The following is a 51,908-nucleotide window of genomic DNA, read 5'->3' as shown; positions in this document are numbered from 1 at the left end:
GAATCGGAGCCGTAGCTACTGGCCTACACCAGAGCCACAGCAACACGGGATCTGAGCCGCGTCTGCAACCTACACCACAGCTCATGGCAACGCCTGACCGTTAACCCACTGAGCAAGGGCAGGGACCGAACCCGCAACCTCATGGTTCCTAGTCGGATTCGTTAACCACTGTGCCACGACGGGAACTCCCAGCCTGCTCCATTCTTATAGTTGATTAAAAATTTAAATCTCCCAAAATGCAAATGTCTCTGTGACTTTTTCACTATAAAGTGGGTGATACTCACTATAAATACTAAAACGCAAAACTTTAGAATCATGATATAAATACTAACAAAGCCCATTAGGATACTGTTTGAGACTGAACTGCACTTATGGATTAGTTTAAGGTGAAATTAACATTTTTACAACATTGAGTTTTTCTATTAAAAAACAAGCATTGGTGGAGTTCCCGTCATGGCTCAGCAGAAACAAATCCAACTAGGAACCATGAGGTTGCGGGGTCGATCCCTGGCCTTGCTCAGTGGGTTAAGGATCTGGCATTGCTGCAAGCTACAGTACAGGTTGCATGTGCAGCTCGAATCTGGCATTGCTGTGGCTGCGGTGTAGGCCAGCAGCTGTAGCTCCGAGTAGACCCCTAGCCTGGGAACCTCCATATGCCATGACTTCGGCCCTAAAGAACCAAAAAAAAAAAAAAAAAAGATTGGCATTTCCTTGAAATGTTCCACACAGAACTACCGCCTGACCCAGCAATTCTACTCCTAGCTATAGACCCAAGACAAAAATACACCTATGCAGAAAGGTGTACACAAACGTTCACTGCAGCATCAACAGCCAAAAAGGAGAAACAACCCAAATGTCCATCAACAGATAAATGTGTCACTAAAACACGGGACAGCTATAAAATGGAGTTCTGTATATGCCACACGGACAAGCCTTGAGAACATCACATATATTTTATAAGCCCATTTACATTAAACATCTGGAAAAGGCAAATCCACAGACACAGGAAGGAGATTAGCAGGTACCAGGGGCTGGGTGGGAATGGAGAGTAACTGCCAAAGGGATGATGGAAATGTTTTAAGATTAAGTGTGGTCATGGCTACGCAATACTGTCAATATGGAGTTCCCATCGTGGTACAGCAGAAACGAATCCAACCAGGGACCAGGAAGTTGTGGGTTCCATCCCTGGCCTTGCTCCGTGGGTTGAGGATCTGGCGTTGCCGTGAGCTGTGGTATAGGTCGCAGGTGTGGCTCAGATTCCGTGTTGCTGTGGCTGTGGTGTAGGCCGGCGGCTACAGCTCCGATTTGACTCCTAGCCTGGGAACTTCCATATGCCTCAGGTATGGCCCTAAAAATACACCCCCCCCAAAAAAAAACAAAACAACAAAAAAAACCTTCCCACAGAAAAGAAAATCACGGACTTGGAGAATAGACTTGTGGTTGTCCGAGGAGGGAGTGGGAGGGACCGGGAGCTTGGGCTCAACGGATGCAAACTATTGCTCTTGGAATGGATTTACAATGAGATCCTGTGTAACACTGAGAACTGTGTCTAGATTCTTACAACGAAGCACAAAAATGGGAGAAAAAATTATGTATACATGTATATGTAACTGGGTCCCCATGCTGTACAGTGGGGAAAAAAAAAAGTGTGTTGGTATGTTGGAGGAAATAACAATAAAAAATAAATGAAAAAAAAAAACTGTCAATATGCTAAAAGTCCACTGAATTGTACACTTCAAATGGGTAGATTATATAGGAAATTATACCTCAATAAAACTATTAAAAGTTTGTCTCTTTGTCTTTACGCATCATCTAAATCCTCTTAAAAATATTTTTTAAAACAGGCAACTCAGGCAGACAAGCACAAGAGTCAAGGCATGAAAGGAGATCGAGTGAAGAGGCCACCTTCCTCCCGTCCTCCTGTCTCCCAGCCACCCAGTTCCTCTCCCCAGAGGTAAGGGCCGTGACGGGTGTGCGTAGCATCCTTTTGAGAATGATCTACTCACCGATACCGCGTGAGCACCTCACACACACAAGGCACGTGCGTTTCCTTTAGGGCTACAGTTTCGTAAGAACCTTAACATGGAGCTTACATGTTTAGTAGTTTTTTCTTTTTAGGGCATATGGAGGTTCCCAGGCTAGGGGTCTCATCAGAGCTACAGCCGCCGGTCTGCACCAGAGCCACAGCAACATGGGATCCAAGCCGCGTCTGCGACCCACACCACAGCTCACGGCAATGCCGGATCCCCAAACCACTGAGGCCAGGGATCGAACCTGCATCCTCATAGATACTAGTTCCAGTCGTTTACACTGTGCCACAATGGGAACTCCAATATATTTTTAGTTTTTATTGCCATTATAAAAGAGATAATTTCTTAATCTTATTGACAAAAGAATTCACCCTTGTATATTAGTTTTGCCATAAGCTCTCTTTCTCGATTATTTCGGACTATTTTCCGTCGATTCTCTTGGGTTTCCAGACATACAACCCCTTCATCTGCAAATGATGACAGGCTTGCCTCCTCCTTGACAGGACTGAGTCTTCATTGTTAATGATCATGATTTTCCCCTTCCTGACACTGGAGAATGATCTGCATTACTAATTTGAACTTCACTGATTCTTTTAATATACTAATGGAATTGAGACTGGTCAAAGCTTTATTTAAAATTTCCACATCTGGAGTTCCCGTCATGGCTCAGTGGTTACTGAATCTGACTAGGAACCATGAGGTTGTGGGTTCGATCCCTGGCCTCGCTCAGTGGGTTAAGGATCCGGACTTGCTGTGGCTGTGGTGCGGGTCACAGAGGCGGCTCGGATCCTGTGTTGCTGTGGCTGTGGTGTAGGCCGGCAGCTACAGCTCCGATGAGACCCCTAGCCTGGGAATCTCCACATACTGTGGGAGCGGCCCTAGAAAAGGCAAAAAGACAAAATAAATAAATAAGTAAATAGAATTTCTACATTGATAATCTTTTTTTTTTTTTTGGTCTTTTTTGTCTTTATAAGGCAGCACCCGCAACATATGGAGGTTCCCAGGCTAGGGGTCTAATCAGAGATGTTGCTATCAGCCTACGCCAGAGCCACAGCAACACCGGATCTGAGCCGCGTCTGCGACCTACACCACAGCTCATGCAACGCTGGATCCTTAACCCACTGAGCGAGGCCAGGGATACACCTGAAACCTCATGGTTCCTAGTCGGATTCTTTTCTGGTGCGCCACGATGGGAACTCCTACTTCGATGTTTTTATTTATTTATTTTGTCTTTTTTGCCATTTCTTGGGCCGCTCCCCTGGCATATGGAGGTTCCCAGGCTAGGGGTCTAACCGGAGCTGTAGCTGCTGGCCTACACCAGAGCCACAGCAACACAGGATCTGAGCCGCATCTGTGACCTACACCACAGCCCACTGCAACACCAGATCCTTAACCCACTGAGCAAGGGCAGGGATTGAACCCGAAGCCTCATGGTTCCTAGTTGGATTCGTTAACCACTGCACCACGACGGGAACTCCCTACATCGATGTTTTTTAAGTAAGGTTGGCCTGTAGTTTTTTCCTTTCGGCTAGCTTTATAATGTTTTGGCTTCATAAATCACTTTTTCCAGATTCAGGAAGGTTTGAAATAGCCTAGGAATTACCTATTCTGTGAAGGTTAAAATTAAGAGACTCTTACAAGCATGGTGAGACTGGTACTTTGGAGATATAACTCCTGTACAGCTTCCTCAAATTTTCCTATGGCTGTTAATCTACTTAAACATTTTGCCTCTTTTTTTTTTTCCATTCTTGCCCGCCCCGCAGCACATGGAGCTCCTGAACCAGGGATGAAGTGGGAGCCGCAGTCGTGCCCCTAAGCCACAGCTGTAGCAATGCCGGGTCCCAAACCACTGTGTGGCACCAGGGATCAAACCTGCGTCTCAGTGCTCCCAAAGCACTGCCCATCATGTTGTGCCAATGTTTTTTTAAGTCGATTTTAGCATTTCATGTATTCTCAAAAAAAAAAAAAAGCCCACTTCTTAACATGTTTTCATACCAATTAGCGTATTTTCTCACAGTTCTCTGAATGTTCTCTGCATCTATGGTCATCTCCTTCAGTGACTAATTTTATTCATTTACATTTTTTTATCTCCTTTGATAGACTAGTACTGTCTGCTGCAATAGTAATTCAGAAAGCCAACTCTTGGATTTGGGTATTAATGTGACTTCTTATTCTTTAATTTCTTAACTTTTTATGAGTTGGCCTGTTTTAACTTCTCCTGTTCATAAAATACATACAAAAAATGAGACGATCCCATAATCCCACCTTCCGGACAGAAACACTTCATCATAACCTGCGCTGCAATCAACATTCGTTCTGTTCTGCACCCTTGCGCAGGCACGTCCGTGGGATAAAGTCCTGTGAGTTGCGCTGCTAACTCGAAGGGCGTGAGCAGCGTCAACCTAAGTGCTCTCCCTCAACACGTGTCTCTTCCTTAACACCTTTCTTTTGCTTTTTCTCATTTCACAAAGAATCAACTCATTTACTTTTAAACCCATACTACTAGGCAAAAAAAAAAACATGTATAACACTCTAAATGTCCCCAAATAAATCAGGAAAAAGAAGGGTCAGAAAATATCTCCTTCCTCCCAGGCTTGCGACATTGTTCGCTGAGGTTGTGAAGACTGCCTGTTTGGGAACTGCTGTAATACACCAGAAGGCAGGATATAAAAATGTGAACAAAAAAACAAAAAAAGCTTTATTATATTAAGGGTTTCGAGCCTAATTTTTTCCTTTTGTAGAACTAGTCTTTGTCACATCGGCCTGCTTCCTCGTGTAACCCAGGGAATAAGTCCAAAAAGATCAAACCAGCCAGGCCCCCATCCTTAGGCTAGACACGGAATCATGGCAGTTTAACACGCAGGGGACTGCCAGACCCCAAACTGAATTTAGGAAGCAAGCAAAAGCTACACGGCATTGGAAGCAAGTAAGTAGTGACTGACCAGTAAAAATTCAGACCTGAGTTAAGTCTGAAATAAAAGAATAAACATCAGAAATAGTAAAAGAGAAGATCAATCCATCTTTATGGCTTATCCTCTTCAGTTAAATATCATACCGTCTAATAATTGGATCATTCCTGGAGATCAGAATAAACAGAGTGTCCTTTGTATTTAGGAAAAGCAGGACAAAAGCAGTTTGCCTACCTCATCGCCGATTTTGTAAGCAGGTGGAGAGGTCATTTCTATATCTGTGATGTTGATTTGAGGTGAGTCTTCAACAGGGGGTTTTGGTTCAAGGTTCCTGTTGGTCTGTATCTGGCTCTCGATTAGTTTGATAATTGCATCTGCTCTCTCTTTGGGCATTGGCTTTCCATGCCAATTTTCTGCATCCTCAACACCTGTAACCAAAGGGTAAAAGGCATTCATTCTGCAAATATTTAACGAGCACCTGTTTGGTCATCTGAAAGACATCCAGATGGACGGATGTCAGCCAAGGACTAAAAACCTGGCACAGGGAGCCTGAGATGGTACTGCAGTTGCAGGACACAGCCTGGACAAAGGCCTAGAGGCTCTTGAGGGGACTGCTGGCCCATGTGCTGATGAATGGAGGGGAAAGTTAGGGAGACAAGGCTGGAGAGGCAGGCAGGGCAGACCATGGCAGATCCTGTGGATATAAGGAGCTGGAGTTTTGTCCAAAGTAATAGGGGAACCACTGAAGGGTCTGGAAGTGGGGAAGGTGACTGAACAGACCCACGCTGCACAAAGACTGCCACGGCAGGCACGTTAGGGAGAAGGGGCTGGCTGTGGGCAAGGGAGGTGGAGAGAGAGGAGTGAACGTGAGATGCGCTCAGAAGCAGAATCAGTCAGAATTGATGACGGACTGTGTACGTGTACAGGGGGGCACGTAAGGGAGAGGTGGCGGCAAGGACGACACCCGGGTTTCTTCCAGGAGCAAACTGGGCATCATTTACTGAACCGGCGGTACCAGAATAAGAAGACTATTCGGAGGAGTCACAGAAGCATTTTATCCGAAAACATCACTATCAAAACGCACCAGGAATCACACCCACTGCAACTATTTATGCTTGAGACAAACAACTTCAGGTGTCCGCTTTGAAACCTGCGAGAAGTTAAGGCTTTCAAGACCCCCTCCTTCCTCGACCCCCAGTTCCACAGCTACCTCCCCCCAAAGCAGGGCTTTATTAGTTGCTGGTGTGTCCTCTCAGTGTGGGCAGAGCCGAGCGCATGCGCACCACATACACCTTTTTTTCACACATCTGCTCACACGCCTTTCCTCATTCTGCACTCCCACGGAGGTTGCTCCCCAGCAGCCCTCTAAGGGACAGACTATCCTTGTAGCCACCCTATCCTGCTCACTTGCGTGGGCTCCGGGCTTCCCTTTCGACCCTAACCAGATCTGCTACTCCTGTAAGCATCTAGGAGGGAAAGAGTATCCAACACGTCACTAGGTCAGCTGCCTAGCCGGCCAGCCTAAGCCTCCTTCCACCGCATGCGCCGTGTAGACAGCTGTTTCCGACAACTCCGAGCAGAAAAGAAAACATGTGCTTACTTGGAATGCCACGGCCCTTGAAGGTCTTGGCAACGACAGCAGTGGGCTTGCTCTTCATTTGCGATGCCTGCCAGAACACCTGGCAGAGTGCCTCCACGTCGCGGCCATCCACCACGAAAGTGTTCCACCTGCCCACAGAGGAGGAGGCCAGGTTACATACAAGGTGAAGGGGGGACGGGGCAGAAAGAAAGTGACACAAAATAGGACAGTTACCCGAATGCTTCACAGCGCTTCTGATAGACGTCTATGCAGTGCTCGAGGGGCAAGGCTCCACTGTGGGACAGGCGATTCACGTCGAAGACGGCCACCAGATTGTCCAGACTGTAGTGGGAAGCAAAGGCCAAGGCCTCCCAGACGGAGCCTTCTGATGACTCGCCATCTCCCATGAGGCAGAACACCCGGTAGCTGGGATAAGTCAAGAGAGGTTAGGACCCTGCCTGGGGCTCCTCTGGGCCACTGGAGCAAAGGTGCTTCATGGAGAGAAACAACGGTGTCAGGTTCCTATACGACTATTTTCCATGTTAACTCAGTTCCAACTCAACAGCTGAGGAAACACAGTTTGAAAAGCTTGGGCCGCACGAGATGGGATGCCCCTTGGGCTGGTTTTCTCATTCAAGCTGTAAAAGCTGTTTCTAGGTTCTTCCGCCACTTCTCTAGGCTCAACCAACCAGAAGGATGTGGGCAAGCAGCTCCCTTTGACTACCCAACATTCGCGTATCTGGTTTCTTGGTAACTTCATTTTAAATAACTGCCACGTTCTCTTTCTGATCTTACAAATTTACAATAACCAGAACGATCAAAACGTTCTACCTCAGGAGCATAGGTCCTGCAGTAAATATTAAACTCCTCCGCAGCAGAAACATTTACACCAAGAAAACACAATGCAGGCTCCACAAAAATGCTAAAAATGAAGTTTAAAAAGGTGACTAACGGCAGGCTAAGGACTAACAGAGCTAATGACGACAGATGAGAGGGAGCAGAGCAGCGGCCTGAGCAGGGCAGGATGCACAGCCAAGCGCCTCCAGAGGGGCCACCTGCGCTGGAACCTGGGACAGAGGGGCTGCAGACGCAGGGACCCTGGGGAGATGGTGGGAGTAGAACACGCACACTAGCTTGGCCAACCCCAAGCCCCCCAGCACCCCCCACGTTGTGGCTACATCACAGCACCTGGGCACACGCCCCTGTAAGGAAGGCACCAATCTGCCCGTCTTCAGAAAGGGGGGACACTCCAGAAAAAGACCTTTAATTGTTAATATGTAGGGATCCCCAATGGAAAAGCAAATACATCATCTGTTCACTGGATAACGAAGCTCACTGAGCGATGGCAAACAGGAAGTTGTCTCTCTTACAAAAGACTTGAGTCCCGATAAAGTGGTTTCTACACTGCAGGCAACAGAATCCACTCAGAGATGCTAGAACAGTTTGCTGACATACAGTTTCTTTACTGCTTCAACACTTGGTAACCTGAATTTGTAAACAGTCACTGTCTCCTCAAATAAGTAATAAATAAAGCCAAAGTGCCTGGGGGTGGGATGGACACACTTAAGTGCTTTCTGGGTAAACATCTTACCTGGCCTTGTCAAAGTACTTGCCAGTATATGCCATCCCGCACGCGGCTCCCAGTCCTTGCCCGAGCCATCCAATTGCCACATCAACAAACGACAGTCTCTGTAGGAGAAGGGACCAAATGAACCTAAGTGCACCTGTAGGACGTGAGTATCAGGCTTCCCAGCACCAAGCACGGCTGCTCTTCAGAGCGTCCCTCCTCCTCTGCGGGATGAATTCCTCTCCACCGCAGCCACGTGCACCCCACGTCTCAGATCCACATCATACAGACAAGAGTCACCCACGCAGCTGGCGAGGGTGACCGCAGCTTTGACAACATAGAGGAGAGAAGCTTCTCCACAAAGCAGCTTAAAGAGCCCAAGAGCAAAGCAAAGCAAAAAAAAAAAAAACAAAAAACAAAAAACAAAAACCAACATAAGCAGCAGCCTTGCCATCTTCACGAGGCCTCTTAGTCAGTCATTTACAAACCAGATGCTCCATATTTGCGGTGAGTATGGGCTCTTAAACAGAAACCAGGAGCAATGAAAAAGATTTACATCTCCCTGGTTTGTAAAACTCAAGTCAACTGCGATTTTACACGGGGTTATCTGAAGTGCGATGCTAGAAATGAACCCCTCTCCACCACCACTCCACTTCTCCCCCAGACGCGTGGACACACAGGCTATCACTGCTCCAGGGAGAGAACGTGGCCCTCAGAGGGCCACGAGGTGGTACCAAAGGTCTGCCGCACCCAGGCCCCACCCCCAAGCTTCCAAAGACACATCAAACTCAGTCAACGCTTCTGCTGCCACCACCTCGGCCTGACATCTTGCGCTTCTGTTACCGCAGTGGCCTCTCTGCTTCGCTCTATGGTCCTTCTCAGCACAGCCACCAGGCGGAGCATGTTAAACCCCAAGCCCGCGCCTCAGTCGCCGCGTCCAACCGTCCAAGGACGGAGGGTGAGGCCACTTAAGGCCCAGTGGAGAGCAAGTTTCTGCAACGGCTTGTCTACTCTGGCCACCGTTGCCTCCTCCTCTCTCCCCCACTGCTCTGGATGCCCTGGCCTCCTTGCTGCCCTTTGAATGCACTGGGTACATGCCTACCTCAGGGCTTTAGCACTTGGGGATCCTCTGAGTGCTCAGAGCTTGTGCCTCAACAGGGACACAGCTCACTAACGCCTTCCAAGTCTCTGCTCAGATGTGGACATCAAAGCCTTCCTGGACCACCTATTCCAACCAGTACCCCCAAATTCCTCCACTTCCTTTGGGTCTTGGATGCTCAGCCCCATCTGATATGCTAGTTATTTCTGAATTTGTTTTTTTATTAGGGCTGCACCCATGGCATGTGGACGTTCCAGGCTAGGGGTCGATTCGGAGCTGCAGCTGCCGGCCTACACCGCAGCAGCCACAGCAACTCGGGATCCAAGCCACGTTAGCGACCTACACCACAGCTCATTGCAACACCAGATCCTTAACCCACTGAGCGAGGCCAGGGATCGAACCCATATCCTTATGGATAACTAGTCGGGTTCTTAACCCGTCAAGCCACAACAGGAACTCCCTGAGCTTGTTTCTTGTCTGCCCCCCCCCCCAATCAAATGTCAGTGCCACTTGAGCAGAGACTGGTTTGTATTGTCGCTACCACGGATGGGCGAAGAGTCCTTGTTAGAACTGTCCCACTGAAGTCTTTCCTGACAGCACCTCTAGCTTCGTCTTCCGCCCCTCAGCTCCCATTTTACTCCAACGACAAGCTCTGGCTCTCAGTTGCCTTGTGTGCCCTTGGGAGTGAGCCCGGGCTCTACACTCAGACCAGCTCCACTTCCCTCCGGCTTTAAAGCAGGGGACAAGTAGGCTCGCCTCCGCAAAGGTTCACTATGGGTAGGATGGTAGTGAAATAGCCCCTCAGGCAGCGGGAGGCCGTAAGGCTGACTGAGATGGGTGTGGCATCGGCCTGATGTTTGGCCTGGTGGCGGCGCCCCCACATGGGTTCCCTTCTCTTTCCCAAGAGCCTCTGTGCTGTGGGGAGAGACACGCACAAGGAAGGAGGGTGAGGCCAAGAATCAACATGCACACAAGGTGCTGAGGGCACCCAGAAAAGGACGTCTCCTCTGCCAGGTGCTATTTCTCATCTTTGTTCTGACACAAAGTGCACTTTGAGAACAAGTTTATAAAAAGGCTTTTTGGTTATTGCCAGACCTGCTTGGCTAGACAAAAGAACGGATCAGACAAAAACCAAGGCCTGGGTGGTGGACAGAGGAATCAGGAGAACATGACGGCTCTAAGGGAAGCCAATCACCTCACACGGCCAGGCCTTAGCGGGTGGCTTCCTAATGCACCTGTCTGCATTAGACTCACGTGCTGGGAGCACGGGCGCGTGGATTATGAAGACCTGGGCCTCTCACTGAAGACTCTCTGCCTCCAGTGAGTCTGCTCGCTCCACTCCCTACCAGAGCCAAGATGGACTGTGCGCCTGTGTGTTTTCTCCTTTCTTCCAATTTTATCTGCTGCTTAAATCTGATGAACACACAAATTCTAGCAGCCAAATAACTTGCTACTGTGCATCGGAAAGTCTCTGTGACTTGACTTATAACAGTGGTTACACAATAGTCTAGGCATCTTTGACTTTGAAACTGGAGATCTAAACAGCTATGCTGTGTTTGTACACCCACACTCACTCGGTGTTTCTGACGAAGCAAGTCTGAGGTTACAGAAAGGTTCTAAAGCTAGTACAATGGAGTTCCACGTACTCTACCAGATTCCTCACCATCGGCAACGGGCCATGTCTGCTTCATCTCTCCTCCTCTCCCCGCACGTTTTATTTACCCTCTGCTAAGCCTCATTTGAGATTACTCGGCCTCCACCTTGTCTTTAAACTGCTTCCCACTGCCTGTATCTGGGGTTTATATTTGTACGTGGTGCTCCACCTGGCACTGAAGGCCCCCTTGGCGGGGCCGTGCTGCTGCTCTCGTGCTCTGCCACCTGGGTAGAGGAGGGCAACATCAGCTAGTCCAACTTGCTGAGGTCAAGGGACATTGATCTTGACCTGGAGGGACATCCCACCCACATCAGTCAGCACGCTCTTCCTTTTCTCTGCAGATCTGACCTGACACCAATAGAAAGTTTCGCGTTAGACTGGATACAGTATTAGGTACACCTGATGACACTGGGGGACAAAGAAAAAAAAAGTCAAAAACAAGGTCAATCTAGAAACAGCCGCAGCTCTTTCGATGCTATCTGAAAGCTTGCTGTGTCCTGAGAAAAGCAGTTAAAACTCAACTGGTGGGGGAGCGCTCCTGCGGCACAGCAGGTGAAAGATCTGGCATGGCCACTGCAACAGCCTGGGTCACTGCTGTGGCAGTGGTTCCATCCCTGACCTGGGAACTTGCACGTGCTTTAGGTACTGATTAGGTTACAAGGGAGGAACCCGCAAGTGCGGGGTTAGTGCCCTTACAAAAGAGAAACCAGTCCTCCTCTCATCACACGACGACACGGTTCGAAGCCTGCAGGCAGGAAGAGGGTCCCCATCAGAGCACAGCCATGCTGGTGCCTTGACCTCAGACCTCAAGCCTCCAGAACTGCTGAGAAATAAATTTCTATTGGTGATACCCAGTCCATGGTATTTTGTTACAGCAGCCCCAATGGATGAAGACACGAAGCAAAGGAAGAACTAAAAGGATAAACGCAGCCCATGTCCAGTCTTGTCGCCACACGGTGGCTTTTAAAGCGAGTTGTGAGAACTCAGAGTCTGAGCCGGCCCTGGGCTCCCACGCCAGCTTACCTTGGAGAGGACGAGTCGGTCGTTGTCTGGGTTCTCCGGGTCCGTCTGTTTATACTTCATGACGTGGAAGCACAGCACAGACATGATCTCTGCAGCACTGCTGCATGAGGTGGGGTGGCTGAAAGACACAGCACAAGTCATCTCTCACTGGCAGTGACTCCCCAGGGACAGAGGGCACGAGGCGGTCCTTCAGCACATGGTCTCCTCGAACTGGAAGCAGCGGTCACTTCTCCCAGCCAAGGCAAAGGGATGCTGAGCCAGTCCTCCCAAGCTCACAGCTTTCAAGGATGCTTGAAGGCCCAGGAACCTCCCACCTTCTCTCCTTGTAGAAAGTAAGACCTCACAGACCAGCCCCCTCCCAACAAGAGACCACCAGCATACTTGGGGGAAGTTCATCCTGTCATTCTGTAAGCATTTGAGTGGTACTCTGTTCAAATTCACCTGTGATATCATTCATTAATCAGAAAATCCACGAAACAGAAATAAGCCCATACACACGTGGTCAACTAACTTTTGACAAGGGAGCCCAGAGTACTCAATACAGAGAAAACAGTCTCTTTAACAAATGGCATGGGGAAAATGAGATAGTCGCATGTTAAAAAGATGAAACTGGACCCTTGATTTTTCTTTTCTGGCCACACCCAAAAAAGTGCAGAAGTTCCTGGGCCAGGGATCAAACCCCTGTCACAGCAGTGACAATGCCAGATCCTTAACCTACTGGGCCACAAGAAAACTCCTGGACCCCTATTGCATAGCACTCACAGACATTACCTTGAAATGGATTAAGACTTAAATGTAAGACCAGAAACCAGAGAACTAAAAGAAAATATAGGCAGTAAGCTCCTAGACCTGAGTCTTGGCAGTGACTTTTTTGAATATGACACTCAATACAAAAGCAAAAAAAGCAACAACAAAAAACAATCAATGAACAAAAACCAAGTAGAACTGTATCAAACTGTTCATGCAAACTATCAACAAAATGAGAAAGCAACCTACTAAATAGGGGAAAGTATTTGCAAATATCTGATAAGGTGTTACTATCCAAAATACATACCTAACTCACATAATTACATATTAAAACACCACAAAAATCGGATTTAAAAATGGACAAAAGATCTGGGTAGGAATTTTCCCAAAGACAACATAGGGATGGCCAACAGGCACATGAAAAGGTGCTGGACGCCACTAACCATCAGGAAACTGCAAAGCCAAACCATAATGAGCTACCCCTTCATGCATGTCAAAATAGCTGCCATCAAAAAGGTAAGCTGACAGCGTTCCTGTTGTGGCTCAGCAGTAACGACTAGTATCCACAAGGACATGGGTTCGAGCTTTGGCCTTACTCATCAGGCTAAGGATCCAGTGTTACCGTGATCTGTGGCGTAGGCCCGCAGCTACCCTCTGATTCAATTCCTGGCCTGGGAATCTCCATTTGCTGTGGGCGCGGCCCTAAAAAGACCAAAAAAAAAAAAATTTAACAAACGCTGGCAAGGACCCAGAGAAAAGGGAACCTTTTTGTGCACTGTTGGTGGGAACGTACCTTTGTGCAGCTGCTATGGAATACAGTATAGAAGATCCTCAAAAAAAGAAGCACAGGAGATCCCATCGTGGCGCAGTGGTTAACGAATCCGACTAGGAACCATGAGGTTGCGGGTTCGGTCCCTGCCCTTGCTCAGTGGGTTGGCGATCCGGCGTTGCCGTGAGCTGTGGTGTAGGTTGCAGACGCGGCTCGGATCCCACGTTGCTGCGGCTCTGGCGTAGGCTGGTGGCTGCAGCTCCAATTTGACCCCTAGCCTGGGAACCTCCATATGCCGTGGGAGCGGCCCAAGAAATAGCAAAAAGACAAAAAAAAAAGTGGAAAATAAAAGTCCAAAAACATGCAGCTCTTCAAGTCACTGACACTGCCCTTTTAAATATTATGGCACAGGAGTTCCCGTCGTGGCGCAGTGGTTAACGAATCCGACTAGGAACCATGAGGTTGCGGGTTCGGTCCCTGCCCTTGCTCAGTGGGTTGGCGATCCGGCGTTGCCGTGAGCTGTGGTGTAGGTTGCAGACGCGGCTCGGATCCCACGTTGCTGCGGCTCTGGCGTAGGCTGGTGGCTGCAGCTCCAATTTGACCCCTAGCCTGGGAACCTCCATATGCCGTGGGAGCGGCCCAAGAAATAGCAAAAAGACAAAAAAAAAAGTGGAAAATAAAAGTCCAAAAACATGCAGCTCTTCAAGTCACTGACACTGCCCTTTTAAATATTATGGCACAGGAGTTCCCGTCGTGGCGCAGTGGTTAACGAATCCGACTAGGAACCATGAGGTTGCGGGTTCGGTCCCTGCCCTTGCTCAGTGGGTTGGCGATCCGGCGTTGCCGTGAGCTGTGGTGTAGGTTGCAGACGCGGCTCGGATCCCGCGTTGCTGTGGCTCTGGCGTAGGCCGGTGGCTACAGCTCCGATTCAACCCCTAGCCTGGGAACCTCCATGTGCTGCAGGAGCGGCCCAAGAAATAGCAACAACAACAACAATAACAACAACAACAAAAAAAGACAAAAAATAATAATAATAAATATTATGGCACAAACTGGAGAATAAATTTTAAAAACACAAATATCATACAAACTCTTTTATCTGAGCATGATGGGATGAAATTTGAAGTCAGTAATGGTAGGAAAATGATAACATTCACACATTTGTGAGGGAATCAAACACTACACTTTTTTATCCTTTTTGGCTGTGCTAGAGGCATGCAAACGTTCCTGGGCAAGGCATCGAGCCCACACCATAGCAGCAACAATGCTGCTGGATCCTTAACCAGCTGTGCCACAAAGCAACTCCTACGCTTTAATTAAGAAACAAAAGAAATGTCACAATGCACTGAAATGAATAATGGATCAAAAAAATTGCACAAGACAATGGAAAATATTTGGTGACAAATAAAAACATAAAACACCAAAATTTGTAAGATGCAAAAGCAGGGCCAGGAAGAAAGTTTGTAACTGTACATGCCTGCGTTAAGAAAGAAAGGCTTCAGTTGCTGTGGCTCTGGCGTAGGCCGGTGGCTACAGCTCCGATTCAACCCCTAGCCTGGGAACCTCCATATGCCGCGGGAGCGGCCCAAGAAATAGCAACAACAACAACAAAAAGACCAAAAAAAAAAAAAAAGAAGAAAGATTCAGACGTTACCGTTGTGGCACAACAGGGATTGGGGATCGGCGGCATTTGGGAACGCTAGGTGGCGCCGGTTTGATCCCGTGCCCAGCACAGTGGGTTAAGGATCTGGCGTTGCCGCGGGTGCGGTTTAGGTCCAAACTGAGGCTGGGATCTGATCCCTGGCCAGGGTACTCCATACAGCGTGGGGTGGTCAAAAAAGAAAAAAACAAGGACTAAAAATAAAAAACCCGACTTCACCATTTACAAACTAGAAAAGATCTAAACCCAAAGTTACTGGAATAAATATAATAAATATTTGAGTGGAAATAAAACCGAGACTGAGAAAACAATGGAGAGAATGAATCAAAAGTCGGTTCTTTTATTATTTATTATTTATTTATTTATTTTGTCTTTTTGCTATTTCTTGGGCTGCTCCCGCGGCATATGGAGGTTCCCAGGCTAGGGGTCGAATCGGAGCTGTAGCCACTGGCCTACGCCAGAGCCACAGCAACGCGGGATCCGAGCCGCGTCTGCAACCTACACCACAGCTCACGGCAACGCCGGATGGTTAACCCACTGAGCAAGGGCAGGGACCGAACCCGCAACCTCATGGTTCCTAGTCGGATTCGTTAACCACTGCGCCACGACGGGAACTCCGGTTCTTTTATTTTTGTTGTCTTTTTTGGGCCGCACCTGCGGCATACAGAGGTTCCCAGGCTGGGAATTGGAGCTGCAGCCGCTAACCTACGCCAGAGCCACAGCAACGCCAGATCCCAGCCGCGTCTGTGATCTACGCCACAGCTCACGGCAATGCCGGATCCTTAACCCACCGAGCGAGACCAGGGATCGAACCCGAAACCTCATGGTTCCTAGTCGGGTTTGTCAACTGCTGATCCACGAGAGGGACTCCAAAAAGTTGGTTCTTTAAAATAATTTAACAAAATCAACAAACCTTCAGCTAGACTGGGTGAAAATTATTAAATCTGATTTGAGGTTACTAGTTGCCTTGCAGAAACAGAAAAAGGATGTTAATACCGACTCTACAGAAGTAAGAACTATAAAACACTGTGAACTGTACGCCAATGAGTCAGTTAACCTGGAAGAAATTTCTAGAAACAGGAAATCCGAGAAGACTGAGGCCCAAAAAAATAGAAAAGCGGAGTAAACCTCCAACTATACTAAGGTGATTAAGTCAGTAATCCCAAACCTTCCAGACCTTTTTTTTTTTTTTTGTCTTTTTGCCTTTTCTAGGGCCGCTCCCGTGGCATCTGGAGGTTCCCAGGCTAGGGGTCGAATCGGAGCCCTAGCCACCGGCCTACGCCAGAGCCACAGCCACGCGACCCGAGCCATGTGCTCACAGCAACGCCAAATCCTTAACCCACCGAGCGAGGCCAGGGATCGAACCCGCAACCTCGTGTTTCCTAGTCGGGTTTGTCAACTGCTGATCCACGAGAGGGACTCCAAAAAGTTGGTTCTTTAAAATAATTTAACAAAATCAACAAACCTTCAGCTAGACTGGGTGAAAATTATTAAATCTGATTTGAGGTTACTAGTTGCCTTGCAGAAACAGAAAAAGGATGTTAATACCGACTCTACAGAAGAACTATAAAACACTGTGAACTGTACGCCAATGAATCAGTTAACCTGGAAGAAATTTCTAGAAACAGAAAATCCGAGAAGACTGAGGCCCCCAAAAAAAAAGAAAAGCGGAGTAAACCTCCAACTATACTAAGGTGATTAAGTCAGTAATCCCAAACCTTCCAGACCTTTTTTTTATTTGTCTTTTGTCTTTTTAGGGCTGCTCCCGTGGCATCTGGAGGTTCCCAGGCTAGGGGTCGAATCGGAGCTATAGCCGCCGGCCTACGCCAGAGCCACAGCCACGCGATCCGAGCCATGTGCTCACAGCAACGCCAAATCCTTAACCCACCGAGCGAGGCCAGGGATCGAACCCGCAACCTCGTGATTCCTAGTCGGATTCGTTAACCACTGAACCACGAGAGGAACTCCCGACAGAGAAAAACTCTGCAGGCAACGGCCGCACTGCTGAGTCCTACCTAATATTCAAAGAAGCCACAGCAACCCTCCTCCACCTCTTCCAAAAAACCCACGGGAACACTTAGAGATTCACTCTCGGGCCAGAACCGCCGCGACACTAAGGGCGAACGAATGCTTCGCGGACAAACTAAGCGCGAATAGCTTCAATATCGCCACCAACCACCTCCACAAAGTACCGGCAACAACCCCTTTGGCTCCGATCCGCCCTCGCCCCTCACCCGCTTTCAGGCCTCACTGCTCCCCCCTCCACGTCCCGGGCGGGCCCCTGGCGTCCGGGATGCCGCGTCCACGCCCGGCCGCCGCCGCCGAGAGGCCCCGCGGCCCTGGGCCGCCACTCCCAGCCGGCCGTGGCCCAGCCGAGTCCGGCCGCCTGAACACGTGGCCGGCGGGCTCCCTACCCCCGCGGCGGCCGGGCCTGGCGGGGGCTGCCGGGCCCCGCGGGCCTCAAAGGGGGCCTCCCCGGCTGAGCCCACCTGCCCCCCGACCCCCGGGCTCCCTTCCACGTTCTCCGCGGTCGAGGCAGCGTGGCGGGCGCTCGATGGCTTGGGCTTGGAGGAGGGCGCCTTACCCGGAGCTCGTGGCGCAGGTGGCCCTGATGGACTGGATGCGCAGGCGGTTGGCCAGGTCGCGCAGCACCTGCAGGGTCTTCGCGTCCGGCTTGGCCTCCTCAGCCACCGCAGTGCTCGCCTCGGCGTCCGCCATAGCTGCAACCCCGCTGGCGTCTGAGGAGCAAGTGCCACGAGGTGTGCGCCGCGAGGTGTACTTCACGGGCGCCAGGCAGCTCCCTCCGCGCGGGCGCTGATCCCTCCGCGCTCCCTCCGCGGGCGCCGCTCCCTCCGCCTCGCCCCCCGCCCCCCCCCCCCCCCCGCGCGCCCTCCAATGCAGTGATTCCGAACACTTGTCATATGTATGCGGCACATCGCTGGAAATAATTTCCTTTCTTGGTATTTTACCCCGGGCGAGCTGGTCAGAGAGGGCTGCCCCCGCGAGGGACCAGGGGTGAATGTGGGGGTGCTAAAAGAGTCCTGGAACTAGCTGATGTGGGGGTTGGGCGACGCGGCCCCGTGCGTAAAGGAGGCCCGATGGGTCCACCACGCACTTTAAAAGTTGCCGCGGCGGAGTCTATGTTTTGCGCACTTTGTCGTCCCCCAAAGAAAGCCACGCTGGAACTTTGCCGTTTGCGACCACCCCTTCCAACCCCCACAGCGGCCCAGACCACGTGAGGTTCGCTGCGGATGAGGCGGCTCGTGCAAGTGAGGCGGCCTGGCGGCTCATCGCGGACCTTTTTTCTCTTTCTAGAACCTTCTCTGGGGCAAGCCCCGCCTGTCTGTTGAGGGGGCGTTAGCCCACGCTAGGCTACAGCGTTTCCGGGAGCCCTAGGTGGGGGGCTCCGGTTCACTTTCCGGGTGAAAGGGCTCGTCAGCAAGGGCACGTGGCAATGTCAGAGAGCTGGCCCCTCGGACTGCTGGGTGGTCTTACGGGGTCCCGGGGGTGACCCCCGGGCTTCTTAGTTCAGAACCGCCCACCTCCTGAGAGCCCCCCGTGTCCCCGCGTGCAGCTAGGCTCCCACGTCCTGGGGTGGTTAGAGGGTACGTGCCTTGAAAATTGGCATCCATTTGCCCGATTGCTGGACAAAACCCCGGCCCTCTGGGTACCCCTCTGGGTACCCCTGCTCTCGGGGTGTGTGGGTGCGCGCTTCCCCGTGGCCCGATCACGCCGGCTTAGGGATTGTCTCTTCAATGCGCGGCGTTCTTGTGGATGAGAAAGTTAGTTTGATTTCTATTACGTCATTTCCTTGCAGGTGCACAGTTTTCTATGTTTCGAGTGTTTATTGCCACTCGTACTTCGCCAATTCAGAGTTGTCTAGTGCCACTCTTTATTGTTTTTAGGTCGGATGATTTGTTTTTAGCCTCCTAATTTGTAGGATTTCTTTATGTATTACGTTGACTAGCTTTTTTATCTATTAGAGGTGTTGCAAATCTATTTTTCGTAATCTGGCTTTTTTCTAAATTGTTAGAGGAGATAAATGTTTTATTTTATTTTATTTTATTTTTTGTCTTTTTGCCATTTCTTCGGCTGCTCCTGCGGCAAGGGGTCGAATCGGAGCTGTAGCCACCAGCCTACGCCAGAGCCACAGCAACGCGGGATCCGAGCCGCGTCTGCAACCCACACCCCAGCTCACAGCAACGCCGGATCGTTAACCCACTGAGCAAGGGCAGGGACCGAACCCGCCATCTCATGGTTCCTAGTCGGATTCGTTAACCACTGCGCCACGACGGGAACTCCATTGTTTTTTATTTTTAAGAAGGAGCATTTGAACCAAAATCTAAATGTTGCTTCTTTTTGGCGCTATGGTTCCTTCACCAGAAGGAGATGTAGAGATGTTTTTTTTAATATAGTAAGATATGTAAATATTTTCTTTTATGGCATTTTGGTTTGAATCTTGTACAGAAAGGTGTTCACACTCGCAAGATTATAAAAACGTTTCCTATTGTGCCCTTCTGATACTTTTATAGTTTCCTATGTTTTTTTGTCTCGACCTCTTCTTCTCTAGGATGTGAAGGAGCATAACTTCTTTTTTTTCAAGTAGCCAAGTGTCCCAAGACCATATTTAATTATTCTTTCCCCAAATTTCTTAGCTATTGTTTCACATATTCTCTCCCAAATTAATTTTGTGATTACCAAACCTAAGATTCCTAGGACATTCCCATGGGCATTTTTTTTTTCTTTTTCAGCCTTGCCCCCCACACGTGGAAATTCCCTGGTAGGGGACTGGATCCGAGTCACAGCTGCGACCTATGCAGGATCCTTAACCCCCTGCACAACAGTGGGAACTCCCCCATGGGCTTTTTAATTTGGATTTCATTGAATCTATAAGTTAATACCCAGAGAGCTGACTTATTTATGGTATTCAGTCTTCTCGACAACATGGTGTATAACCGTGGAAAATCGCATCTTATCACCATGCTGTTTGATATTTTGTTTAGCCCAATAGGTTGCTTCCTTTTGTTCCTCCTTTCCTTCCCTTTTTTGGGTGAATCAAGTTCCCTTTTTTATCCTCACTGGTTACTTGGACATTATGTTCCTGGCTTTTTTCTGCTACCTGCCTTTAATTTTTTTTTACCAACATATTCTTCTGTCAATTTCGAGTTTTATATGATATCTATACAATTCCCCAATAGAAGTTGTCAGCAAATTTAAATTTTCCATATTTCCTACTTCCTTTAAAAACACTTTTTTCATTTATCAGTGGTATGTTTGAATGTAGTTTAAACCAGGGGTCACCAAACTCTTTCTGTAAAGGGCCAGATAGTAAATATTTGAGGCCCTGTCTTCTCTGTTGCAGCTACTCAGCGAGGCCGTTGTTGTGGCACAAAGGTACCCGTGGACTGTATGTAAATGAACCAGTGTGGCTGTGTGCCAGTCACACACTGTTCGTGGACACTCACATTTGACTCTCATATAATTTTCACATATGCCACGAAACATCCTTCTGCTGATTTTCCAACCATTTAAACATGTGGAAACCGTTGTTATCTCACACCCGTGTAAAACCAGGCCATACTTTTCCAACCCCTGGTTCAAATATTTAAATGGTTTGACATGGATTATCACGAAAAAGAGCAATGGCTGGCTTCCACTTGCAGGCGTCCATCCCCCGGAATCAACTACATTCAGCCGTTTTAGCTGTTTCTTTTGGCTTTCACCTCCAGTTCTCTAAGTAAATTGGTTATAGTGCCATTCATTTATTTCTTATATTTTGGGGCTTATTGATTGACTTGTGACGATAAAAGATGATGATGTAGTTCCAGGCTGGTGCCCAGTCCTTGCTGTTTACATTGTCAGGTCTATGGCAACTCTGATGACTTTCCTTTCTCTCCTGGCATTTTGTTTTCCTTCAAATTAACACGTCTCTCCCCACTTCCACGTCACTTGTTCTCTGCTCATCATAGGTCACTGTTTCCCCAAACCGGCTGTATCTCCTCTCCAGCTGCTCCAAGACAGCCTGCATTTTGTTAGTTTCATTCGCTTGGATCGCTCTCTCCTGGGGCCTTTTTTTTTTTTTAGGGCCGCACCCGAGGCATTATGGAAGCTCCCAGGCTAGGGGTAGATTCAGAGCTACAGCCGCCAGCCTATGCCACAGCCACAGCGACCCGGGATCCAAGCCGCGTCTGCAACCTACACCACAGCTCATGGCATCCCTGAATCCTTAACCCACTGAGCAAGGCCGGGGATCAAACCCGTGTCCTCATGGATCCTAGTTGGGCTTGTTACTGCTGAGCCATGACAGGAACTCCTCTGTCTTGGAGCCTTTTGACTTGCCTTCCAGGCCTGGGCTCCTCTTCCATCATCCTGGAGATTGCATTTGCTTTGCTTTTGGCTTGGGGACCCAGTTTCATAGATCCCATCTCTGCCTCTTTGTTGGGTTCCTTTCTGGTTTTGGTGGCACACTTTCTCTAGCAGCTGCCAAAGAAAGAACACAGAGGAAGCAAACTACTTGATTTCTTTCGTGTTGGGAGATGTCTCGTCTGACCTGACAGACGACAGTTTGGATGTAGAATCCTAGGTTGGAAAATTGTTTTCTCCCCAAATTTGGAAGGCGTTACTCCCATGTTTTCTAATTCTTAGTGCTTCACCGAAGAGTCTGAAGATATTCTGGCTTCTGATTCTCTGAATGTGACCTGTTTTTTCCCTCTCTGACAGTTATTCTCTTGGCATATTGAAGATATTTGTTCAACTCTCTTCTGAATATCATTGATGCCACTGGGAAGGCAACTTCCAGTCTTAAAGTCATAGTTTTAAAGGTAATCAGCTTTTTAAATCTGGCTGCTTCTAAGATCTTGTGTTTAGGTTTGAGTCTATTTCTGTTTTATCCTGTTTGGGATTTCTTGGCTTTCTCGAACTTGGGGATTTATGTATTTCATCAGTTCAACTGGAAAATTTTTAGTAACTATCTCTTAAAATCTTGCTATTTCCTCATTCTTTCTCCCTGTGGCATGGCAGGTTTTTTTTTCTTTTAGACTTTCTCTTTCTATCCTTTTATTTTTCAGGTTTTCAAATTTTGTATTTCTTTATGTCTCTGCGCTGCATTATGGATGTTTTCTTTTTCTTCCTTCCTTCCTTCCTTTCTTTCAGCCATGCCCATGGCATGTGGAAGTTCCTGGGCCAGTGATCAAACCTGTGCCACGGCGGCAACCCGAGCGGCTGTTGCTGTGGCAATGCCAGATCCTTAACCTGCTATGCCGCAAAAGAACTCCCCGGATGCTTTTATTCCTTTTTTGCTTTTTGTTTTGACTTTTTAGGGCCATACGCAAGGCATATGGAAGTTCCCAGGCTAGGGGTCCAATTGGAGCTGTAGCTGCCAAGCTATACCATGGCCACTGCATGCCAGATTTGAGCCGTGTCTGCGACCTGCAGCACACTCATGGCAGTGCCGGATCCTTAACCCACTGAGCGAGGCCAGGGATGGAACCCACATCCTCATGGATGTCAGTCGGATTTGTTTCCGCTGTGCCCAAATGGGAACTCTCTGGATGCTTTCTTTAGCTCTGTTTTTACAATTGACTAGTTCTCTGTCCAGCCATTTCTGATCTGCTGTTAAAGCCATCTATTCCACGTTTAAAACCTTAAAAAAGAAGTTCCCATCATGGCTCAGTGATTAACGAACCTGACTAGTATCCATGAGGACTAAGGTTCGATCCTCGGCCTTGCTCAGTGGGTTAGGGTTTTGGCGTCGCCGTGAGCTGTGGTGTAGGTCGCAGATGCGGCTCGGATCCCCCGTTGCTGTGGCTGTGGTGTAGGCTGAAGGCTTCAGCTCTGATTCGCATCCCTAGCCTGGGAACCTCCATATGCCGTGGGTGTGGCCCTAAAAAAATAACGAAGTAAATAAATACTTAAGCAAAGAAATAAAAACTTAAAGATTGTGAAGTCTGGCATATACATATAAAGGTGCAGGAAACATCAACATTTAGTTTAGGAAATAACGCTAAGACGGACCCACATTTAACTGCTACGCAGGTCCAGCGCCCGGCCTCACATGGGTCTGCCAGGCACAGTCCTCTTCTCCCAGTCCCGTGGAACTGCTGTCCTGATGTGTGTGCTTTTCTTACGTCTTTCCTGCCTGCATATGGATCCTTCAATGACAGCACCTCATTTTGCCTTCTGTTGAACTTTATGTGAATAGAACCACGTATAGGATGGAGTCTTCTCTGGCTTTTTTGGTTCAACATTATACTTGTTCATTTGTGTTTTCTATGCCGTAGTTTATTTTTATTGGCGTACGTTCTCTTATCGATGGGCTATTGGGAGTATCAGTGTTCCTGCCTCTCAAGGATATACCTAGGAATGCAGTTGTTGGGTCATTTAGCATGCATGTCTTCCACTTTATGGTATCACCAAATGTTTTCCTTAAATGTTTGTACCAGTTACTCTCCCATCGGGAGAGACCGGAGGTTCCTGTGCTCCGTATCTTTGCCAGGATGTATTACAGTGAGGCTAAGTTTTGCCAACCTGCTAGGTACAGAGTGGTATCATTTTTTCTTAAATCAGTGTATAATTTGCACACAATAAAATACACAGAATGGAGTTCCCGTCGTGGCTCAGTGGTTAACGAATCCGCCTAGGAACCATGAGGTTGCGGGTTCGATCCCTGGCCTTGCTCAGTGGGTGAAGGATCCGGGCATTGCTGGGAGCTGTGGTGCAGGTGGCAGGTGCGGCTCGGATCCCGCGTTTTGCTGTGGCTGTGACATAGGTCAGCGGCTACAGCTCAGATTGGACCCCTAGCCTGGGAACCTCCATATACCTCGGGTGCGGCCCTAGAAAAGGCAAAAAGACCAAAAAAAAAAAAAAAAAAGCAGAACCGAGCTATCTATGATAATATAGTCGTCCCGGCTCGCAAGCAGGAGAGCATTTTCAGGTGGAAAACGGTCATGAAGGTGCTTTTCAGTTAAAAAGTGAAACATCGCAGAGGCACCTGTGCTCCCCCCACCTGCCTCTCCTAGCTCATCCCTGTCCACTCCGCCCTGGTCTGCTGTGTTCTGGTTGTGCTGCCAGGGCCACCTTCGTTTTCAAGATGAGAATCCTGACCCTCCAGGTGGTTTATTAACTTGCCCAAGGTCTCACGGTGGTAGAGTCCGAAGTTGCGCTGGGCTCTATCGCGAAGGCAGTGCTCTTTCTATGAGCCTTCGAGAAAGAGGCTTACTCATTTGCGTTAAGTGGAACTTTCGGCCTCGGGCTGTCAGCTCTACGAGGGCGGGGCAGATGTCTGGCTTCAGTACCACGTAGCACGTGCTCGGGAAATGTGTTGAATGAGTAATTAGATGCAGGAATGAATCTGGCAGGATGCAGACCTTCCCACCTGTCTGTTCCGTCCACCCGGCCGTAGCCACACAGCAAGCCGTGTGGATCAATGGAAACGGGTGCCTTCGTGCTTCGCAAGATCGGTTCTTTACCAAATGAGACCCACGGTCGGTGATTCTTGGAAGAGAAGTCCGAGAGCAGACAGGGCGGGTGTGGAGGGGGGATTCTAACCCTCTGGAGGTCGCAGGGAGGGCTGGCCAAGGAGCAAGGAGGTCGGCGCTGAGAAGGAGGGGCGAGCACCGGGTCTGCGTAGGGCTGTCTCTGCCTCTTAGCGCGTGGGGCCGTGACGGGCCCAGGGCTCCTGCCCTTTGCCTCTCATGGAAGTCCCTGCTTTGTGGTTCTCGCTTCCCAATGCAGGAATACACTCAGAGCCCCACCGCAGCCCTCCCCTCCGAGGTCCCCTCCTGCAGATCCCTGTCATCCAGCGAGGATGGCCCCAGGGGCCACTCCAGCCTCTCGGATGCGGCGCTGGCCCGGCGCTTGCAGGACAGCATCAAGCACCGCCTCCTCTACCTGTCGGAGCAGCTGAGGCTGGAGAAGGCCAGCCGCGACGAGAACGCCATGTGCTACCTCAAGCTGGTCTCCCAGGCCGGCCGGCGCCGGGCCCCCCACATCCGGCAGGCCTTCGAGAAGGTGAACCAGCGCACATCGGCCACCATTGCCCAGATCGAGCGAAGGCTCCGCCAGTGTCACCAGCAGCTGCAGGAGGTGGAGGAGGGCTGCAGGCCCAAGGGCTTAGTGCTGAGAGCAGGGAGCAGCCTGGACACCTGCGAGCAGCCCAGCACGAAGGCGCTGGTTTCAGAGCCCCCCCAGCCAGGCGGGGAAGACCGCCTGTCCACCTGCCCGTCCGACGTCATCAGAAGCTTCCCTCGGGACGGTCCCTTCCCAGCCCCGCAGCGGGGGAGGTCCTCCGAGAGCACGCGCGTGGCCCAGCGGCAAAGGCTGCTGTGGCGCAAGATGAAGGAAGAGCTGGAGGAGGTCGGGAAGGTGCACCTGCGCCTCCGGGTGTCCTACGAGAGCCTACGGGAGCAGCACCTGACGGACCTGCAGGTGGCACTGGAGGCCCTTCAGGAGGAGAAATGCAGGTGAGGCGGGTGGGGAGTGTCGCCCTCTCGTCCCCTACTGGCAGATGAGGCTCGGACTGGGGTGGCCGGCCCAGTAGATGGCCGGTGTCCGTCAGGGCGGTGTCCTGCCGGCCCCCGTCTGCGGCTGTGGCATGGCCTCGCCAGCCCCGACCCCTTCACCTGGGCTCATAGCTAAGTTGGGGCACAAGTTCCCGTGGGGTTCTTTGTTATGAAAATGCCTTCCAGGGCGTGCTTTCTCCCCTCCGCGTGGTGGTTGATTTTAATTTCACCTAAGACGAGACTAGGGGCCACCAATAGACAAAAAAAAAAAAAGGTCAACCTCAGCTTTCTCAAAGGACCCTGTCTGTTTCTATTTGGCCCCTTCTTGGGGTCACAGCAGAGCTGCTGCAGCCCCTCCTCTGAGTCCTGAGGCCTGTCCCTGGAGGCCCAGAGGGCGGGATTCCCTGGTGAGCCCGGACGCTCAGCGGTTCCCAGCAGGAGCCCGCAGTCCGCTTGGCACCTGCGGGGGGGCGGGGGGGCACGCGGCGGTGGGAATCCGTCTTGTGTTTTCACAGGGAAGGCGCACCTGCACTAATGCTGCCTGACAAACCCACGAAGAGCAGTTCAGAACTGTTAAGGGGCAAGGCAACGTCAAGTAACCTGCCCAATCAGAACTCAGGTTTCTTTCGAATGTGATTTTTCGCAGGACACGGCAAGCAAATCAAAAATGTTGGGACTCATTTTGTCAAAATAACATTTTCAAGGTCAGATTTACATAAAGCAAGACCAGAACTTGGGGAGTTCCCGTTGTGACTCACTGGGTTAAGAACCCAACTAGCAACCATGAGGACGTGGGTTCGATCCCTGGCCTCGCTCAGGGGGTTAAGGATCCGGCGTTGCCGTGAGCTGTGGTGTCGGTCGCAGCTGTGGCTCGGGTCCCGTGCTGCCATGGCTGTGGTGTAGACCTGCAGCTGCAGCTCCGATTCCACCCCTAGCCTGGGAACCTCCATATGCCGCGGGTGCAGCCCTAAAAAGCAAAAAAAAAAAAAAAAAAAAAGAATTTACTTGATGACTTGCCATTTGTGCAGAGTATATTGGGTGAACAGATACTCGGCCACAGTTGGGATTTTGAATGTCCTTGTGGCCAGATCCTTCTGTAAGTGGAAAGACAGTCACAGGGAATCTCCTTTCTGGGTGGGTACCCTGCCATCTCCCCCCTCTGTGGGCGGTAGCCTCGGCCACGTTGTCAGACCTGTCCCTTCTCAACAGGGAACAAGGCACAGACTGATGGCATATTCCTTGAAATACCGTCGTGAACTGGTTCTTGATGAATTGGCTTTCAACAAATGGGTGTTCAGCTTATCAGCTGCCTAGGGGCTCTCTCCATGTGGGTGGCAGTCCCGTCCTTGCAGCAGGACCCAAGTGACCTGCTCCCCTCCCATTCCCCGGCTGTGTAGCCGCACCATTGCTTCTGTGTTCTGTGTCCCCTGTGCTCTCTAGTACCTTCCACGTCTGCAGCATCACCACCCCCGGCGTGGGTCAGGCAGGCCTTCCTCTGCTCTTCCCTAAAGAGCTACAAGCCGCCAGGCCTCTCTCCTTCTGGCCCATCCTTCTTGATGCCCAAACGAGGAACCTCAATGGTTTTTTTTTATTCCCTTTTCAAAATGATTTTTATTTTTTCCATTGTAGTTGGTTTACAGTTTTCCGTCAATTTTCTACTGTATCAAGGCTTTTTAAAATCATGAAATGTTCAGAACCCAGGGAAGACAGAAAATAATATGATTAACATTATATGCCCACCCCCAGCTTTCTCTAATCTTTTTTTTTTTTTTTGTCTTTTTAGGGCTGCACCCGCGGCATATGGAGATTCCCAGGCGAGGGATCAAAATGGAGCTTCAGCCGCCGGCCTACGGCACAGCCACAGCAACTTGAGATCTGAGCTGCGTCTGTGACCTGCACCACAGCTCACGGCAACGCCGGATCCTTAACCCACTGAGCGAGGCCAGGGGTCGAACCTGCGTCCTCGTGATGGATTTCCACTTCAGCATGACAGGAGCTCCAGATTTTTTTTTTAAGACATATAACTTGAAAAGATGTGAATTTCCTGATGGCACATCGAGTGAGTTAAGAATCTGGCTCAGGTCACTGCTGTGGCTCAGGTTCAGTCCCTGGCCTGGGAACTTCCGCATGCCATGGGTGCAACCAAACCAAACCAAACCAAAAACAAACAAAAAAGAAAAGTAAAAGCTGTGTCAAACCAGATGGGAAAACAATTTTTAAAAAACTGTAAAAGATTCACTTGAAACGCTTCCGTTCCCTCGTCCCCTTCTGCCCACCTCACTATCTTCATCAGGTGCTTAGCTTTTCCTACTTACAAGCGTGGCCATAAACAAAAGGTAGGGATGTTTCATTTGTGCATTTTCTTTTTGTCTTTTTAGGGCTGCACCCTCAGCACATGGAAGTTCCCAGACTGGGGGTCCCTTCGGAGCTATAGGCGCCGGCCTACACCACAGCCACAGCCACGCCAGATCTGAGCTGCGTCTGTGGCCTTCACTACGTCTCACGGCAACGCTGGATCGTTAACCCACTGGGTGAGGCCAGGGATCGAACCTGCGCCGTCATGGATACTAGTCAGATTTGTTTCTGCCATGATGGGAGCCACGATGGGAACTCCAGGGTTTTTTTAATAGCTGCACCATGGCATATGAAATTTCCTGGGCTAGGGATTGAGTCCGAGCCACAGCTGCGACCTGTGCCACAGGTGCAGCAATGCCAGATCCTTAATCCGCTGTGCCACAGCAGGAACTCCTCATTCGTGTTTTTTTAACAACTCTACTGATGTACAATTTTCATGCCATAAAATGCACCATTATGCCTGTATGTAAACTTACTGAGCTGTGCAACCGTTACCACAAACCAGTCTTGGTTTCTGTTTTGATAACGGCTTTATTGAGACATGATTCGCATCCCATGCAATTCACCCCTTCCTTGTGTACAGTTTAGCGGTTGTCAGTGTAGTGGCGGAGCTGCGTGGCCACCGCCGCCATCTCAGTCCAGGACAGTGCCACCGGTGCAAAGGGCAGCCCCATCCCCGTTAGCAGTCACTCCCCACCTCCCCCCTGTTCCCGGCTTTACAGACGGGCCTGTGCCGGAGTTTCCCCTGCACGGACTCACACGGCGTGCTCTTTTGCGACTGCTCTACGTCTGGAAGCCGCGGATGGTTGTGGCGTAACCGCTGTGCACCGCACCCTGGGGTGGGGACATGCTCGGAATTTCATAGAAAACCTGGCCAGTTTAGACGGCAGTCCCTACAACTCGCAGTTTGTTGCTGATTCTGTAAAGCAGGAGTAACTGTGTACAAAAGATGGACGCATGTCGGTGTGTGCCGGGGAGGCTGATGTGCATTTAGGGTGTTCTGAGACGGAGCCGGAGCAGGCGGTGGGGGGGGCGACACTGGAGCCTGGGGCGACAGGAGGAAGGTGGATTCTGAACCCAAGTCTAGTCGGGATGCAGGACTGCTCAACAGCCGCTCGAGCCACGGGCAGGGTGCTCAGAGAGTGTTCTTATCTCTTTTGCTCCCCAGACGAGCGCTGGCGGAAGGACAGGTGAACGAGCACCTGCAGGGGCACCTGGACGAGATTTACCTCCTCAAACAGAATCTGGCCTGCGCCGAAGAGAAGATGGCCTACCTGTCCTACGAGAGAGCCAAGGAGATATGGGTGAGGAGGAAAAGCTGAGCGAACCCCCGGACACCCTCCAAGCCCAGGGGGGCCGCAGGGCCTCGGGCGCGGCCCTGCCGTGGGGACAGCGGCAGCTCAGGCGCCGTGTCCGCTCCTCGCGGTCACGCTGCCCTCTGCCATGCACCGTAGCTGATCTGGGAACTCGGGCCCCGAGGGTCTCGTGCTGGACAGGGCGGCGGGGCGGACACCCCGGCTTTCTCTGCCCTGTGCCCCCGCCCAGCCCCTGCTTTCCTCCTGGGCGCTGGACCCCCTCCTACGTCTTCCGCTCCCCGGCGCTCAGCGCGCGCCCCTTGAAGCTCAGGCAGGTGGCCTCCGGTGACGGTGTGTGCTTCTGTCCCCTGCAGGAGGTCATGGAGACTTTCAAGAGCCGAATCTCCAAGCTGGAGACGCTACAGCAAGTGACCCACCTGGAGGTGCCGGGGACCGTCTGGGACCGTCCCCAGGAGCTCACGTTCTGGTTTGCGAGCCTGCTGCTCGCCCTGGCCGCCGTCCTCCTGGTCCTGGTGTCCGCCGTGTGCGCCTGCCCCCTGCCGCTGGAGAACTCGCACCTGTGCGCGTGCGCAGGGCTCATGCTGCTCGGGCTCGGGGCCCTGGCCTGGCAGAAGCGGCACGCCATCCCCAGCGTGGACTGGCAGGCCTGGGTCCCCGCCAGATGGAGACTGGGCTCCAAGGACTCCAGGCCTCTGTCGGATGGGCCTTGAAGGGCCTGGGTTTGCCAGCGCCTCCCGCCTGTGGGCAGCCAGGGCCGACAGCGCCCCCTCAGCTCGGCATCAGTGCCTCCCAGTCCCCTTCCCCCACCCTCGTGTCGCCATGTGCCCTCGTGCGCCCCGGTGACCCGGCACTCAGTGGCAGCCTCTATGACTTGGTTGTTTTTGGCAAAGAGAAACTACATTTATTTCACGGGGATGGAGAAGGGGGGGGCGGGGCGGGTGCGTTTTCCGGTAGGAGGCAGACGTTGTTGTCGTTGTCGTCGTCGTGGTCGTCGGGGTGGGAGACTCATGCAGGTGACACTGAAGAGACAGACGAGGCCTCTGTTTTGGAAACGCTGGAGAGCTCAGAGCTGTCGTCCACCTTCTTCCCAAAAAGCTGCAAGATGCAGTTTCGAAACTGGCAGGACAGAAAGGGTTACTCAGCCGAGCAGGCAGGGCCAAGGCGCTAAGGCCATGCTTGCTTTCCTTAAGTGGCACTGGGTGGCCCGCCCCTTCTCCTCTGCCTTTCAGAACCTGCAGGGGGACGTCGAGGACGGGCTCCCTTGGTCCTGGCCTGTGCGGGTGCTCCGTTCCTGGCTGGTTGTACCTAAGTCACATCTATTTTAGCACTTGGGGTGCCTACTGGGGTTCAAGTTGTGCTCCCCGAAAGGTATCTTCCAGCAACCCCTGGAGCCCGGAAATGTGACCTCATTGGGAAATAGAGTCTTTGCAGATGTGATTAAGATGCGCGTTATCTTGAGGTCATGCTGAAGTATGGTGGCCCTCATCTAGTGACCGGTGTCCTCATAAAAAGAAGGGCAATTTGGACACAGACACAGAGGGACAAAGGCCACACACAGGGGAAGGCAGAGGGCGGAGTGACTTGTCTACAAGTCGAGGAGCGCTGGTGGTTATGGGTACCCCTCAGGAGCCAGGAGGGCGGCCTGGGGCAGACTCTCCCGCAGAGCCTCCCCTCGATCTGGCTTCTCGCCACCAGAACGGAGAGAGAAGCCATGTCTGTGGTTTTAATCCCCCTGGTTTGTGGTACTTGGTTACAGCAGCCTCGTGAGTCTCATACAGTGACAAAGGATGATGCCAGCTCAGGGGCCCATTGCTACGGTGTCCGGGACAGACTCAGAGGCATTTCCGTGAAAAGGAAAGCTATTGTCAGCCTCTTTCTATTTTATCCATTTGGAGGCCAGGTGAGGATTAGGTAGGCAAAGCCCACCTCATCTCTTCTGCCGAGAGAGTCTGCTGGCCCCAGGAGGGCCCTGCTCTTGGCCGCTTGACGCCTAAAGAGATGTGGGCTGTGTTCGTTTCTCGCATTCTATCTCATCGTCATCACTGCGTTAACAGCGAAGTTTGCGAATGCGGACAGGGCATTTCCCATCCATCCCAGCCACCTCCAGCATCCCAACTCGGGAAGTTAAAAACATAATTGTTGAAATCAATAACATAGAAATTGGGCTGGGAGTTCCCATCGGGGCTCAGCGGTTAGCAAACCCCATTAGCATCCATGAGGACATGGGTTCGATCTCTGGCCTTGCTCAGTGGATTGGGGATCCGACACGGCCCATGAGCTGGGGTGTAGGTCGCAGACGTGGCTCAGATCCAGCATTGCTGTGGCTGTGGCGTAGGCTGGCAGTTCCAGCTCCAGTTGGACCCCTAGCCTGGGAACCTCCCTATGCCATGGGTGCAGCCCTAAAAAAAAAAAAAAAAAAAAAAAAGGCTAAAATAAAATAAAAAATAAGTAAAAATTGGGCTGGGCATTCCTGTTGTGGCACAGCGGAAACCAATCTGACTAGTATCCATGAGGATTGGAGTTCCATCCCTGGCCTCGCTCAGTGGCTTGGCGATCTGGCGTTGCAGTGAGCTGGTGTTACTGGGGCTGTGGTGGAGGCCAGCAGCTATGGCTCCACTTCAACCCCTAGCTTGGGAACTTCCATATGCCGCGGGTGCAGCCCTAAAAAGCAAAAAATCAATAAATAAAACTTAAAAAAAATTGGGCTGAACCACAGAACTGACTCAGCTGCTGAGCCAGGAGATGAGCTGCGGAATGCCTTTGATACATTCCCTCCCCATCTCCCGTCTCAGCACCCGCTCTGTGCCAGACTGCGTCCTCGGGGCACAAAAAGAGAACAATCCCGTGTCCTTGTGGAAAGGGTGAAAGCCAAGGTCAAAAGCCGGAAGAGTCTGGGACTGCAGACCACTCCAGGGGAGGGGGCGTTCCAGAAGAGAGAGAGCGCGCAAGCTCCAGGAAAGACAATATTTGATAAGATGGCCTAGGAGTCCACCAGCAGAAGCCAGACCTAAAGAGAGACCCACGTGAGAGACACCACACTGGGAACCCCCCGGAGCCGGTCCTCCTAAATAAAGACTCCCGTGCTGCCGGGGCGAAATGGGAGCCCTGGGCAGGGGCAGTATTTCTGACTTGCAGACCCTCTGGTCGCCATCAAGTCACATCGCGGCTGCAACTTAAGGACGTGGGACGTGGACCCGATGGTTCAAGGCAGAATGAGGGCCGGGGGCTGTTCGCTGCTGAGGCCCGAGCGGGCCGCCATCGGACAGGACCAGAGCGTGGTCCCCCTGAACTAACTCCTAGGGTCCCAAAAGCCAAAGGTCGGCACTGCCCAGAAGGGCCTCTGTGTCCTCGCGGCAGTTGGGATTTGACGGTGGCCTAGGATGGCCCCAGCACACACGGCGCGGGCTGCCTGGGGCAGGTCCCATCGCGCGCTTTCCCTGGTTATTGGGCTGGGCTCGCTGTCAGGCTGCCCCCCAGGCACGATTCCCGGTGGCGGCCGTCGCTGGGCTCTTCCAGGGTCTATTTCTAGTTTGCTCGGCCCACGGCGTGACTTACCTGCCTGTTCATGAAGACATAGATAATAGGGTTGTAGATAGTGGCACTTTTGGCAAAGTAGGCTGGCAGGGCGGCCACCAGCGGGTGGAAGGCGTAGCCGGGGTGGGCAGCCGCGAAGCAGGCGAAGAAAGTGTAAGGCCCCCAGCAGAGGCAGTAGGCGAAGATCATCACCATCACCATGCGTGTCACCTCCTTCTCGGCCTTCTGGGTCGACTCGGATTCCTTCTGCTGCTTCGCCACCTGGCGGACACAGAGGGTTGTGCCCCGGGCCGGCGGGCGGCGGCGGCAAGACGTGGGCAGCCCAGGGTCAGGAGATGCGGGGCGAAGGATGTGGCCGCAGCCAGCAGCCGGCCCCACCGCGGCGCGGGGGCTGCGGGTCAGGGCCGGCTCGGGGAGCCCTTGCAGACGTGGAGGTGGCACAGGCGCGCGGCGGGGCTGGCCTCCCGCAGCCCTGGGCTCCTGGCTTGGCTGGGTTCCTGTTAGGACTTTGTACGAAGGAGGCTGCTCTTCGCCTCACCCAGCCGCTCATTAGAGCAGCCTGTGCCAGGCTCAGGTCCGAGGGGATCGGGGGCCTGGGCTCCAAGGTCCCGAGCTAACGTGGCACAAGCCTCATGCGGAAGCCTGTGGGCGTCAGCTAAGTTGGTTCTGATCCCTGACTGCCAACAGGGTGGGGGGCATGAGAAGGCTAAGGTGGTGAGGGCACAGGACCCCGTGTCAAGCCCATGGCCTCCAGTCTAGAAAGCGCTGATGAGTGCACGATGGTCCGATCGTGGGCACAAGCCGCTTCCAGTGGGAAAGGCCCCACCCCAGAGGGCCTTCTCCTCCCCGTGCCAAGCAGGAGCCTGGCAGGAACAGATAGCACATCTACATCAAGCTAATTGGAGGTGAGCTGCTGAACAAAAGGACAACTTCCATAGGGCGTTCAGGGCACCACAGATGAAGCCCCCATCTCTGATCTCCTGCCCCGGGGGTGGGATCAGCTGCCTGGGGAAGAGAGGGGGGCAGAGGGCACAAGTGGATCGACCCCTTAGCCTGCCCCAGCAGCCCTGTGATGGGGACGCCAGCACTCCAGCGGCCGCCTTTGAAAAACACCCTGATTTGCAGGCTTTGCTTTGGGACCTGGCCAGCGGCACTGCCCTGCACGCAGGAGGAGGCTGGCTTTCCACCCCGGGCACAACTGCCCTGGGCGAGGATGGAATGCAGCTCTGTCCCCTTCTTGGGCCCCTCTACGAAGAGGAGGGCGGCCCCTCCCCGTGCTGTGGGGGCGAGGGCAGCCGCCGAGGAATGGCCAGAGTCTCGTGTGCTTTAGGGGCACGAGAGCGGACCGGGCGGATCCGGGCGGGGTTGCGGGGGCCGCGGCCGGGGAGGAGGGGCTCACCGCGCGGATGGCCAGCCACACTTGCAGGTAGCAGAGCACGATGACGCCGAGCGGGATGAAGCAGCACGTGATCATGAGCACAATCATGTAAGACTGCACCCCGGGGTAAGAGCTGCCGCTGAACACGTCGGGGCCGCAGGACGTCTTCAGGCCGTGGGGCCAGTACCTGAGGGAAGGGCCGGCCACTGTCCAGGCGCCGGAGGGACCGCCGGGACCCCAGTGCCCACATGCCACTGACCTGGGTAGGGTGTTGGGTTTTCTAATGGAAGCGGAACGCACAGTACACGAGTATGGACCTTTTCCGAGGTGAACAACTACGAGGCCTTTAGTGCATTCACGACTTGGCCAACTGCCCGCTCGGTCTGTCGAGTTCCGGGGCATGTCATCGCCCCACAGGAAGCCCTTCGGTAGGATTCGGTACCTCCTTGTCCGTTTCTGGGTCGCTCGTCCCCTCTTTTTTTTGGATCGAGGTGAAACACACGTGACTCTGAGGTTTGGTGCGTTCGCAACCCGCTCATCCCCCGAGTCACGTCCCCTTTGTACAGACGGGGGTGAGGCACCCCCTTGGCTGAGGAGCACCGGCGAAGACCTGAATCACTTTTTCCTGCCCAAAGACAGCGCGTTCCCGCTCCAGACCCCGCAAGGACACCTCCTCACGAGCTGGCCGTGGAAGCCGGGCCATGCGGCCGCCTCGTCCCGTCCCTCTCCCTCAAACGCCTGGGCCGCGTCCCTGGAAATTCGGGCCTTCCTCCAAAGAACCTGCCTGGCTAGGACAGAGGCGACCTGCAGGCCCTACACCCTGAGGAGCCTCCGGGGGCGGGGCGGGCTCAGAATGCGCACGAAAGCGGCCCTGGGCGGAGCTGGCCTGAGCCCGCAGCCTTTCGCTCTACGTTCACATGAGCTGCTCCTGTTTGGGAGAAACAGACCTTTCTAGGGGCCTGGAGACCACAGGGCCCGTCTCCGTGTTCCTGCCAGGCAGAGGCACACATTCCCAGACGCTGCGAGTGCAGAGGGGTCTCACGGAGAGGCGGGTCTGCCCGCCCTTTATCCACGGGACCACGGAGGCCCAGGGCCGGGAAGGGATTTGCCCTAAGGCCGCAGAGGGCATCGTCTTCCCGGAACGCTGGCCGCCTCACCTGCTCCAACCAAAGATGGGTGGGGCCGTCCACACGGAAGCCCAGATCCAGGAGAAGGCGATGCCGGCAATGGCCAGCTTGGCGTCAAATCGCACGTTGCCGAAGGGCTTGCACACCACCATCCACCTCTCCCAGGAAATGATGGCCAGGGACCAGAGACCCGTGATCCCTGCAGGGGAGAGCAGACAGAGGAGGGCTTCGAGCCGACACGTTTCCAGAGCAAGAGCACGCAAAAGCCTAGTCCTCCTCCCTGCGAAGCCCAGTTCATGAACGGCGTTTTCAGGCCCAGGGAGCAGTGCCTCCCGGTCCGTTTCTTTCTCTCGCCCCGTCTCTCTGCTCCTTCCCCACTGGACCCGCAGCCCACCTCCCCCTGCCCGCTCTGATTTGGCCTCTTGGCCCACTTAGTCTCCCCTCTCTCTTGTATTCAGCCACCAGTGCCTCTCCCGACGGCCGCCTACACACCTGAGGCCACGTCGAGATGCTGCGGCCCCAGCCAAGGGCAAGGAAACGGGCTGGGCCCAGTGACCTGAGCCCCTTCTGCCAGGTTGCCTGTGTTCTTTTGGGCCCCATACTCCTCACGGCTGCCCGCCTCCGGGCTCCATGAACTGGGGTTTGGGCAAAGCGATGTCTTCGTGGCCACTTGGCCTTTTCACTTCCCTTCTGAGCGTGGGAGCGTTAGCAGTGCCCACGAGTCGGTCACTTTACCGGGTGGCAGACATTTCCCAATATGACTGTATTCATTTCCATGGTGAAAGTGCACTGGCTGCCAGGCCAGACAGACTTAAGGGATAACTTTGAAGAAGAAGAGTGTCACTAATACTTCCAAAACATACTTTGAATATGAATAGTTTTAATTAATTAATTTATTTATTTATTTTATTTTATTATTTTTTTTGGTCTTTTGTCTTTTTTGTTGTTGTTGTTGTTGCTATTTCTTGGGCCGCTCCCGAGGCATATGGAGGTTCCCAGGCTAGGGGTCGAATCGGAGCTGTAGCCACCGGCCTACGCCAGAGCCACAGCGACGCGGGATCCGAGCCGCGTCTGCAACCTACACCACAGCTCACAGCAACGCCGGATCGTTAACCCACTGAGCAAGGGCAGGGACCGAACCCGCAACCTCATGGTTCCTAGTCGGATTCGCCAACCACTGCGCCACAACGGGAACTCTTTTTTTTTTTTGAGGCTGCACCTGCAGCATACGGAGGTTCCCAGGCTAGGGCTTGATTCGGAGCTGCAGCTGCCAGCCTACACCACAGCCGCAGCAATGCAGGATCCGAGCCGCGTCTGCAACCTACACCACAGCTCATGTCAACTCCAGATCCTTAACCCACTGAGTGAGGCCAGCGGATCGAACCTGCGTCCTCATGAATGCAAGTCGGATTTGTTTCTGCTGCGCCATGGCGGGAACCCCTCGTCGTGTACATCTGCAAACATTCTTCTGAGAAGGGCTGAGGGTGACCCGAGAGCAGACCTCAGGGAGATGGACTGAGTGGGTCGCCTCGCTGACCAGCGCCCCTCCCGTGTTCCTCTGATCCTGGACTCTCTCTATCATTCGTGTCCTCAGAATCCGGATTGGAGATCAGTTTAGGCGGCAGTGAGAGAAACCCAAGCAGATGTGGGAGCTAAGGACCCAGGCATTGGGATCAGGTGGCCCTGGGAAACTTTTAAAATGGGGAGAGCAGCTGTGAGCCTTCGCCGGTTTGACAGCCGGGGGCCTGCAGACAGACGGCGCGTACCGAGCGCCGGGGCCCTTGGGCTCCCTGGCTGCTCGGGCGGACTTCCAGCTGCAGCCCCGTGCCCTCCGCTCCCTCCTGGCCTTCGCAGATCGTGGCCCTCGCTCTCTTCTGTCTGCCAGCCTCTCGCTGGGCCCCTGCTCCAGCCTCCTCCTCCCCACTTCTGAGCAAGCCATCCTGGGCCACCCCAAGCGACCCGGCGGTTCGTGCCCCGCCGTCCTTGTCAACGTTCGGCTCCTTCATCCCTTCCTCCAGGACCCGGTCCTCGGGGAAGACTGATGACACCACAGGGTCTCCATCGGGGGTAGGAGCCCCTCTTGCCAAGACTCAGGGGCCATGACCCACCAATCAGTGATGGGCTGGGAAAGGGGGGTGGGACCTGGTTTCAACATCTTGGAAGTGCTGAAGGGAGTCGCTTCTTTCCTGGGGCCAAGTGGGCCCAGGTGAGTGGAGAGGGCGTGCGTCCCACATGGAGAGTCCTCCCCTGCCACCCTGCTCTGGGGTTATCGGGATCTGTCTGTCCCTCCGTGCCAGCTGCATGACCTCCAACGGGATGTGCCCTGGGCCCCCAGCCGGCTTACCACACAAGGAGACCGTGTAGCCCTCCACCACGCACAAGGGGTGGCCCAGCACGAAGTAGCCATACATCTGGTTCACGACGCTGATGGTGCTGGCGATGATGGTCTCTGCCAGGTCAGCGATGGCCAAGTTCACCAGGATCCAGTTCAGAGGGTGGCGCAGCTTCTTGAACCTCATGGTGGCCGCCAGCACAAGCCCGTTGGTGAAGACGGATGCGATGACGACGAAGACCATCCAGGCGCTGGTGATGTGGTACACCCATCTGGGAGCGATGTGGTAGTTGGGGCCTTCGAAGGGGTCTGGAGGCGGGAGGTACAGAGCGAGGAGACGAGCTGGCAGCAGCGTCACCACCTGTCCAGCGTCCCCCACGCCATCACGGTGTCCCCTCCACCGTCCCGCCCTTCTGCCTGCCACCCCTGCCGTCGCCACCGGCCCTTCCCCTCTAGCTTTGCAAACAACCTTCCCTTCCTTCTGTCTGGGGCCTTGCCCTTAACAAAGCGGAGCACCTCTTCATCTCTGCCCGGTATCGCTCGGCCACCTGCCATGCCACCGCCGGTGTGCCAGGCTGGCCTCCTGCAGTGCCGCCTGCTCCCCTGCGCCCCCTGCATCCTGGCGCTGCGTCCCACGCATGCTCCAGGCCTTCCCGTCATCAGATCTTCGCTCACGCTCTCTCCTGCACCCAGAGCCTCTTCCCTTTTACGCCATGAAGGCCAGCTCGGATGTCTTTGCCTTCCAGGAGCCTTCCCAGGTTCCCCAGCTGAGAGTCAACCCTGTCCCTTGGGCCGGCTGCATATTGGAGGCGCACGTGCGTACAGCCTGGCTTCCTCACCAGCCTGTCTCGCCGGTCTTACGTGGCAGCTCCAGTACAGAGAACGCGTCGAGGAGTGAATTCGTTACGGTTGAATTGCGCCCCACCCCCCCAAATATGTGGGAGCAGAGCCTGCCCTACCTCTGAATGTTACCTTACTTAGAGAAAGGGTTTGTACAGAGGTGACCAAGTCGTGACGAAGTCACTGGGGTGGCCCTAATCCAATATGCCTGGAGTCCTCACCCAAAGGAGCAGTTTAGCCACAGATACGCACACTCAGGGAGGAAAGCGCCATGGGAAGATGAAAGCAGAGAGGGGGTGAAGCTTCCGCAAGCCAAGGACACCATAGATTGCCGACCCTTTGACCTCCAGCCTCTGGAACTGGAAGATGATACATTTCTGTTGCGTGAGCCACCCGGTCTGGTGCCCCGTCACGGCAGCCGGAGCCAATGCGCACAGAGTGAGAAGGAGAGGTAACGCCCCTCTGTGGTAACATCCTGCTCCGCACTGCCCTCTGTTGGAAGGACCTGTCTGGCCACCATCATCTTGGCAGAACACTCGAAAGAGTTCTAAGCCACAGTGCCCACACCGCGTGACAAGGTCGCACAGCACCCAGGAAAGCAAGCATGCAGAGTCGCTGCACTGACCAGGATGCTGTAGTGCTCCGTTTCAGAAACCCACTTAAACTAATTAAAGAAAGGTGGTTTTCTTGGGACCCATGGCTAGCAGGCACGGGGTAAATCTCGCCCCCTCCCCAGCACAAGCGGACTCCACAGCCCCCACGATGCCCCTCTGCGGCCGGCGAGGTGCCACGGGCTCCCAAGAAGGGAGACCCGGGAAGAGAAAGCCCCCGACCTGCCCACAGATCTGCCCCAGAAAGTCCAGTGGGTTCTTTGGAGGTTGGCGGCCGGGGAGGGGCAGTGCCTGGAACACTCTGGCTTGGGGACAAGGATGGGGTGAGCAGGTTAGGACGGGGCCGAGGGCCGTGTGCAGTGGGGAGGGACGGCAGCACTGCAAATGCAGGAGGCAAAAGGAGGGGGCCTCCAGCGGCTCCACGAGACCAGGGTCCTGACCCCCGCCCCCTTCTCCTGCAAGTTCCGACTAATTTTGTGAAGAAATGAGCACGAGAAGGGCAAGCAAGGGTCTTCTAAGAAATACAGGGAGGAGAGTTCCCACTATGGCACAACAGGCTCGGGGGTGTCTCTGCAGTGGGACACAGGTTCAATCCCTGGACCACCACGATGGGTTAAGGATCCAGCATTGTCGCAGCTGTGGCATAGGTCGCAACGGTGGCTTGGATCTGATCCCTAGCTCTGGAAGTCCATGTGCTGAGGGGTGGCCAAAAATGGAAAAAAAAAAAAAAAAGGAGAAAGGAAATACAGAGTTCCCATTGTGGTTCGGGGGTAATGGACCTGACTAGTAAACCTGAGGATGCCAGTTCGATCCCTGGCCTCGCTCCGTGGGTTGAGGATCCGGTGTTGCCGTGAGCGGTGGTGTAGGTCAAAGACTCGGCTTGGATCCTGTGTTGCTGTGGCTGTGGTGTAGGCTGGCAGCTGTATCTCCTATTCGACCCCTAGCCTGGGAACTTCTATATGCCGTGGGTATGACCCTAAAAAGACAAAAAAAAAAAAAGGAAAAGAAAAGAAAGAAAGAAATACAGGGAGGGAGGCCATCGGGCAGAGGGGCAGGCAGAGAACCAAGATTTCTTCTGGTGTACCTTGTTGTCTAGATTTTAATTTGAAGCCTTGTACATATTCTATTCCATAATTATAAAACATTGCCTTTTTTTTTTTTTTTTTTAGGGTCGCGCCCATGGCATATGGAGAGTCCCAGGCCAAGGGTCAAATTGGAGCTGTAGCCGCCAGCCTACACCACAGTCACAGCAACTCAGGATCTGAGCTGCGTCTGTGACCTACACCACAGCTCATGGCAACGCCGGATTCTTAACCCACTGAGTGAGGCCAGGGATGGAACCCGCATCGTCATGGATGCTAGTTGGGTTCGTTACTTCTAAGCTATGACAGGAACTCCAAACAACATTGTATTTTAAAAAGCAATCCCTGAAAATCAAAAATAAAAGGATCTAAATGCATAGCCACTTGGTGGCATAATGACATGGAGGGGGCTTCTCTGAGGGAAGTGAAAAGACACTAGTTTGACTATTTGAACCCAGTGGCATGTTCCCTGAGGATAAAGAGGCCTGCTCACATGTTGGGGTCTTGGATATCATGGTGGCGAGTGTTGGTGGCACTGTTCTGAGATCAGGCAAATGAGTCATTAAATGACACTCTAATTCTGTTTCTACCCACTTCCGAACACACTTCTGGGTGGGAGAGAAAGGAGACACGGAGGTCAAACCCTCTCTTCCGCCTCGGCTGCGCCCGCTGTGCCCCGCAGACCCCGACAGGGACACCCGTCGGGTTTCACGGCAGTAGTGAAGCCGCCAGCAAGGGAGGAGGCCATCGGCCCAATCGGAAGCGGGAGAGTCCGGGGCTACGCGGCGTGTCTTCTTCAACAAACGCATTGCAAGGAGGTTGGGGGAGAACCTCTAAACCCAGAGACGACGAAAGCATGTGTCCATCAGTGTGAGTGTGGGGACCTTACCTGAGCCCTGATTCAAGCCAACGAACAAGAAAGTAGGAGCTGTGCTTAGGTTTTCTAAAGAGTCCTTTCCTCCCAGAGGTACCTCCTGTGGTGAGATGCCCTGGACGTGCTTCCAGAAATTAGGAGGGGCGCTGGTGGGGGTGGGGGTGACAGATGAGACAAGACAAGTGCTGGAGGGCCGGCCACTTATTATTCTCTTCCGGCTCCTTTGGTAGACACTGGCATTTTGGGAAAAAATGTGCAAGGGGGATTTTGCACATTGATGATGATGGGCGAGCGTCTCCATCAAGGACATTCTGGGCTGCGAACACTCAGGTCAAGGTCAACTTCAGGTCTCAACCAGTTTGGGTCAGGAGCCCTGTTGCTGCTCCAGCTCTGGCCGTCAAGGAGCTGCTGTGGTTTCTGGAAGCTTCAGCGAGTGAGATATTCTTGAAGGAACTGAAGGTCTTTGGTTTGAAAGTGGGACCGGGGCGGGGGGCGGGGGGGTCCAGGGGCTGGGGGTCGTTAATGTCCTAGGCTGTTTGAAGGGTTTGCACGCAAAGTCTTTTTTTTTTTTTTTTCTGCTTTTTAGGGCCGCACCCATGGCATACGGAAGTTCCCAGGCTAGGGAGTGAATCACAGCTGTAGCCGCTGGCCTACACCACAGCCACAGCCACACCTGATCCGAGCCGTGTCTGCCACCTACACCCCAGCTCACGGCAACGTCAGATCCTTAACCCACTGAGCGAGGCCAGGGATCGAACCTGCGTCCTCATGGATACTAGTCAGATATGTTTCCACTGAGCCATGACGGGAACTCCACACAAAGATTTTTGTCTGGGCCACTCCTAGGGCAAAACTTGAGCTGCCTCGACAGAATTTTCAGCTTTCTGTTGGGCCTAAGGCTCTCTCCTGGGATGGTTCGCAGCTGAACAGCTGCCCTGGGGCCCGAGCGAGCCTCTTCCCCCCCGGGCTATGCAGCCAGAGGTCGTGGGCTCCGGGCATGAACTTGGATCAGACGCTACCAGTTTCTTCTTGCCCTTAGGCTCTCGAAGGGACTCACTCTCCTCCGGGCAGCCCAGCCTCCCACTGCTGGTGTTTGTCTCTGTGTGGCTCTGGGCGATGCAATGGTGAGGCTGACCTGGTTCCTTCCCCGGGAAACCCAGGGCCGTGCCACCAGATAGACACAACAGAACCGAGGGGTGGCGAGCATCTGGGGCCGTAAGGAAAGAGTTAATGAACTGTCCTGGGACACGAATTCTCAAAGGGTCTGGGAAGCCTGTGTGATTTGAAAGGACATATTCGATACTATGGTGTCCCTTTATATTCAGAGAGTAGCCCCCCCCCGCCCCCCGATTCATGTCATCGTAAAAGCTGAGAGAGGACACCGTCTCCGCTCGGCCATGTACGAGAAGATGCTCCGGGGAGGAGTGGGGGGCCGGCCGGAAGCCCCTCTCGTGGCCACTCGGTCCCGGGTCCCAGGAGGGCTGTCCCAGGGGTCTGGTCCAGCCCTGGCACCTGCTTGCTCACCTCGGGTGCTGTTGGCGTTGGTGTAGGTGAAGATGCTCCCCTGGGTGCTGTCCTCAAAGCTGGCCTGCGGCTGCCCACCTGCGAGCCTTCGGGGGCCCCACTGCTGGGCCATGGCTCCGGAAAGCCCTGTCCCCAGTGCGCGCCAGCCTGGTGTTTGCAGGCTTTATACCAGCCTTCGGGATCAGCCCAGGCCTCCTCACCTTAAAAGCTCCCAAACCCTCCACCATCTGATCTCTTAATTGGGCCTGGGACTTAGACCTGCTTCCCCCGGCCCCTGGCCTCCTGGCTCCTTAGGCGAGCCCACGAGGGCGGCTCAGAGGGATTTGCTGGCCACCAAATTCGGAGCCAAGGGGGCTGTGGGAGCGGCTGCGGGCCCCCCCGCTCACGTTGATGTGGCCTCTCTTCCCACCTACTGCCCGGTGTCTGCTGCTAGGTCAGGCCGGGCCGCGGGCGAGGAAGGAGCCCGAAGCCCCAGGCTTCCTCTTGCAGGGGGTTCTCCCCGCAGACTTTGCAGGGCTGAGGCTTGGAACAGGGTCCAGCCGGCCGGGGGGCGGGGCCCCAAGTGGATGCAAGGTGGGAAGGCGGACTGGGCAGACGCCACCATGCATCCTGCTGGCCGCTCCGCCCTCCGCCTTGTCCCCACGAGCTGCCGCAGTCACCAGGGAGTTCGCCCGGGCCTCCCGAGGCACTCAGATGCCACCGGCTCAAACCTCCCTCCTCCGAGTTCCCAGGCTTCCCTTGCACCGTGTCTGACCCCAGTTGCCTCTAGACCTGCCTTCAAAAGCGAACCTCCGGACAGAGTGTTCCCGCCGGGCTCCCCCCCCTCCCGCCTCCCCGCTGTCCCTTTTCGCCCACTGCAGTCTGGCTGCTGCTGGCTGAGCGCTTGGCAGGGGCACCAATGACCTGCTAATTGCTCAATCCTGCAGCCTTGCGTGTTTCCAGACAGAAGCAGCATTATTCACAAGAGGTCGAGAGGCAGACACAGGCCAAAAGTGAATCGGCAGGTGAATGGATAAAATGTGGTCTGTCCATGCCGCGGACTCTTACTCCACCATCGCAAGGCGTGAGGTTGTGACACGTGACAACATGAATGAACCTCGAAAACAGGACGCTAAGTGAAAGGAGCCAGACACCACAGACCGCATGCCCTGTGATTCCATTGACACGAAAGCTTTCTAGAAGGGGCAGGTCCAAAGAGATGGAGAGCAGGTGGGTGGGTGTCCGGGGCTGGCCTGGGGGCAATGGAGACTGACTGCTGTCGGGGAAAGGGGTTCTTTTGGGGGTGACAAAAATATTCTAAAATTAGCTTGCGGTGGAGCAGCCACTGTGACAGGGGTTTTGAGGGGCGCATGGCGTGGACACAGCGTGTGCACGTGGCTCCATGGAACAAGATGACATCCCTAGGACTCAACCCCAGGTCTCTCTGACTTCGAGTGCACGTTCTTCCCTCCTCCTGAATTGCAGGGGCTTTGTCTCCCTGTCCCCGCTGGAATCGAAGAATCAGAGCATCGGAGAGCATGCGAGCTGGAAGCGGGCCTCCTCTGAGATCACCTGCTCAACCTGTCCCTCGTGACCGCCTCTTCCCGGCGCAGCCATGGACAGGCTGGGCGGCCTCGGAGGGGGCGACCCCTCCCTTGCAGGCCAGGTTCGCCTTCTGTCTACGGGGGGATGACCAAGCCTGCCTGCCCCCACCCACCCCACCCGTGTCACAGGCCTGCTGCTGGCACCCAGGGCCGCCGGGAAGCCCTTTGTGCATGCCAGCTCTCAGCCGGGCAAGGCGGGACGCTTCCCGCTGAGTGGCATTAGGCTCCAGACCAGGCTCTGGGGCGGGTGGGCCCCAACCCTGGGGGAGGGGAGCGGAGGGGCACTGAGTCCCGGCCCGGCGCCGCAGGCTGGGCTCTAATTGCTGATTAGGGCTAACAGAAGATCAAGTCCTGTTTTAGCCGAAAGCAGATTACTGCCCCAGAAAGTCACCCAGCACCTGGGCGCACACGTGCTCCGGGAGGCGCAGCAAAAGCTCGCTCTGGCCCGGGGCGGGGGGCGGGGTGGGGGGGAGGCCGAAACGGGAGTGAGGAGCAGCGGGAGCAATAGGAGGGGGCAGGAGCCAGGGCCCAGCCAGGAGGCCACGGGGGCCCCTTAGGCAAAGGCCAGCCCTGCGCTCTGCCCTGGGCCTCCCGCCTTCACCACCAGCTGGGCTCCCCCCCCCCCCGCCACCTCCGCCCCCGCCCGGGCCAGGCTGGAGGATGAGATGCCAGACTTTTGTCTCTAATCCGACTACTCCGAAGTGACTCTGGGCGCTGATTAAGAGCCCTGGGCACGGACTGTCACCTTGATTCTGCTCCTGGCTCTGGCCAGCAGACCAGGGCTTTGTCATTAACAGCCAGGGGCTGCTACAGCTCCAGGGCAAAGGAACCCTTGGCGATCTGTCTTTGACCTTTTTTGATTGTGATAAAATACACACAACATCAAATTTATCATGTGAGGGAGGTCCCTTCATGGCTCAGCAGTTAACGAACCTGATTAGGATCCATGAGGATAAGGGTTCGATCCTTGGCCTCGCTCGGTGGCTTAAGGACCTGGCATTGCTGTGGCTGTGGTGCAGGCCGGCAGCTGCAGCTTCGATTCAACTCCTCGCCTGCGAACCTCCATACGCCGCGGGTGTGGCTTCAAAAGGCAAAAAAAAAAAAAGCCCATGTGCGCTATTTCTGAGTGTACAGCCGGCAGAATGAAGTCCATGGTTGCGCAACCATGGCCATCGCCAGGGGTCGGTTCCTCCTCCCCCATTGGACGCGAACCCCCTCCGCCCCCGCCCCCAGCCCGCCCCCCGCCCCGCTCTCCATCCCTAGGAATCTGGCTCCTCCAGGCACCTGGTACAGGTGGGATCACACAGCACCTGTCTTTTCCGAGATCGTCCGTTGCCTGTGACGTCGTGTTTGGGAAAGATCTAGAGACATTGAATCTTCATTTTTCTGTGGTCAAGTATGACTCCCTGTTGGTTTCTGTTGGAAAGTTCTCCCCACTTAAGCACGTCAGAGATCTGTAAACATGCACCACGGATATGAGGGCCGAAATCCAAGGGCTGTTTCCCCATTTCCGCGACTGTCGCACTATGTCCCCCTCACCTCACAGCCACCAAGGGGCTTCCCTCCTCCGTCTAGCGCGCAGGCGCCCAGGCAGGGCCACAGTCTCAGCTCGTCTGCCGCGGCCTCCGGAAGTGCTGTCTCAGCCACCCTCTACGACCTTGAGCAAGTCTGTCACCATCTCTGGAGGCCCTCCTTCCCAGTGCAGTCGTCCTTGCGGTCCGCAGCTACCCAGCAAGCGCCCGCGGCGGCCCCGCTGCTCTCCAGGTGCCCGGTGAATCCCTGCCCTCCCGCTGCTGCCATTCGAGCTGAGGGGGAGACCACGACAAGGCCACTAGGCACAAGAAATAAGCTGTGACCCGTGGGATGGAGCGCAGGAAAGAGAAAACAGGATGTGGGGGTGGGGGTGCCAGGCCGGGGAGGGAGCACATCAGGAGTTCCCAGCGGGGCTCAGCGGTTAACGAACCTGACTAGGATCCATGAGGATGCAGGTTCGATCCCTGGCCTCGCTCCGTGGGTTAAGAATCTGGCGTTGCCGTGAGCTGTGGCGTCGGTCACAGACGAGGCTCGGATCCCGTGTTGCTGTGGCTCTGGTGTAGGCCGGCAGCCGCCGCTCCGAGTGGACCCCTAGCCTGGGACCCTCCAGATGCCATAGTCCTAAAAAGAAGAAAAGAACAAAAGTGATTTAGATGCTAACAAACTCCCTCTGCTTGTGGCTTGGTTCTGAGAGTGGTGGGGCCAGGGAGAAAGCAGAGGTATCAGGTGACAGGTCCTGTGGGGATCCAGGCGACAGAGTGGGATGGCTCCTATCGGGGAGGGGCCAGCAGGCTGGTGACAGGGATAGTGCGGCAGGTAGAGCTCGCCGTTTCCTGGCGCCTTGGGTGGAAGCAGGTGGAGAAAGGGAGCTGTGGAGGCCAACTCCCAGGCTTGGGGCTGAGCAAGGAGAAGGATGGAGCCGTCCTGAGCTGCGGGGTCAGGGCAGCGGGGGCTTGTCTGGTGCAGGGGGTCCAAGCGCAAATGGCCAGTACGAGGCCCGAAAGGGAGCCGCCGCCTCAGCGCACAGAGGTTGTTCGAAGACAACCACTTGACAGCTTTATCCCAATCAGGGTGAAGACTGCGACGAAATGGACACGCTCCTAGAGAAACACACATTACCAAAATGAGCCCGAGAGGCAACAGAAAATCGAAGGTCAAAGCTGCCCACGAGGAAGGGCTCTGCTCTCCTTCCCATCTCGAAGCCTTACGCTGATATTCCGCCTGGGTGTGACTTCCTCTCTCTCAGCTTCGCCCAGCTCCAGAATTCTGTATTCCCACACAAACATCAGAAGTCACCAGTGGCAGCCAGAGAGTTTCGGGGCGAATATCTGAAATGTGAATGGATTACAACTTGCCAGGCCTCTGCCCCCCCAATCTCGCTGGCTGCGGCAGCCACGTGATCACCGCTGAGAAGAAACCCACGTTTTATTGGTTTACCGTATTCTGAAATTTTACTCTAGAAAAACCTGTTGGGCTTTTGCTGCTTTTTCTATCTTTGTCTCTTTTCCCTTGTCTTTTAAATTTTATTTTTCTTCTTTTTACTTGGGAAACAAAAAAGGATCTTATTTCCAATCTCATCCGTAGTGACACTCCAGTTCAGAGCCAAGCCTTACACTGTACAAAATTTCCACTGCAATTAAATGATGTACTTTGGATATAAAGAGCCTTCAAAAAGATATTCTCCAAAGCCAGTTACAAAATGACAGACACTCTATGATTCCACTTTTGCGAAGTCCCCAGAATCGTCAAAGTCATCGAGACAGAGTGGGGTGGGGGGTGGGGGGCCAGGGGCTGGCGGAGGGGGAAATAGAGTTAGTGTTTCATGGAGAAGAGTTTCAGTTTTGCTTCACAAGAAGTGCGTTATGTGTACTTGACCACAAATCCAGTTTTAAAAATAACTATTCTCCATTAGACTCTCAACTACATGACGTCTATGCTGAACGTGTGTTTCTGCAGGACAAAATTCAAATGGTAAAAGTTATCTTTGGGAGTCCCCGTGGTGGCGCAGTGATTAAGGAACCTGACTAACATCCATGAGGACCCAGGTTTGATCCCTGGCCTCGCTCAGTGGGTTAAGGATCTGGCCTTGCCGTGAGTGGTGGTGTAGGTCGCAGACGCGGCTCGGATCCTGCGTTGCTGTGGTGTAGGCCAGTGGCCACAGGCCCGATTCGACCCCTAGCCTGGGAACCTCCATATGCCGGGGGTGCGGCCCTAAAAAGACCAAAAAAAAATTTTTTTAAAAATAATCTTTGGAAACAGTGAACCGCCCCCCGTCCAGGGAGAAGCGCCGTCAGTCCCTGCAGTTAAGAGAAACCCCCACGAACATGAAGAAGGTGTTCAACTGTGGGCACTGAGGGCTCTGATAGGGCAAGGCGCGGGTCTCTGACAATGGCACTGCCCCTTCTCAGGTCTCGCTCCGTGTCCAGCTCGTCACCACTCCAAATAGGCCAACCATGCCTTTGGCTTTAGGCTCGAAGCTGCTTTGCGCCAGAGCCAGTCACTTCTGGCCCCCCCTGGGGTTTGCGGGAGCGGCCCCTGCCCACCTGGGGCCAGGCGGCACCACGCGGGCTGCAGGAAGCTGGGTGGGAGCCGCTGCGGGTGGGGCCCGGGGGAAGAGGACGCAGGAACCAGAGGGAGGGGCGTCCCCTGGCCAAGCCGGCGACAAATCGAGCCTCAGAAGGAATCTCTGCCAGCAACGGAGCGTGTGCAAATCTCTGACTCCATCCTGGCGCGCGGAATGTTTCGCCGCTTGGGAACGACTTCGGGCTTCCTACCTCTCAGCGCGGGGACCCTTTGGGGACCCACCTGGCCTGCGCGCCGGCTCTCGGGCGCCCTCTTCTGGCGCCGCCGCGCCGCGCGCCCAGCCGCCTCGGCGGCCGCTTCCGCTTGCCCGGCTCCTCGGCGGTGCCCCTGCCCGGCCCGCGCCCTGACCCCCTCCGATCCCCTCCAGCTTCCCCATGCAGGATCGGACTGTGTCCTGCGGGGGTGGAGCCCAGCCGGTGCGTCCTGGGGACGCCCGGGACCCTTCCTACCGCGCCGCTTCCCTGCCACACCCTAGTGGCTTCTGGTCCTACAGATTGTTCTGGCTGCCAGCTTGTCTGCGCTTCCTGGTTCCACGAAACGTGTACATTGGGGGTGGGGGAGTGTCAGTCGTTCTTCTTGTGTTTTTTTGCTTTTCGAAGTGGGGGAATTCGAACTTTTTGCTGCCTCCCTATTCCTACCTGAACCCGGAAATCTCTTCATTAGCTTTCTTTTTTTACTTCCGAAAACATTAGTTTCTCAATTGTGGTAAAATACTCATAGTAAGATGTACCATGGTAACCATTTCTTGGTGTCCAATTCCGGGTGTTAGCGCATTAGGTCATTGTCTTCACTGTCAGTATTGCACAAACATCATCAATTCCATTTGTGGTCCAGTTACTGTTTTTAAATTTTCACTCTCACGGACAGTGGGAATCAGACGAAAGCTTACACCATCTCCATGCAGTTACAGTCGTCAACAAGATGTGTGTGTGCAACGTGACTCCCTCTGACTGTCCGTCCCTGTCAGGAAAGAAACTCCGAACAGAAATCCAGGGAGACTCCCTTCCAACAGTAGTACTTCCAGGAGCTCAGGGCTCTGTGGTTTTATTGTGTGTATTCACCTGATCCGTTACCGTGTGTGTTCCTTGTATACACAGTGCGACAAGAGATGCGCTGCTTTGTTTCTATTGTTCTGGAAAGGGTTTTACCTTTGATGGAGGGAGCCAAAGACAGAAAGCTTGTCCCCCCTGGGTCCAAATGAAGGTGCCCCCCCTTTCTCAGGGGGAGTGGTGGGCTTGCTTCTCCATAAGGCTGTGACCTTTCCCGTCATTAGGGAACACCCCGAGCCATATTCTGAATCTGATAAATTACACTTTACCTTTAAAAGTGGCATTTCTGGTGAGGCGGCGATTACCAGTTCGTTTTATCCAGAGGACCAACTTGGATCGAGTGATGCAAATAACAGCTTGGCTCTGAAGCCCAGTGGCCCCTGGGAAGAAGCGCACCACCCCTCGGCACCACAACGGTTAGGGATGAGCCGACCGCCTTTGGTCAAGTTCTCCACTGACTTGTTATAAACTGCACCTGAGATCAGTTCTGCGTGTCTTACGGTTTTGCTATGACCTGGATGTTTGTGCTCCCCCCATTCATAAGTTAAAATCCTCATGGCCAATGTGCTGATATTAGGAGGTGAGGCCTTTGGACTGTGATTAAATCATAAGGGGGGAACCCTCGGGGCCTGAGAGAGACCCCCTCCCCTCTGCCAGGCGAGGATACGACATCCAGCTCCCAGCTCTGTGGGAAATCAGTGTCTGTGGATTACAAGCTACTGGAGCCTCTGGAGGATTGCGTCACAGCAGCCCAAATGGACTGAGGACGAGAAATGAGTACCAAAGAGCAGGGGCGCGGCTGTCACCAACACCTAAAGATGTGGCAGCAGCTTTGGAACCCCGTAATGCATAGAGGCTGGAAGAGTTTGGGGCGATTCTGACGAGGACTCGGGACCTAAAGAGAGCCTGAGGGCTCGCGAGCAGAATGTCGCTCCAAGTGTGGCTGCAAAAGGCCATTACGAGGGGGCCCCACAGGGCGAGGAGGAAGCATGGCCACCCTTGCTACAAAATGGCAAAGAACTTGGCCGAGTTGTGTTCCTGTGCTAGTGTTTGGTGGAAGGTCCCATGTGCAAGCAGAGAAATTGGATATTTGGCTGAGGAGCCACCTAAGGAAAGCGACGATGGTGTGGCTTTTGCCTTGTCTTTGGTGCTTACGGGGACATATGAGAACGGAGGCATGACTTCCAGCTGGAACAGTGAATCGAAAGGGAAACAGCACTTACAACACTGGAAAATCCTCAGCCTGCCCTTACTGCCAAAAATGAGAAAGTGTGTCTGGAAGAGGAGGACCAGGCGAGCCTTCGATAAGGAGACTCGTGTGGCCGTGAGCCGGGGCCGTCCTCAGCCACCCCAGCTGGAATCGAAGGCAAGGCGACAGGAGGGAACGTAGGAAGGGACCCCAGAATCACCCTCCAAGACAAGGGAGGGACCCCGGAGGCTGTTCAGGGATCAGCAGCGCTGCTTCCCTGGTTTCAAGCCGGGGGCGGCATCGCCTGGGTTTCATCCGGCCAGATGGCCCCCACCCCAAGGTGTGGGGACAGCACCAGCACAGCTCTGGGGGTGTGGCTCCCTCCGCCGCGATTTCGAAGGATGTGGTTGTGCAGGCACGAGGCCCAGTGGAGCAATGGCGTTGGGGCCACCCCCGGAGCCCCAAAGTATAGCCCGGGAGAGCTGCTGCACCCAGCAAAGCCCTGGGGACGGGGACGCCCCAGGGTGTCTGGAAGGCAGGACTCCCCCTCCAGTGGGCCTGGTGGGCAGAGCATCGTGTTCAAAAAGACGGTTCTCCAAATTTAACCCCAGACCTCTCGTTTATCTCAAATTTTGACTCTTTGTTTTTAGTTTTTAAAGAGTGAAAAAATCTGACCAGGTAATATATGAATGACACTGCTGATTCATCCTCTTGTGATGAATGTATGAAGTCAGGCTGCTGTTGGAAAGGGGGAAAAAAACCATCCAAAAGACAGTTCTCAGAGTTCCTTTGCGGAGCAGTAGGTTAAGGGGACTGGCGTTGGTCACTGCTGTGACTTGGGTAGCTGCTGTGGCACAGGTACCATCCCTGGCCCGGGAACTTCCACATGCTTCAAGTACAGCCAAAAAGAAAAAAAAGATGATTCTCCAGGCTTCATATCTGATGTCTGCCCTGTCGGTCCTTTCTGACGTCCCCCTTTGGGCCTGGGAAGCAGAGAACTTGTCTGATTTACAGGTTCAGAGCTGGAGAGGAATCTCCCGCAGGATGGCCTGGATGTCTTGTGGGACCCACGTCAGATTTAGGCGTGATTTATTATTATTATTTTTTTTTGGTCTTTTTTTTTTGTCTTTTTGCCTTTTCTAGGGCCACTCCCGTGGCATATGGAGGTTCCCAGGCTAGGAGCCGTAGCCACCAGCTTACACCAGAGCCACAGCCACGCGGGATCCAAGCCGCGTCTGCAACCTACACCCCAGCTCACGGCAACGCCGGAGCCTTAACCCACTGAGCGAGGCCAGGGATCGAACCCGGAACTCATGACTCCAAGTCGGATTCATTAACCACTGCGCCACGACGGGACCTCCATTAGGCATGATTTAGATGAGGCTTCAGGCCCTAGACTTCTGAGTCCGAGCTGGAACTGCTGAGGACTTTGAGAACCGTTGGGATGGAATGAGAAGGCCAT

At 53.6% G+C, this 51,908-nt stretch overlaps 3 protein-coding genes and 1 long non-coding RNA gene across 4 annotated transcripts in view; 1 reads left to right on the top strand and 3 right to left on the bottom strand.

Moving 5' to 3' along the window:
* TKTL1 (transketolase like 1) overlaps positions 1-7,190 on the bottom strand; it is a 19,030-nt gene extending 11,840 nt beyond the window's left edge. Inside the window, exons 1-3 of the mRNA XM_047764643.1 lie at positions 6,753-7,190; positions 6,540-6,667; positions 5,174-5,367 (exon numbers count right to left, since the gene is read on the bottom strand). Of these exons, the coding sequence (XP_047620599.1) occupies positions 5,174-5,367; positions 6,540-6,667; positions 6,753-6,925 (495 nt within the window). The 5' untranslated portion in view covers positions 6,926-7,190. The remainder of the gene's footprint in view (positions 1-5,173; positions 5,368-6,539; positions 6,668-6,752) is intronic.
* Positions 7,191-24,763: 17,573 nt separating this feature from the next.
* Positions 24,764-30,096, top strand: TEX28 (testis expressed 28). The gene is made up of 3 exons (XM_047764286.1): positions 24,764-25,497; positions 29,060-29,195; positions 29,561-30,096. The coding sequence occupies exons 1-3, from the start codon at positions 24,764-24,766 to the stop codon at positions 29,915-29,917; spliced, it is 1,227 nt and encodes a 408-aa protein (XP_047620242.1). The 3' UTR covers positions 29,918-30,096.
* On the bottom strand, positions 30,077-43,313 carry LOC125118795 (long-wave-sensitive opsin 1). Its single transcript, XM_047765628.1, has 6 exons — positions 42,510-43,313; positions 37,591-37,887; positions 35,277-35,445; positions 34,141-34,306; positions 32,763-33,002; positions 30,077-30,323 (listed from the first exon to the last, which is right to left on the bottom strand). The coding sequence occupies exons 1-6, from the start codon at positions 42,619-42,621 to the stop codon at positions 30,213-30,215; spliced, it is 1,095 nt and encodes a 364-aa protein (XP_047621584.1). The 5' UTR covers positions 42,622-43,313; the 3' UTR covers positions 30,077-30,212.
* A 2,044-nt stretch (positions 43,314-45,357) lies between these two features.
* LOC125118872 (uncharacterized) lies at positions 45,358-46,087 on the bottom strand. Its single transcript, XR_007132907.1, has 3 exons — positions 46,056-46,087; positions 45,632-45,897; positions 45,358-45,546 (listed from the first exon to the last, which is right to left on the bottom strand). It is a non-coding gene; the product is annotated as an uncharacterized LOC125118872 (long non-coding RNA).
* Between the last annotated feature and the right edge of the window lie 5,821 nt (positions 46,088-51,908).

This window comes from Phacochoerus africanus, chromosome X (assembly GCF_016906955.1).
Source record: "Phacochoerus africanus isolate WHEZ1 chromosome X, ROS_Pafr_v1, whole genome shotgun sequence".
Classification (NCBI taxonomy): Eukaryota; Metazoa; Chordata; class Mammalia; order Artiodactyla; family Suidae; genus Phacochoerus; species Phacochoerus africanus.
Note: the sequence above shows the minus strand (reverse complement) of the source record. Positions and strands in the feature narration are given on the sequence as shown.

Excerpts from the sequence above, each read along its gene's own strand:
- TEX28 (XM_047764286.1), top strand. The coding sequence starts at position 24,764 with ATGCAGGAATACACTCAGAGCCCCACCGCAGCCCTCCCCTCCGAGGTC. Across the intron at positions 25,498-29,059 it reads CTTCAGGAGGAGAAATGCAG|ACGAGCGCTGGCGGAAGGAC; the intron begins GTGAGGCGGGTG and ends TTTGCTCCCCAG. Across the intron at positions 29,196-29,560 it reads AGAGAGCCAAGGAGATATGG|GAGGTCATGGAGACTTTCAA; the intron begins GTGAGGAGGAAA and ends TGTCCCCTGCAG.
- LOC125118795 (XM_047765628.1), bottom strand. The coding sequence starts at position 42,621 with ATGGCCCAGCAGTGGGGCCCCCGAAGGCTCGCAGGTGGGCAGCCGCAG. Across the intron at positions 34,307-35,276 it reads CCCATCTTTGGTTGGAGCAG|GTACTGGCCCCACGGCCTGA; the intron begins GTGAGGCGGCCA and ends CCCTTCCCTCAG. Across the intron at positions 30,324-32,762 it reads ATGTCTTCATGAACAGGCAG|TTTCGAAACTGCATCTTGCA; the intron begins GTAAGTCACGCC and ends CTGTCCTGCCAG.